Source organism: Phoenix dactylifera, chromosome 3 (genome assembly GCF_009389715.1).
Source record: "Phoenix dactylifera cultivar Barhee BC4 chromosome 3, palm_55x_up_171113_PBpolish2nd_filt_p, whole genome shotgun sequence".
NCBI classification, from domain to species: Eukaryota; Viridiplantae; Streptophyta; class Magnoliopsida; order Arecales; family Arecaceae; genus Phoenix; species Phoenix dactylifera.
In genome coordinates this window covers 10,112,123-10,184,211 of record NC_052394.1, presented here as the reverse complement: position 1 = coordinate 10,184,211, position 72,089 = coordinate 10,112,123, and the positions used below count along the sequence as shown (strand labels likewise).

The following is a 72,089-nucleotide window of genomic DNA, read 5'->3' as shown; positions in this document are numbered from 1 at the left end:
TTACAAGATTGTTTGAAGTGCTAGAAACCGGGGCATGTTGGATTCTAGGGTCTAGAGTTTTTCTTTTCTTTTTTCTTTCTTTGGTAGCAGGGGTCTAGGTTTCATTTACATTTCTGTATAAAACCAGGAGGAAGTTTGATACACGTTATGTGTTCCCAAAAGTTTGATATAGCATGCGTATGTGTGCATGCACGCATCCATGTAGAGGCACGCGCATCTGCGTGCAGTATATGCTTCATAAGTAATTTGCTGCATATTTTTAAATAATGGTATTATAACTGTTATATTGACTGTTTTATGATAGTTTCCGCAACTTCTTGCATTATTAAGATAAGTAATATGAAAAAGAATATATAACGGCCATTTTCTCCATTATATCCCGTTATTTTTCATTGTAGCAGACTGTAAAACACAAATAAAAATATGTACAGTCTAAAAAGTATTTTTTATTTAATAAAAAATGAAGGGGAATATAAATTTTTTTTACTTTAATAGTAAAAGTTTAGAAGTAGCTTTTTTCTAGATAAATAATGACCATTATAACAGTCGTAACAACGGTTGATTTTAAATTAAAATTAAAAATCAAGATACGATCGATCACCAGAATACTCCATTTACACTGCTGGTTCCTGCAGGTAATGGCTGCCTAACTCTTTGAACCAAGGGAAGTCTCTCTCTCTCTCTCTCTCTCTCTCTCTCTCTCTCATACACACACAAAGTAGAACCTAACGACAGCAAACACCAGGTGGCGAAATGGTCGTTGTTGTTCCTGTTGGTGCCATGGTTATAGTTATGATGAGAATTTAGAACACGAATTCACAGGTCATTGTTCTGAAATTATTTTTACTCTGTTTCGTCTCATAAAAACGAACCATAAAACCCTCCGAAAACCTCCAAACAGCATGAGACCAGATTAGGGTCCACATCACCATAGGTAAACCACAAATAAGCTTCGCTCTTTGGACTCGTTTGGTCCCAGAAAAAGGATGAAAGAAAATATAGTCAATAAAAAATAAAGAAAAACTTTTTATTTAATTAGAATTTTAAAAAAAAAGAGACTCGTCTCATGAGATATAAGAAAGAAAAACTCATAATGAACATGAAAAAGCTATTTTCCACCAATTGAAAATTAGAATGTTTTTTTTTCCCAAAACCATCATTAAACCATAAAAATTTATAGCTAGGGTCTTTCCTTTATTAAGGATATAATAGATATTTTATATAAATTTTTTAAGATAGTAGATGCTCGACCAAATATAAGTCACTTTAGAATGACCACTTTCTAATGATCAACCAAATATGCTAAAATTATTTTTTCAGACATCGTAATTTTAAGATTTAGATTTACAAAAAAAAATATTTTGATTGAAAAAAAAATTTTTTGCTAACCAAACGAATCCTTTTTTATGTATATGAACTGCTTAAGACAAAGCAGAAGCTTGATTTTGATCCAAGTTCAAAACTCTCTCTTGGAACATGACAAAACCTGGCCAAGAACTATTGATGAGAAACTGAAAAATGCTTGGCCATCGGTTAGCTCGCATGTCTTAAAATTAAAATAATATAATAATGCTATATTACTCTATCAATATATAAAAAGTATATCATCAATATAAAAATGGTACATCATTATACGCCCTGCAAATATAATAGCATAGTAATAGTGTATGTTAATTGTATACAAAAGCAGGTACAATATTAGAAACATGATATGCAATATAACATTGATATATAATAGTCTTGTGACTACAAATAAATATAATTATATCCTACAATATAATAATATTATCAATAACTTTCAAATACCATCAAAATGATATCATATTAGTATTACCACAATACTGTTATTTTTAATATGAGATTTAACATCTCATATTATTAAGTATGTTTACTTATTTACATATGATATCATTTTATCATATTATTGATGTTATCGCAGTTATCAAAATTGCTTATATTTAATATTAAAATTATCATGTTATGTAGTTTTGCATATTACTATGTTATTTCTACGAAATGGACAGCATAACAGTGAATGCATAATTTATGCTATAGCATACTACCATAAGATTAAACAAATAGATTATAATGGTACGACATTATATTATTCTGATAATACAATAGATAATATTAATCAAAGTGTATTATGTTCACTATTTCCAAAGCATGTAATCTTACCAAGTTAGTTGCAAAATTATAGCACCTGTTTTAGTATTAGACAACCAAAATGTGACAACCATTGCATCTGATTGTTAATTAGAGGCAACCAAATAAAAATTAGGGTCTTGTAGCAGATATTTGCAGATAGAATTATAGTATTTTTACTTGGAGGCACAAATTCTAATGAATGCTGGTAAGATTGAAAAAGAACTGGACAAACTTAAAAAAAAAAAATTTAGACTATGGATGGGTTAAAGGGATGCACCTGATGGATAACTTGGCAGCTTTGTATGACACAAATTGCAGCTTTAGCACGTTGGGAGCATAGCCCAGGTGGTTTGTACCTCCATCAGAGGAGCTCACGGTTTCAAAGTGCTTCAGAAGCAGTCAGATTTACAGAGTACAATTTCATTTGTGGAATAGGAGAGGGGGAGCGATCTGCCGAGCGCTCATTTCGAAAATCATGCAACCGTGGCTTTTTGTCGGCAACAATGGGTGAATCAGAGTAAAAAAGTGGCGAAAGGTTACCAACAGGAGTGATGATTGGACATCCCTAAGGCGAACTGAGAAGGTCCCACATGGTTACGAGTGGTCTAGGGCCACCACCGGCAAGCAATGTGGACCAATCACAAGATCTTCGAAGATGAGTTGGAGAATCTCCAACGCTACTTCACCGAAGTTTTGGAGCTGCCAGCAGAGAGGGTCGAAGCTTTGAGATAGGCCTGGAAGTCCACGGCATTGATTGCTCGGAGTCTCGGTCGAAGCATGCTGGCCGATCAGGTTGCTCGAGATTTCAAGATAAGGGGGAAACTCGACTATAATGTGGAGCCCTACCCCAAGGTTGAGGAGCTCATCGTGTTCCACTTCAAGATGAAGACGGACCGGGATGCTGCTCTGGCCCAAGACCCATGGCAGGGTGATAGGCCAACTGTTGGCCATGGAACCCTAGGTGCCTGATTTTGTCCCGGGTAAAGATGTTGTCAAAACGACCGTTGTGTGGATGCGACTATCATACTTGCCCTTGAATTTGGGGGGAAGGAAACGATCTCGAACATCGCCGCGGCGGCCGACCACCCGTTGGTGCTCAATATCTTCACTAACCAGCTGAAGAAGTTGGGGTATGCCAGGATAAAGGTCGAGATCGATGCCCTAAAACTGCTCAAGCTGGGTATCCTCATTCGGGGGCGGTCTAGGGTCTTTTGGAAATGCTTCGTATTTGAGAACTCTTAGATTCTGCTACTACCATGGAAGGATTGGCTACAAGGATGAGGAGTGTTCCTCATCAATAGCAGAAAATGGTGATCTAAGTGGAGCTTATCCAACCACAATGGTGGTGGAAACCGGTAAGGAGACCCCCAAGCAGTGGAGGAGGAGCATCCTACTGTGCGGAGTGCCCGATCTTTGGACCTTGGTTGGCCATGGAGAAAATTTGGACACTTAGGATTTCCAAAGGAGGGGTGAGGCTCAGGAAAGAGGCTGAGTTGACCCCAAAGTCGACATTGGGGATGGGTTCATCTCAGTTCGGGCCAAGTTTCCCTCGAAATTGACTGATTTTGCCAGGGTCTCCACCAAATTCAGATGGGTGGCAGAAGCCATCCAAGGTGGCATAGCGAAGATCTCCGACGAAAGGTCACCCTGACGACGAGTCTTGTTTGCCGGGTTGCGAGCAGAGTCAGCCTAGTTTGGGATTGGAGTTAGGCTTCGAGTCACCAGAGGAAGCAGGCCGGCCTAGTGGAGGCGGGCTTCTGGGCTCGGCTGATGTGCCAAGCCCTCGGATACTATTATGGCTCAAGTGGGCTCAAGCTTGGGCCAGCTCATGACGGCTAGAAGCCTGGTCTCTCCTCAAGTGACCACCCATGCGAAGGGGGTCATCTTCGGCCTGGCCCATGTGCCAACCCGGAAGACAGCACCGAGTACGATGGAAAGGAGCACTGGCCTTCCCCGACCTCAATCGTCTTCTCCATCTTTGCCTCGAACGCATAAGCCAGGAACCTTCGGCAGTCTGGCGCCCTTGGTGGCAAGCCAAGAACCACCGGGAGGGAGGAGGGGGCGACTATCCTTGCCGGGATGTGGAGGAGGTCTTGGTCACCGTACCCGGACCAACGAGTGTAGGGGACAGCAACCTAATGATAGCCGTCGATGAGGAAGGCTTGCCTGGACCGATGAGTTAGACGAAGCAAGGAGGTGGACGTGAGGAGGAAATGGGTCGGGTGGCTGGATGCCTAGCAGCAGGTGATGGGCATGAGTAGGTGGTCCGATGGGCTAAAATAGCCTTAATCGGGGATCCTGCTGAATCAAGTTCAAGGGAGGGGCAGATTAGATCTATTAATGCCGAGAAGCCATGTACTGATGGGGGTGGCACCTATCCATCTGAATCTTCTGCTGGTTTGTGATGAAGTTCTCATTATGGAATTGTAGAGGAGCTGGAAAGCCATCCTTTGTCAACTTCTTCAGATGGCTTGTGCAATTGCATGACCTGAATGTGCATGTATTAGTTGAAATGCACCTATCTGGTGGGAGTCTATAGCGAACTAGACAGCGTTTCTCCCCCTCATGGGTTTTTTATGTAGAGGAGTCCAGGGGTTTATCTGGGTGCATTATAGTGGTGTGGAAGTTGGGATGTGTCATTATTGATGTGTTTCATAATTGTAGCCAACAAGTTATGGTGATCTTTAAATGCAACAAGGAACCTTGGATTTTGTCTGCGGTGTATGCCAGCACAGATTACCAGAAACAACGTACCTTGTGGGAGGAGGTGGTGAGCCTGATTCGACGGAAGGTTCCTGCTATTGTGGCAGGAGATTTCAACTGTATTAATAGGCCTCAGAAGAAGAGGGGCATCAAGATCTTCTCTAGTAAGCTAGAGGTAAGGGAGTTTTAGGATTTCATATCTTCCAATGGCCTTGTCGACCTTTGCTTCACGAGACCCAGATTTACTTAGTGCAATGATCGCATTTGCAGAGCGAGAGTTTGGAAAAGGATTGATCGGGCCTTTGCCATAGCCGGTTGGATCCAATGCTACTCAGATCATTGCCCAATCCTGGTCAGCAAATCAAGCCATTCCCTATTGAAGCTCCTTCCATTTTGAGAAAATCTAGCTTTCTTATCCACAATTGCATGATGTGTGGAGGACGGCGGTGCAGGGAAATGCTATGTACCCAGTCACCCGCAAGCTAGAGCTAACCAAGTGTGGGATCCAAAGATGGAATAGAGAGGAGGTGGAAAATATTTTCAGGAGATTAGAGGAAGTGAAGGACTCAATAGCCCATTTCCAAGCTGTGAAGGATCAGTGTGGGGGATTGCCCCTAAGGAGATAGCAGGCTCATAGGAAAGCTGGCAATGCACCACTCCTTGTTGTGCCAACAGGAGGTGCTCTGGAGGCAGAAATCTAGGGTGCAGTGGATTAGGGAAGAAGACAAGAATACTAGATTCTTCCACCAGTCGACCACTATCAGAGAATAGAGGAACATGTTCCAAAGCTAAGGGACAGTAGCAGCCAGATGATTGATGATGCCGATGTCATCAATCGGAAGCTTTTGCAGTTTTTCATATTTAGGTAAACGGCTCATATTTGGCGCAGTGGGGTTGTCTTTGGACCCATGCCCACCGAGAGGATCTCGGACTTTGAAAATGCTTTGCTCATCAATCCAATGGACGTGGAGGAGGTGTGTGAGGCTATTTGGTCCCTAGCAGAGGACAAATCTCCAACTCTGGATGGTTTCCCCCCTTCTTCCTTAGGTATTGGAGTATTATTCGTCCGAAGGTAATTATAGCGGTCCAACAGTTCTTTAGCACGACCTCTATGCCCCGAGATTGGAAGAAGACCTGCGTCATCTTGGTCCCGAAGAGATAGAATGCCATCAAACCTAGTTATTATAGACCTATCGGCTTGTGCACCATGCTTTATAAGATAGTAGCGAAGGTCATGGTGTCTAGACTGAAGAGACTTCTGCCTCTTCTTATTAGCCCTAAATAGCGGGTGGATAGAGTATCTCGAACAATGTACTCATTGAATAGAAGTTCCTGCATGATCTTTATAGGGCTCCATGCCAACGTAGCTTGATGGCAATCAAGAATGATATGGAGCGGGCCTATGATCGGATGAGCTAGCAGTTTCTTTTTTAGGTATTAGTAAGCTATAGCTTTCATAATGTTTGGATCAGGTGGATCTTAGGTTGTGTGTAGACTCCCTCCTTTGCTATGCTAGTCTGTAGAATGCCAACACCATTCTTTGACTCTATGGTCGGGTTGAGACAAGGTTGTCCTCTATCACTTTACCTTTCCATTATTTGTGTTGATGCCCTATCTAGAGCCCTTCGAATAGCTTCCTTATCTAGGGTCTTGGAGGCCTATAGACCATCTCCCTCATTGGAGTTGATCTCACACCTTTTTTCTGATGACTGCATGATCCTGATCCGAGCCACAATTCAAAATGCAATGGCTATCAGAAATATTTTGGAAACATACTGTGCAGAGTCTGGGCAACAAGTGAATTTAACCAAATTTGCTATCCAATTCAGCCTGAAGATCAAACCACAGATCAGGAGCAGAGTTACTAACGTCCTGGGTATTGGAAAACAAGAGGGCATATGGAGGTATCTTAGCGTACCCATTGCTAGGAGGAGGTTATGAAAGGCGAGCAAAAGGTAGACCAGCGACGGCTTGAGGGGTGGAACCCAAGAGCACTCTCTATGATGGGCAGGGTCACTTTAATTAGTACAATCCTCAACTCGGTCCTAGTCTATCTTCTGTACAGTTCTGTTTTACCAAAGGCCACATTGGTGAGACTAGAATAGATGTTTAGGAGGTTTCTATGGGGTCCTCAGGAGGTTAGGGGCGGAGTGCACTTGCTTGCATGGGAGGTGGTTTGTCAGCCTCTTTGTTACAATAGGTTAGGTATTCACTCACTGATGATGGAAAGAGAGGTCTTGGTTGCCAGGCATGTAGCCAGATATATGCTAGAGCGGGAAGGCTTATGGAGCTCTATGATAAGGGCCAAGTATGGCCTGCGACTACTGTGACAGAATTTCAAGCTGGTCGCCACTACTGTTATATCTGAAGGGAGATGTGCACCCGAGCTCCTTTGGTACTACCTTTGATCATTGGAGATGGGCAGATGGTTGATGGGATGGATGACATCTGGGTCCAGTAAGGTTTGGCCTACTACAGTTAACCCAGAGTATGTGGAAGGACTCAGGGTCTGCAGTCTAATTTTTTCTGATGAGAGGAAGTGGAATGTTGATGATATTTGGCGCTTCTTCATAGATCAGTTGGTAGAAAAAATTCTGACAGTGCCGACCCCTAGGAGAGGGTCCTGAATAGGAGGATATGGAGGATGACCACTAGATCGAAGGTTAGAGGCGATGACTTTTGTGATCTTTATAGAGCTGAGCCAAGTAGGCTGAGGCTTCCCCTTTCCTGCATGGACTATTCGTCGAAAGAGTCTGTAGCTCATGTGTTGTTCCATTGCCCGAGGGCGACTCAGGTATGAAGGTGTTCTGGAACCAACCTAACATTTTTGCAGCAGACAGCACCGACTGAAGCTTTCTTGACCTTACCGATGGAAACTATGAGAAGCCCAACCATCGTCCCTTTAGGTATCAGGGCAGCCTATGTTGCCTACTTATCTGGCTTGCTCGAAACACCCGTGTGTTTGAAAATAGAAGGCAGCATCCTGGGCAACTGGTGGACAAGGCTACTTCATGCAGTCGAGATTCTCCAGCTCCTCTCTACTGGTGAACTTAAGATAGCAAGGAACATATGAGACTCCTGTTGGACTCCCACAGCAACTCGGACGATCCTCATCTCTTGGGAATCCCCACCTTGGAGCTTTCTTAAGGTCAACTTCAATGGAAGCCTATCTGACAGCGGACACAGGGCTGGAGTGGATTCGTAATCAGCGATTCTGACTCTAGAATTGTGGCAGCTGAGCGCAAGCGCATCTATGATGCTTCGGTTCCTGGAGCGAAGTTGAGGGTTGCATAGGAGGGTATCACCTATGCAAGAAGTATATTGGAAACTGACAGCATTCAACATGAGGAGGAATCGGCGATGGTGGTTGGATGGATTCAGAACCTGGTGGGAGCTAATGGTGAGCATCTGTTGTTGCAAGACATCTGCATGATGGTGATGGGTTGTGCCACCTTCTGGGTCAATCATGTGTATAAGGAGATAAACAGGGCTGCTGACTGGGTTATCTTTTATCTCGCTCAATATTCAGGTGGTTGTTTGTGGGATAAACTTGAAGCTACCTCTTTTTCTTTTCGTATTATTGTATCCTCTGACTTATGTGGATGTACTCATACTAGAGTAGTATGATCTATCCACATTACCCAAAAAAAAAGTGCTTTAGAATTTTCAAATGGTTGCATGTATCCATGGAGATATTTTGGGGGCATGGGTTGGGGCTTACAAAGATTCTTGAACTTCTCAACACCACTCTACTTATCCACCAAGAGCAGCACTCCCTTTTTGGTAGGTCTGCAAATGGTTAGATGACCCATGACCCAATTAGATCCCAACTCGATTCGTATTTGAAGACCCATGAGTCGGATTCAAAAATTAGACCTAATCTAAATTCTAGGTTAAGCATGGATCTTGGATTTTTCAGCTTGATCTGGTCGACCCAACCCGTATGTCATCGGAGTCAAATTTGGGACAACATAGAGGAGGCCCATTTTGACCTGAATCCAATCCAGTAGTCCAATATCAATAGCTGACTCGTATAAATCTCCTTCTCCTTCACTCTAAATATCTTTCTCAATTTATTGCATGAACTCTTATTTAAACTAATTTCTCTTTTCTTCACTTCAACAACCCATCTTCTCTTATCTATTTCCACTTAATTATATTTAGACATTCATACTTGATTGTTTGTTTTGACGGATACTTATTTATAATGCATTAGATATATCAATATATATATTACAAATTTTAGTTTGTTAACTTAAGAATGATCAATTACTTGGATGAAATTAATTTTTTGAGTGAAACTCAACTTTAATTATTTAGTTATTTTATATTTAATTATCATTTGTTTCATTTTAGCCACAACAGAATAGCTAAATGCTCGATCCAAACTTAAAACCCAATACAACCCGATCACAAACCTAAATATTTTGGGTTGAGGTAGATCATTCTTGACCCAGATCCAACTTGAATGACCTATTAGGTCTAAAATTCTTCCCATGAAACCAACTCGAACCGACCCGGTCAACAAATGAGTTGGATCCAAGTCCAAAATAATGACTCGAATATGAAATCGGGTTACGTCGGGATCAAGCATGCGTCAGTCCAACCCGATCAGTTTGTAGCCCTACTTGTGGCAATCGAGGATTGGCGTGATACAAGGCATGATGTGAGTAACAAATGAGTCCGGTATACCATCCCACCAATCACTAAGGCGGGGACTGGAATGGGGAATGTCGTGGTGCAATGAAGCATTTTTCTTCTTGAATTGGGTCTAAACCCTTAGACTTTGCAAAACCTGCACAGAGGGACTCCGTCTCAAAAGTGCAGCCTATTGAAACACTACGAATTAGACTAGCTAATTTTCAGCAAGGAAGGCAGCCTTATGATTGAAAATGAATGAAAAACCAATTTCTGGGCGGCCAAGGGCTGGCAAGTGCTTGGATTGATATGCTTCCAATCAAAGTCTGATCAGAAATAACCATTATCAGATTGGAACCAAAACTATTAGAATCAAGCTGCGAACATAGAGCTGCAAGTGATTGGAATGACCTGCTTCAAACTCAGAGTAAGCAGAAAATAAACCCAAAAAATCTGAATCAGAGCTAGTGGGATCTAATTGAGCTTGAAAAGTATGGCCCATTCCTGGTGTGGATTAGATTGGATCATTAAATAGATCTGACTGTCAACTAATAGCAATATATACTTCAGGATCCTCTCAAATTTAGTAAGTTATTTATTCAATAAAAAATTTAATACAGTTAATCATTAATTTGTGTTTTTTAGTTATAATTTCCAAAGGTTATAGATCAAGCACCGAGTTAGGCCTTCCATGAAAAGACATTGCGGTCCTTCATGCATGCACAACCACACGACACATAATACAAGCTTGACTGCATCCGATCATGCATCTTAAAGTGACTTCAAGGAACGTAGAAGGGCTGGACAATTTGTGTATCAGGTTATAATTATTAAAGTTCGACCTGGGATGAGCAAGAGGATTGGCCATGGAATACTACTTTGTGCCCTATTTATTTGTTCATTAGTTATTTAAATGATTTTGAAAGCCGAAACTTGATATGGGTGCAAACTGTGTTTATGCTTCTCTTTTTTGCTCTTAATTATTTTGGGTGCAAAATTAGGGTTCATTAAAAAGAAGTTATTTAAGGCATGGGCTAAGAAAGAGTTTCATAGAATCAGAGTGGAGTTTTCTTTAGCGGTTAAAGTTGTATGTGGATCATATATGAAATTAGCATGTAAAAGTGTAAATATATATATATGGGATACTACAAACAGGAGTTTTTACCTATTCATAGAGTTGATTTTATTGTGACGCTATAAGGCATGTATCTTGATAGAATCTCTGATAATTTTAAATTACCATCTTTGGACAAAATTACTAGGTCTTACTTATATTTGTCAGAGATTATTGGATGTGTTAGATTTAAGGTGGAAATTTATGTTTATGAGTCAACCAATGGTCATTTGCCATTGTTAATGCTGGTGAAATATAACATTCAGTAGAAAATTAGTTTTCAAAGGCCTACATGAGTTATCATAGGAGAGAGAGAACTGAATTGGTTTTACTCATAAAGGAGTTAACTTAGAATCTTTTAATTTGTCGGAGCATAAAGTTAATCTTTTTAAAAGAAAAGTTGATATAGAACTACCTACCTGAAACGCATGTTCAGGCCGGCTCTAGAATATGATAGCAAGTTCATGTCATGGTTTTGAATATACCTATTGGCTCAAGGATAAATTGTGATAAGGTGTACTCAAGGTGAAGTTAAAGCAACTCCAAAGTTTTGCCTTGATTACATTGCAAATTTTGAAATTTCCAGGTCTTCTCAATTTTAGTGCAAATTAGTTTTTTGGTTGGATATTATTTAGTAAACCTCAAGAATTTTTGTAGATTTGATCCAAAATTGTGCAACAAAAGTGCAGTGGCTTGAGGCTTTTGAAGTTGATCAAAAATATTAATTTTAATACAAAAGATCTCATGATTAAAGTTAATCATGGGCTAGGTTTGGGCACACAAAATATCAAAATTTAAACAAGCCTACTCTTAAGTCCGACTAAAAATGAATATAATTTAGATCGAATGCTCAGTTCATGATTATCTCTACTTTTGATAAAAGAGAATTTTATTGATAATGAGAAGAAGGTTATTGTTTCTTAAGCTAAAATGAATATAAACGTGTAATTTTCACCAGCAGATTCTCCTACTGTGGATTATTCTGAGGAGAATTTTGAGGCATCTCATGCCAGGGTTAGCAGGCCCTTAATTCGTTCACAGAGCTTGGACATCGAACATATTGGTGTACATCTCTTCTGAGGCTAACACGGCCTGCTAGCAGCCACAATTCTGCCCCTCCCACCATCCAATCAAATAAAACGCAATACATAGAGCTATAGATTTGCATTTTTGGATGGTTTTCAGTGATGACATCAACCCTTCAATTCAGAAGGATGTATCGGCAATGCAAGGTGAAAACATTCATGAAACGTATGCTTCGTGTCATAGGATTTTAAATGTTGAGTTTTGGTGGTTGATTTGTTGCGACCCAAGTTTCGAAAAAGCAAAATAAGAATTCCCTTGAGTTTTGAGTGGATGTCATCCAGGGCCTCTTGAGGCATAAAAACAGGAACCAGCTAATATAGAAAGAAATCACATAAAACATCAACTTTGGCAAATGCTACAAGTCATCCACGCATAAAAGCTGAGGAATTTCTCCTAGTGTTTGGACGGGTCATCAACCAGCAAAGACCTGTTGATAAATCTGAAGGTACAGATATTGGTTGGTTTATCAACCTTCAATATTTCAGCTGTTTCATTAATCCACAGGTCATCAATAAATCTCTGATTCAGACCTTAATTTATCTCCAAGATGCTACAAAGATGTCATACAGGAACTATTACCTGCACAAGCATATAGATGCATATTTCCCAATGCCGACTTTCTTTTACTTTTTTATTTTTGATAAAACAAAAAGGGGCACTGCAAAACACAACTTTGATAACTGGGGCAAGAGACTTCATATTGAATACAAATGTTAAAAACTATGAACATGCCACAATGGTTCAGCAAATGAGTTGAAAAATAAATGTCACAGTTCAGTGGTTGACCGGCATAAACCTGCATAAGCAGCTTTGCGAAAAAGTGGATGGACGTCTCTAGTAAAGACTGCAGAGTCCAGTGTTTCAATATGAGGCCAGATCTGCCAATCATGGAAAGTAGCAAACTAGCATCAGTAAGAAAGATACAGATGAGACGGGAGAAGAAAAACTACAGTAAGATTTCAGATCTTGCATATATGCTTAATAACGGATCCTCATTGATTATGGTGGAGGGGAGGCCAAAAGGTATAGGTTATGATATCAAGCAGTCTATTGACCACCTTGTAAGCACTCAGAATGCACAGAGAGACAATTCTGTAGCCTCGGTTTTTTTTTCCGATAAACAGTAATAGCCATTACAGAACACCACCCAAGGCGTACAGTAACACACTAGAAATCAAAATTTAACTGTGCGAGAACCTCTGGATGGTCCCCGCCATCCCCCCAACCCAACAAACCCCAACAATTATCCCTGCCAATCACAAATCACATTACGATCCTTCGATGGCAAAAGTAAAACTTTTTCTGTTTTTGGAGAACTAGACTAACCTCAGTTGCATATTGCCTCGAAAATGCCTTGACGTAACCCAACATGCAAAGGCACCACTGCTCCTGCTCCCCAGTGGAATAGCGAGGAAATACTTTTTCACCGTTTGATTGACTGTCCATATAGTTTGACAAATATTTTTGAAAATTATAAAACAACAATAAAATATAGAGCTAAGATGCTTGCGATCATTAACTTGCCTGGTATCAGTTCTTCCATTGTCATGGTCCACCTCCATAGTTGCTGGCTCCTCAGAGTCGACAGCCATCGAATCAACATTGGTAGTCCTCAGTTTGGGAAATTTTCCATCAGCCGACACAGGAGGCAGCCGTTCCATAAGCACATCTCTGAAGCTCTTATATAATGATAAAAATAAGGCCTGTAAGGAATTGTATGAGTCAATACGTTAGACTGAAAAGTTATATACCAGGTTATGAAATACAATGACATACTTCCTATTGACAATATATTTCATTCAAACTTGCAAGTTGGTAGGCTTATTGCCCATTTGCTGCTATTACCCAATATGATCTGCTCGAACAATTTCTCAATATCGTTTCAATAGAGAAGAGAAGAAGGTTTAGGGCACAGCATATAAGAGCATATATGACCAAAGCTACTGGGAGTTCAGAAGATGCACACAAATTAAAACATAAAAATAACAATGTTAATAATACAAAAATATAATAGTAATGTCAGGAACTTATCAATGAACAAAAACAGTATGGGTTTTGATTTTTAGAGATTGCTACAAAGTTTAACCACGGATTACATATAACAATATTATTATCAGAGTAAGTATAATCATTTATTAGGTGTATGTGATTGTCAAAATGTCCTATATTGATGAAGTTTTTTCCAAGCCAATATGCTTTCCCAATTTAGCTTATTTGCTAACTGAAGAGTTTTAAGCACCATTGATGAACTATCATCTAGAGTTAATGCCAATAATTAGAAGCCAATTGCAAAACAATAACATACTTTATTTTCTTCAATGGCTCGAGCAAGGAGAGCCTCCTTAGCTTCTAAAGATTCTCGTACAGATGTCTCATTATCTCTTGCTTTCTCAGCATATCCTTTAAGTCGTTTTAACCTTCCTGGTTTTTCAGACTGTACAGGTTGACCATCCACAACCTCGAGCTTTGATTCAGCAGCTTCGTACTCTTTTATAGCCTTTCTTGTGGCTTCCTCAGCTAATAGAACACTCCCCTCGAGTGATTGGATTTCCTTCCTAAGATCCGTAATGCGATTGTACGTCTTGTCAACGGCATTCCTAAGAATCTAGAAGGAAAAAAGAGAGTAATTGATGAGAGATTCAAAATGATGTAAATTAGCCTAAAATCTCGACTAGAAAAAGTAAAGAAAATTAAAAGGTATTCTAAACAAAAATATGCACGCCTCATGATTCAAATAAGTTTGCATGATTTTTGAGAAGATCAAGAAAAAACCACAGTAAACAGTAAATACAATTAAAATAAACAAGCAATTGTGAGAAATATGGTAAAGAAACAATCACCAGTATAAGGTGTCATTGGGTCAATTTTTACTACAAGTACGCCTAATAACCCTTGACCCATCTATATTAACATGGTTTGTGTTAAGACAATAAATATAAACCAGAAAGTATGATTCAAGGTACTATGTCATAAAGCTACTCAGGCAGGAAATAGATATATCATAAAGTACAGGTACTGAAAAGGGAGACTAGATGGTAACCAACAACAGAATTTGAAATAGTATGAAAGACGATGAGGATATATAGTTATTCAAAAAGATAAACTGAGTAGAATGTTAATAAAACTACTCTGCAGAGCAGTAAGTGTTTGTACATGAAACTGTTTAGAAATATAGTGGCTGTTGTTGATTCAGGGATGACAAAGCAGCACCAAACTACGGTGTTTACTTTTGCTTTCTCCTTCCAGACAAAATTTTGGCCAGTTTCAGCCAAGACAGTATGAAAGACCAATCTTATGTTAATCAGTAAATAGTATTGAACTATATTTGAATTACAAAGATGATAAGTATGACAATATTACAAATAATAAATATATAAGAAAAACAGGGACAATCTTGTCCAGTTTCAGGCAATATGTCATGAAACGAACCAAGTCTATACTCTTGAGTAAACACATATTAAACAAATATAGTTTGAATTGAAAAAAGATGGTAAGTATGAAGATGATATACCGGAACTATAGAAAAGAATCATGCTAAATTTAATTTGTGAACCCACACATTGAATTAAATATACTGAATATGGAGATAATTTACTAGAACTACACAAAAGAATTGTGTTAATTTTCATTAAGCAAAGTCATGCACATGTTACGTGTAGACTTGGGCATCGGGCCGTGCCGGGCCGGCCCGGCCCAGGCCCGTTTGTTGGCGTGCCGGGCCCGGCACGGCACGAGACGGGCCGTGCCTGGCACAGCCCGTCTCGGGCGCAAACGGGCCGTGCCAGGCACGGCCCGTCTGGAGAGGGGGGGAGAAAAATAGCCGTTTCCAACGGCTATTTTAGAAAATTTCCAAAAATGCCCTCCCAACAGTCCAAAAACGGCTAAATTGAGGGGTATTTTGGGAAAAAAAAATTTGGGCTTCTATAAATAGCCCTTTCCTCCCTCATTCTCACCACACCAAACCAACTATTCTCTCCTTCTCTACTACTATTATTTCTCTCTTCTAAAGTGCTCTTCTAGCAATTTAATTTTTAGTTTGCATTTAGCAAGTGTTCAAGTGCTACACAAGAGGAGGTTCCTGTTGAGAAGAGAAGATCACTCCTGTTGAGAGCACAAGAGGAAGCTCAGAATCTCGGCTCTGCCTCTGCCCTCCGACCCTCTACTCAATTCCTCCTTATGGTTAGTTTTTATTTTTTGAATTCATCAATTTAGATATGTCATCTTTTGAGGAAAGTCATTTTGGCATTCCTCCTGTTTCTGAGGGAGAAGAAACTAATCCCTAACCCCATGTTCCTAGTTCCTCTAGAACTAGTGAACCGAGTAAAGATCAAACCTCTTCTCGTAAGAGGACTAGTGCTGTATGGAATGAATTTGATAGAGTTATGGTTGATGGAGTCTGAAAAGCTAAATGTAAAAAATGTGCCAAACTTTATAGTTATAATAGTAGTGGGGGAACAGGGCATTTAAAAAGACATCAAGAGAGTCATAGGATGCATGATTCTCATGCTCAAACTCAAAGTACCCTTAATATACAAGGGAGATTACTTGTAGGTAATTTTGCATATAATCAAGAAAATCAAAAAAAAGCACTTGTAAAATGGATAGTTAAGGATGAATTACCTTTTAGTTTATGTGAATCTTTTAATTTTGAAGAATATGTTCAATTAAACCTACAACCTGCTTACAAAAGAACTAGTAGGCGTACATTTAGAAGAGTAGCTATGACTAACTTTTTAGCAATGAGACAAAGTTTAATTGAAACACTTTCTACTTTAAATGTAAAAATTTCATTAACTTCTGATATTTGGTCAGCATCTGTAGGTAGTAATTGTTTTATTGCCATTACTGCTCATTATATTGATAATGATTGACAATTAAATAAACGTATTCTTGCTTTTCGTGCTTTTGATTTTCCACATTCTGGGCAACAAATTTCAAATGTCATTTATCAAACTGCATGTTCATATAATATTAATGATAAAATTATGTCTATTACTTTTGATAATGCATCTAATAATAATTCTGCTGTTACATTATTAAAAGACTCATTGCATCCCATGTTAGATGAAAATTTATTGCATATTAGATGTGCATATCATATCTTAAATCTTTCTGTTCAAGCTGGCATGGGCATGATTCAAGATGTGATTTCAAAAATTAGTAATGCAGTTTCTTTTATTCATGCTTCAAGATCAAGACTTCAAGAATTTAAGGAACTATGTATAAATCATGGTAAACGTTTTAAAAAATTTAAACTGATGTAATTACTCGTTGGAACTCAACATATAGCATGATACATGATGCATACCCATATAAAAACTTATTAAGTGCATATATTAATGATCGTGGATTAGGCTTTACATTGACTGAAACTGATTGGAATAAAGAAAAAATTTTGGAAGATTTTTTGCTTAGTTTTTATAATGCTACCAATGTTCTTTCCGGTATTTATTATCCAACTTCATGTTCATTTTTACAACAAGCATATATAATTAGTCAAAAATTTGCAGAACATAGATATGATGATGTTTTAATGTCTATTATTGACCAAATGGAATCTAAATGGAATGAGTATTGGGACAAGATATGTCCTATGCATAACTTAGCTGCAGTATTTGATCCAAGAGTTAAATTGAATGGCGTGCTAATTTTACTTGATGCATACTGTGAAAATATGAATCAAGATCCTGAACCTGCTAAAAATGAGGTAAAACAACTTCTTTATGATATTTATGCTATATATGATGAAAAAATTCGTGGATCTAGATTCTCCGTACAAAGCTCTATTTCTTCTAGTAGTTCTCGTTCGTCATCTATTTTTTCATTCATTGCACAGAGAAAACACATACATGCTTCAAGTTTATCTTCATCTTCTTCATCTTTAAGTAGTGAACTAGAATTTTATTTACGAAATGATCTTCAGTCCGCATATGATGAAAATCAAACAGAGAATCTAGATGTATTATCTTGGTGGAAGAGTGTTAAAAATCAATATCCTGTTATGTCTGCAATTGCACGCGATATTTTAGCTGTGCCGATGTCCACGGTAGCATCGAAATCCGCTTTTAGTGCAGGTCGGCGTGTTCTTGACGAAAAGAGAAGTAGGATGACGGGCGAAACGGTTGAGATGCTTCTCTGCTTCAAAGATTGGTTGGATGCTGAGGCAAGACTTCAAGATAAAGGTGGACATAATACATCCTCTGATGATGATGATACAAACACTACTGAAGAGTGAATACTGATTCACTGAATCACTGATGATTAGTAAGATTTCTTAATTTTTTATAATTGTACATTTTTATTTTTTTAATTATTAAAGTGAGTCATCTCTATTTTTTCTCCTTTCTTATTGTATTCTGGAGGTCAAACCAAGGTCCAAACCTTCCTTCATGTACCATTTTGATTTAAATTAATAAACTGGTAGGGGTCTATGCCAAACCCCTCACCATTAAGGTGTCTTTATATTAATAAATCCTTAGTTTTCAATATTTATTAATTTATTAAAAAAATTTATGAAGCATTAATTTTTATGGAGACGGGCCGTGCCTGGCCCGGCCCAGGCCCTTATGGGCCGTGCCGGGCTGGCCCGCGGGCCGTGCCGTGCTTGGCCCGCGGGCCAAGAGCAGGCCGTGCCGGCCCAGGCCCGAAGCGGGCCGTGCCGGGCTCGGCCCGCAGGCCAGAAACCCGTGACCCAGCACGGCCCCCTTGAATGGGCCGTGCCAGGCACGGCCCGGTACTGTAGCTAGCGGGCCGTGCCAGGCACGGCCCGCTTCGTGCCGGGCCGTGCCAGGCACGGCCCGCTTCGTGCCGGGCCGTGCCAGGCCGTGGGCGGCCCAGCCCAGTGCCCAAGTATAGTTACGTGCCTATAAATTCCATAGTAGTAATGGCTTCCAGTTTGACTTATTACAACTTGAAAACAATTCAAACTTCATTTTTTATTTAACACTAAAAATTAAATTCCAAAATATACTATAGTTCTCTTACATGTAGTCAAGTATATGTCCAAAACCTGGTAATGTTTATCTGTATTTATAAAAACAAGCTTCAATTAGATAGAATTTATTTTATCAAACAAATATTTTTCCCTCAACTTCACAAAAAAGAAAAAAAAATAGTCCATAAAAAAAGTGAACATTGGACAATCACAACTTTCATGCAAGTGTTAAGCTACAAACTATTGGGCAGGCAATATACCTGACAACATCAGGTGAGTCCACATCACTAAACAACTCAGCTTAGCATTTTCAGCAGGTTTTTCGAATAAAATACATAATGGTTCTTCATGTAACCAAACTACAATGGCTTCTGGAAAATGGATCCAAAACATAACAGCAGAAAGACTGGGGAGAAACAACTATTATTAAGAGGAAATTATTACAAAGTTAATCTTGAAGGAAATCTTGGTGGTCCATAGTTGTAAAACTCACCGCACAGTGTTGGCCAAGTTCTATGATAAAATGCGACAAAGTCATGAACCTTACCAATAAGCTGTAAAAGTTTATAAAAGTACAAAGATGCAAAGTATACCTCCCATGGACGATCTGAAATATGGAATTGGTTGATATTAGAAAGAGAAAAAACCCATCTAACAATTGACAAATTGGATATGAGTCGGTAACTCATCATTCTGTCGATAGCGATAGCAGTCATCTGAGTATTGTTCTTCCAGTAGGAACTAATTTCGTCCATTAGCAAAAATTGCTTATCCTGATCAGGACATAACTTAGCTATGACCTGACCATATCTCTCCAAAACTGTGATTAAATGAGTGAAACTTTTTGAACCAATATCAAGAAGAGTCTGAATAACGACTTCAAGTGCAACATTAAAGCCATGCACTGGAATTATATTCTCCTCTACCCATGAAGTAATCTCACGGGCAGTCTTCCTTGCCCTAACCATACTGTTAAACTCCTTAGAAAGTGTGTAGCCATCCATGCCTTCGCGACTATCTTCAGTACTGTACTTGAAGTTAGGCTCACCCCTTGGGGGAAGTAATTCCTCTAAAGCAGGGGCATTTTCAATACTCTGAAAAAGATAAGAAAATAGCATAAGAGAAAGTGCACTTACACCATGGCAGTGCATAATAATTTTGAACAGAAGGATAATGTGCAATGTGCACTACATGAGTATACATCTCATCATCTACAAGTTATAAAAATACCGTGGCAAAGTTGTCCCAAGCAGTACTTTCAGAAGTTGAAAACTGGAAAAGCAAGGACCCGGAACATTTACAAATCCAGAGTCATATGAATTAAAATTGCAATCATGGTTTCATCCTTGCACAGACCGACCTACCAGTCTTCCACATGTTGCTAACAGATGGACATAATTTGAATTCTACTTGGTAATACAAGAAAATGTGGCAAAAACATAGAATCCCCATATATTTGGAAGGTCATTACCTTGGGCTGTAACAACTACATTGACCAGCATCCAAGAATAGAATGATAGCAATTAGATGACCAGGAAACAGCATGAATGTAAAATGATTTCAGCAGTCATTTAAATCATACAGAAGGTGCATCAAATTTACATACAGGTAGTGGTATCGTTAGGACAAAGAAACTGCTGAATTTGAAAAACATGACAGAGATGACTGTGAATAACATCGAAACTGCAACTATTATCAGAACAGAGATACCAAAAACATAAAACAGGGGTTAAAGTTGGTGTAATTATCTACATACTGTTGACAATACATTACTGCCATTACTTTAGATGACAAATGGCTTCTGAATTCCAGCAGAACTCTATGTTACTCAAGCGACCAGCTCCCACATTGTTACATGAATTAACTGGTCATTTTTGGTACAAGTGATTAGTACTGATATTTACCTGCTTGACTTTGTCCCAGTATGATAAACGAACTTCCCTTTCTAATACTTCTTGAACAAAAACCCGTTCTGGGGCCCATTTTGGAAGATCTTTAACATGCACCCATTCTTCCCATGGCCAAATGTACTGAAAATTTGATCTGCAGCACCGTGCAATTATTAAATTAAGAGAGTGACCCACAAATTTCCAGTCATTGATACTAAAAACAACAGAAGATGCAGTAACTTTTCAGAACAAGTGAACTAACTGCACCTCATTGTCTAAATGCAACCCTACAAATACTATCCTTTATTGACAACTTGTAGAATAGTTAAACAAGCCATAATCAAATTTCATAAAGCATAAGATGCCAATGAATACGAGTAATACCCTTCAGACAAGGAGCTAAGCCAAAAAGGAGAAAATGTAGAATGCAAGCAATATGTGCAATAATAGCTCTTAGCTTTCACAAAATTTATCTAAACGCTTGTGCAGCTTGAGAGCTTTTTCCAAATTCAACATACAAGAAATTAGGAAACTATCTCCACATAGAAGTTGCTCACATAGAAGTTCTCCAAAAAGGAGACTTAACCATATGAGACTTCCACACAAAGCTTCCACTTCTAAGGAGCCCTAAGTTTTAAACCTCTATTCTAATTAATCAAATAAAATCAAGATTTCCTATATTACAAAATTTAGGGCACATCAAATTATTATAATGTTTGATCTTGGGATCCCATCAATTAATAATTTAAGTTTGCAGGTTGAGTTAGAAGGCTTCCTGTAGTTTGAAAGTGTATATCAATGGTTGTTTACATGCCTTCTTGTATGTGCTGCATAGGAATTCAAACTTTTGTTTGTTTTCGTTGAAGTATCACAGTTTGTTAGTTAAGTGCTATGAAGGGGTTGGGAGTCTGTAGAACAGGAGTCTATCTCATTTTCTTTTGGAAGAAAGCACATACGAGAAGTCTTTGATCAATTGGTGGAGAGGTTTATATTTTTGAGTTAGAAACTTAATACTAGGCAGCTTTCTATTTATTTGAACGAGATTCCTGAAGTTCACCTCCATCACAACCTGTCCCTGTTTTTTAAAAAACAATTTTCCTCAACTTAAATTCTAATTTTCACTAAGGGAATAAGAGAGAGATATAGTTCTGTTTCGCAAATTCAGCAGTCCCTTGGAGTCAGAATCCTGTTCAAGTTATTGTGCAACATAAACCGGATAGTATATGCTCAAACCAATATTTTCAATGATCTGCTACTAATTTTTTGCAAGTCACCCTGGAAAATCTGTAAACAATCACTATAGATTGGGAATCAAAATTGAGAATATCCTTCATTGTCACAACATTCGACGAATTTTTTGAAAAAATCGTGAATTGCTCATGGCTAGCAATCTAGCTGAGCCATTCTCCAAATAATATAGTCAGTCATGAATGCAACATGAAATGTCATCAAATTCGCAACGTTTATGAATAATTCATGTTGTGAATTACTTGGTGCGATCAAGAGAAACTCATGCACCATGACTTCGTGCACCCTCTATCCTTAAGGCAGCAGGCTACATATAGAGTTTTTTTTATGGCATAGGATTTTTGAACTTACGGATTAGAATTAGAAATATATTAAAAAAATTAATTTTTCTCAGAATGGGAAACCAAGAGACCGTTCCAATTGTATCTCTCTCATTGTCTTTTTCTGCCTTCTTCCCCATATTTCTTTTCTTCCCAAAGTGTAGATGTCTCCATCCTATTTCTTTTCTTCCCAACAACCAAACATTTTATAAATCTAACTCATGTTTACAGCTGATCCATCCATACATACACACATACATCCATATATCCATACATTCATGCATCATACATCCATCCATACATCCATACACGCATCCATACATACATCTATTCATACACATACATCCATACATGCATCTACAATCATCCATACATACATACATGCATGCATCCATCCATCCATCCATCCATACATACATACATACATGAATAGAACTAATAAATGGACACCGACACGGCCACACAACACCCCAAATAAGTTTGATCCTAATTGGATGAATAGGGACCCAACACCAATAATCTGAGCCGTTGGATGTGATTTACTATCTCTAAACCGCTTACAGTTAAAAAATCATCTAATTTGACGATCCCTAATATATGCATCGCTTATGCATCTGGTGGTTTAAAATGAACAATTTAAATAGCACAAACAATGCATATTTTTGACCACCAAATGCATATTTTTGACTGCCAGATGCAAAAGCTAGAGATCTCCAAATCACATGATGTTTTGACAATAAACAGTTAAAAAATCACCAAAATCATTCCCCAAATACTGAACGTTTGGCTATGGATGAGACCCATTGATAGTGAGACAGATTAACAAGAAATAACCAGTGATATCACAAATGATGAAGTAATTTAGATGGCTACTTTAGTGAACTTTAATTTAGGTTCCAACTTTATTTGAGAAAGAAATATGCAACCATGCTGCCAAAGAATTGTAACAGTTATACTTACCAAAAACTTTGCAATAAACATTATGGGGACAAAGAATCCTGTGGTAACTTCCACTCACAAGTGTGCATTGGGAATAAGAAAAGCTCTATTACCTATAATTTTTAATTTCCAATAGATAAAACAAAGTTACAAAGAGGAAAATGACAAAATCCCGATCCGTGCATTTCATATAATCTTATTATAACTCGTAACCATCCTACCAAATCTACAACCATTGTCATCATTAAATTGGAAACTTTGGATCAAAAACAAGCAGCAAGGATTAAGAGAACTAAATCCTCAACCAACATTTTCAAATTTGCAGCAGAGAATGGCTAATAATCTATAACATATACTACCAAAATCATAGTTTCTTTTATCTAAGTGTATATCTTCTGAATTATAATGCCAAAGATGCCAAAAAAAATGTAAAAAGAAATACATATTCACAAAACAGCATATCTACTACATAGGTGCAAAAACTGCTTAATGAAAAAAAATACAAGGTATAAGAATCAAAAAGAAAAGGGTCCATGGACTATTTTCCCACAATGAAATATAATTCGGCCTTACTTTCAGATGTCATCCACCAAATTAGATACTTCAAGAAGAAACCAGACTTACAAGTGATGAGAAAACCATAAAATGAGCCTAATGCGGCACTCCATGTCCAAATCAGCAATTCTCTCAAAGAGCGCACGTACAGCTCCTGCTACAACAGCTGGGAATGCCCCTGGAAGTGCCTATAAGAATACGACAAGACATAGAACAGTTCCCGATGAGACAGAATATAATTCGCTCAAAAAAATTTAAAAAGGCAAAAAAAAGCATGGTCATTGATTAAGAGGTATATGGTATAAAATAGTTTTCAGCCCACAGTTTGTTCACTGACCCACACAGGTAGCATGATAAAAGAAACATTAGGTAATAATATAATAATGAAAATTCAACCTAAAGGCATTGGATACACACCACAAAGGTGCAACATCTATAAGAAAAAATAGTTAGGTGAAGCATTTAAAATAGATAGAGCAATCATAAGGATTTTCTTTTTTGAAATAAAGTGGCGATAACAGAAAAAAGAAGGCAGATAGAAAACACATGGAAGAGAGCATAATCATTAACATGTAAATTACATGAGAAAGCTGCCTAAAGTTATGCTCCAATGTCAGTAATCAAGTAAAGAATTCAGAGAAGAGGTAATATAAAAATTTTCAAGAAAGTATTTCACAGAAGGAATTAAGCACCCCTATGTTAAACCAATCAAAGCAGAAGTGAGAAAGATGGGCATCAAAGCAAATTTGAGGGAAGTTCCAAAAACTTTGATTAGTAGCATATCAGTCTCATAAATTTGATAAGCATAAAATTACCTTGCAAAGGTCGATGATAACCAGTGTATAGTATAGTGGCTTAAATGGTGGCTGCGGCAGCAATAGTAGCTGCAAGATGACAAGAATTAACAATAAGTGTCAAAATCGCATAGCATACATAAAATACAATTACCCAGATCGGTGAGGTTTTCAGTTCTTGTGCCTACATGTTTTGGACAGGATGAGAGAAATAAAAATCAGCCCAAAGTTTTTAATTAATCTGAAAAGCATGACCATCCATCTCCCACATGAATGGCACAGCGGTAACACCTACGAGTTCAATTTCAAACAAGGAGTATGCATCAACGCAAGATAAATTCCACAGTTGAAAAACATTATTGTATTTGGCCAGCAAGACTCTCATAATGTAACATATCTAATCCTGATGTGTGTCAAAGACAAATCAAAAAACAATTTGAAGTTTCAGCCTTCCCAAAATTGACAACAGAATGCTTGAACTGGCTTATGGGGCCAAATATATTTACTAGAGAGCATCTTGGGCAAATATTTTTTTCCATTAAAAAAATCCTTTGAATTGCAATAAGCATTTTGTCTTTTTTTCTGAGAATAATTTTGTCAGGTTAAATATGAAGAGAGGAATCAGAAAAATTCAACATAGGGCTCAAAAAAAATTAGGAAACTGACTGTTAAAATAAGGCATTGCTCCAAAAAAGATGGCTTCTTTGCTTTGTCCATTCCTTTAGATGACCCAAAAAAAACAATTTCATCAAAATATCTCTTCATCAATTCTCTCTAAAACACTATTTCCAACATTCATGTTCTTGTAGTTGGTTTCCATTATTTGGTATTTGGTCTATAGCTCTCAAAAAAAATCATGATGTTGAGGGAGCCACAAGTTCTCTGCAAATCAGGCATCAGGGGAATGGCCCTGTGAAAGGATATTGCTAAATTTCCTTTGAGAGAAGGTTAATATCACTTAATCAAGCATCTCCTCTAATAAGACAGTTCTCATCATCTCAACCTATAATTTTTAAAAAAAAAAAAAAAGAGCCAATTATGCCATCATATTATAATGAGAAGGGCCTCTCAGAGCATGGTCCAGGTTGTATGTAGCCAAAATTTGAGTTGAGTCATCATTTGAGCTAACAGTAAAAGAAAACTGGATAATGTGACACTCAACTACAGTTCGCGCCGTTTACAGTTATTTTATATATAGAAATCAGTAAAATATAATAAGACACTAGGGATTAAAAGGTGGTCAAATACTATAAAAAATTGGTTTAATCATATGTCATGCAAAATTAAAAACATAAATTTGTATGAAACAATTTCAATAAGCCTAATTATTCAAAAACTGGCGACAATATTGTGCTTAATCTTACTCTTACAATTCTGCATATGCAATTTAAATTTCAGAATACTGAAGAAAATAAGCTAGCTACCATTCTAGAGACATGATGTAGTATCTATATGTCAGTTTTAGCTTGTAAGAAGCAATCTCAAAGCTAACATAGAATTGCAGGTTTCGTTTCACAATAATGGACCCCAAAATCTAGCTTGATATCTGACAGGAAGCTAAGATTTTGCACCAATTTCGACACTAGTTGGGATCCTCAATGCTAGAGGAAGGTTAAGGAAAAGAGCTGCCAGACTGTTATTAATGTTTTCAACCTAATAAAAGTCTCTTAATGATACAAGACTTCTTATGGGCCAGTACAGGTTGAAGAAGTCCTAGCACACTGTTAAGTTCATGTTGAACATTGATCTAAATCAAGGTTCGCCGTACCGGTACCCGACCCTGTACCGGTGCCACACTAGTATAGTATCGATACGGTACGGTACGAAATTTTTTTTTTTTTTTGCATACCGAAGGTCAGTACACCACCCGTACCAATACCGAACCGGTACGGTACGGGTACGGCATACCATGACCTAATCCTAAATGCTATCAACAGATATAGCGCTAACAACAGACAAGAATCTTATGTTATATCATTGATTGAAATAGTATACTTTTCCTTGAGGTAATGCCATTATCTATTCATATTTTGTAGTTGAATCTGTAAATAACACTTTTCTTATTATTTCTGTTTCTTAACTTCATTCTTCCCTCTTCCATTTGATTTTCTTCTTTTTTACACTAGGCACATGAAGTGCTATTGCAGTCCTAACCCTTCTGCATTTGCGACAAAGGCACATATGGTGAACTTGAAATGAATTTCTAAAAACACAAACAGAGAATTTTCTAGAAAAATAAACAGAAATCAGAAATGTTTTGGGCAATCAATGACATTGAAGAACCACAGCTAGAAGTGAGTAAACTTATATGAGAAAACACAAAGATGTACCTGAGAAAATATCGTCTCTGCCATCAGATATTCATAGCGGAAAGGTACAGGCAGACCAACCATGCACGAAGCACATTCCTTTCGGCTATCTTTCCAAGAAACAGATAATTGCAACAGTTTAAATTATATGTATACATAAAATGTATTGCAGCAACCCATCTAAAATAAAAGTGAATAATATAAGTTGCACAATGGAAATGTGAGATTGCAGGTATTCAGCCTCAAAGGATTAAAGCTATCCAATGATAGTCAAAAAGATGCATTACATGAGAAAATAGAATTGTCGTGCCAATTCAAGCATGGATGTTTAAAGCCAGCATGGTTTTAGCATGTCATGATAGGCTACTAGTGATACTATTAATAATATTCTCACATTAGCGCAGGAAACATATGGCATCCATATGGTAGCAGAAATAAAACAAAAATTTATGGAATTAGAAGAGGAATTGTAGGTAACTAAACATGACATAAATATAATAAACAGTGGCAGAAAAATTACAATGACACACCAAATATATTTTCTAAAGAAATATGCATCATCAACTAATGCTGAATACCTCACAGTACAAAAACATTATTTCTAAATGATGTTAACCATCCGTTAAGATGTAAGTCGTTAGGCATACCTAGAAAAAGTTTCCACTAAAATATGGATGGTAGCAGGTGAAATGAAGTTAAAAGAGAATGTTCTACATGATATCAAATTCTAGAACAGTATTTCTGTTCAGGTCTGGTAAAAAGATGGGTAATGATCGCCAAAGAAATAAAGATTTAAACACAAGTGCATATACAAAATCAGAGTTGTGTTGCAGTATGGTAGATTTACTCCAATTAGCTTTTTACCTGAAATCAACTAATAAAAAAACCAATCAATTTATCCCAACATATCAAGGGAAAACTCCCAAGTCCAGCATGTGTGCTGGACTCCAAAGTCTTCCTGTCTTTATTTCTTTGTTCTTCAATTTCCAAATTAGCAAATCAAGATGATCCAGGCGTTGGATCCTCAGTGAAAACCTGTTCACAACTAAGTACAAGGCAGAAGAGAAATTCTTTGAATGTGCATTACATGTGCTGGAAGTATGTTGGATACAAAATAAACCTTATTCTACAGGGCATGTTCCTTGAAATTCTGTTCATGTCAATCGGCCAATGAGCACAAAATCAACCTCATATCATTTGTCACAACTGTAGCGCTAAGAAAATTAAGAAAATAAAAGTTCTTTACCTAATAAAATATATACAAGGAGTTCCAACTAGAAACTCTAGCATTCTTATGTACACCAATTAGTACTCATAAAGATTACAGCTACCAATCAAGTTTTTAGCTAATAATGATCTGACTAGAAAATTTAGAATTTTTTGTACACCAATAATAAAGATTAGAGATAACATGTCAAAATTGAGATGGAAATTAAAATTTCAGCAAAAGCATAGGCCATGGTGTTAAATATGAAAAAGAAGTGGCATTTACAAACCATCCATTAAAGAAAAGAAGCACATCCAGCAGATATTCTTCAACAACAAAACGATCAATTGGTTGCATGTTCTGCCATCCACAAAAAAAGCATTAGAACAAGAGAAGATATGATTATTATACTTCCAAATTGAAAAAAAAAAAACCGATAAAATATTGTAATTGATGAGGCAAAGCATGTGTTTGTCATTCCAGAAAATGTGTCAACTAAGAAGATAGTAAAGATCATTGAATGTTCAAATAAGCAACAGGAAGATTATAAAAAGATTATGTGAAACAAAAGGCACAAAGAAAATAATGACAAAGCAAATAACTCGAACAAACTTGATCCTCCCTCTAGTCACTAGTCTATAGAGAAGAAATGCAAACAGCCCCAGGTATACTAAACCAATGGTCCAACATAAGACCCAAACACCATAATTGCAGGAAACTGCAATGATATCCTTTACAATTTAGATAAAAAAAGTTATCATGTTCATAGCACACTGTGGTTATTCTTGCATGTCTCATAAGACCCCTAATTTTTTCATACTAGTTAGCAATGTTGCGTGAGTTTTTACTCATAACGCATTTAATAGCTTTACTGCTTATATTTGCTTACAAAACTTTATATAAGAAGAACGAAATTATATAATTTATATTTTCCGGTTTTTTATCCGAACCGGCCGGTACGGGTGCGTACCGGCCGGTTCGGGCCCGTACCGGCCGGTTCGGAGCCCGTACCGGCCGGTTCGGAGCCCGTACCGGCCGGTACCGGCCTCGTACCGGTGCGAACCGGCCGGTATGATTTTTTTTTTTTTAGAACCACAGCGCCGCGCGCTATGGTTTTTGAAACCACCGCGTACCGGCCGGTACGGGACCGGTACCAGCCGGTACGTACCGGACCGGACCGGTACCGTACTGGTCCGGCCGGCCACCGGTACCGGTACGGCGGACCTTGATAGCAAGTATTGCGAAACTAATAAATTATCATGAAAGCACAGCTTTGAGAGCTCCCCTCTAAGATCACATGGTAAAGTGATATCTTCCCCCTCAAGGGACAACTGCTATGCTATGAAAATATGGTAGTGAAAGACTGCCCATTATTTAACCAATTTATACTTCGACTAAACTTGATATAGACAAGAATGTCAGGGAAGTGAAAACTCAAAACTAGTATGGTTTTTCATTTAAAGCAATTTTCTGATCCAATAGAAGCAACAACCCACAAAACATTCATAAATCCAAGGAAGTTACCTCAGTTTTATCTGAAGAAAATATGTTAAGCCTGCGAAGCCTCTGAGGATACTTCAACTGGGCTTTATGTTTTTCTTTCCCTCTAGAGACTGTACAATGTAAATCTGATGGTTCAGGTTGCTCAGGGCAACTGATAGAAGAAAGTCTGTGAGATTTTCCAGCTACTAACTGTGCTTCGAAAGACAAGTGAGGTCTTGGAACTGGAAGAGATTATAAGGGAGACTAGATTAGTAGCCACCAATTATAAGCAAATAGATAGAGTCAGAGGAATTGCAAGAAATATTCACTTGATGTACTTAAAATATAAAACAGACAGATAGAACACATTTGGAAACTCAATGTCACGACCCCCTTCCCCCTAAAAAACAAGTTAACAAAAAAAAAAACACATGCATCCAGAGAAACTGGAAGGAAAAGATATTAAAAAGACATACCTTTATTTATAATTAGGTTATATCACAATTCAGTAAATAACAAGTCCTCAAGGAACATATATATAACAAAAAAAAAAAGTAGAGGAAGTGACATAAACAATAAAATAATTATGATGGATATAAATTAACTAAAAATTCAATAACCTTACCTGTATAAACAAGGCCCATGCAAACTAACATCAACCTTCACAATAAATGCTAAACAAATCAGAATTAGGGCTCACAGAACTTCCCGTTGTACATAGGCACCTGATCCTTCACCTCTAAACAGGCATAACCCTTATTTTTTCAGGTTTTCTTATCAGGTGTGATGTTAGTTTAGCATTTTTGACAATATACACCCACATTTAAAGCAGACTAGATTTCTATCATATGCATTGTACACATAGATAATTATATATTCATTATATTTAACTAGTATTTTGCAAGTGCTATGCATGGTATTTTTTTCAAAAAAAAAAGATGGGAGAGGGGAGAGCTAGAGAGAGCATATTGGGGGGTGTGTGTGTGAGAGAGAGAGAGAGAGATAGAGAGAGAGAGAGAGAAGTTCACTAGAGATATTTCTAGAAAGGAAAAGATGCCATATTTAGAGAGAGAGAGAGAGAGATACAAGACATTTTCTGAAAGAAGGAAAAAGAATATCATATTTATGGGGCCAAGCATGATTCATACATGGGTCATATAGGACCTCACTACTGCAATCCAACTTTGCATGGCCCACTCCAAAACTATCCATTAGATGAGTATGATAACCACAACCATGAACAATCCACTCTCTCCTTACATGCATGTATAGGCTAAGAGGCTCCAAATCAGATGATTTTTGGTTTATAAGCAGTTGAGAGGTAGTAGATCACATCCAACAGCTCAAATCGTTAGTGTTGGATTCCCATCTTTCGATTTCATCTAACAAGAACCTGACTTCAAATTTGGCCAATCGGATCCTCATCCACCCTATATATACAAATAAATACATGCATGCATGCATCCATACACACATACATATGTATGTATATATGTATTACATATATTTATGTATATGTACACATACATATGAATGTGTTATATATACACACATACATATGTATACATATATATATATATATGTGTGTGTGTGTGTGTGTGTAAATATACATATACATGCACATATATATATAGATATAGATATATATAATACACACACACAGAAGGATCACCGAACCGGTACCGGTAGACGTACCGGTCGGCCACCGAACCGATTCAGTACCGGTTTGGACCGGTTCGAACCAGTACCACTGATTCGGTCTCCAAAAGCCCAAAAAAAATTAGCCTAGCCGGTACTGATCGGTACATGCCGATACGGGGGCCGATATGGGCCGGTTCGGACCGGTTTTGACCGGTACGGACTGGTACGGGATGGTGCCATTTTTGAACCGGCCGGTACGGACCGGTTCGGTACGAGCTGAACCGGCCGGTACGGACCGGTTCAGCATTCCTTGCTTATACACATGTATATACTATATATATATTACATATATACTATATATAAAAGTGCCAATAAATATCTAACAAGAACCAAAATTGGAGCGTTATGATCTTATCAAGTCAATCCTAGTCATCTATATAACAACACATAATATAATAATAATAATAAAAAACCTTCCAATTCGATAGGACACATTTTTGCTAATTTACTAATAATCCCTTACAACTCCTTGCATTACTCCAACTCCAACCTGATAGTAATCCTAGATGGATTTCACTTCCTCCACTCCTATAAATGATGAGGGACCAAAAGAAGAAATCTCCTTCCACTCTCAACTCTCAAATGAGAGTTATCTCAAGCCAACCAAAACCCTCACATAATTCTTTTAAGTCCCATTATTCCATGTCCGAAACCGCTTCCGCTTCACTCTTGCCTACTCCAACCATGCTTCTTACCAATACCTCTCACCCTCATCTGCCAACTGCCAAACCCCACCCAATCACCTAGTAAGAGTTGTCTTAATGGAATAGAGAATATTAGTTTTTTTTTGAGATTACAAATACTTAGAATAAATGTCTTAGATCCATTGACAGAGGATCCGATGGCCAATGTAGAAGATTGCTAGGTCAGGTCTCTATTTATTTAGTTATTTTTATTTATTTTACATAAAGAAATGTTGTAAACTTGTAAGAATGGAGGTTTCCTGTAGTTATTCTTTTATCCTGCAACGTTATATATCTTGTTTTCTCTACTCCACTTCACTATTAATTCATCTAATCCCAGTTTCACATTATAGCCAATCTGTGGTTGTTCCTCTTGTTAGAACATAAAAAGTATCCATAAATTCCAAAAGCTTCTTGAAAGTTTGAATGGGTTTTCAAAAATCAAAAGTTAGTGTTATAATTGGATAAGTTATATGGTTATAGTTTTTTAGGGGAGAGTAAATAGCTATATCTGCGAGATGGTGTTTAGAGCTCAAAAGAGTAGTCTGCTTAGAAGATTGCAGTGGTATTTGATCTTTGTAAGGGGAATAGTCATGCAGAGGTAATCAACAAGATAGCATAATACCCATGGATTTGTAGTAGTTTGAGAGGAAAAGTTAGATTAAGAAATTGCTTGGAATAAACTAGGAAAGTTTAAGTTGTATGGGCTGTTATTGCTTTGAACATGTAAAAGTTGTCTTGATGAATCCAACTATGTTTTATAGAGTGCCAATAAAATTTTTGTACTGTTTATCTCCTATCTTCACCATTCATAACTACAAGTTCAAAAGCTCGTTTTCGGGCATTTTCCTATCCTAATTTTTTTATTAGACAAACAATTTAGCCATTCTTGACCTTTGACTATACATGAATGGTTGGATTGAACCATTGCTCATAAAAGTACCAAAGTAATCCTGGTCCTTGAATGGCTACTTGGCTTCCGCAAACCCAGAACCGCTCCTCTCTCTGAACTCCTTTGTTTCTCAATATCCCTCTTATTAGAAGCAATCGCATAGTCCATCGTGCAAAATAGTGGTCAGACCAGATGTTCATTGTAGTCTCCAGGGTTGCTGACTAACTTCTAAGGTTGATTGGATAAGAAATTCGAAAAGATTCTCAAAACCTTAGTTGATGTATTTAATAATGAATTAGAAATCAATATTAGCATTTTACGAAGCATCTGTTTTTCTCTATAATATATGAGTATTTGGTGATTCTGCATGCATTTGCACATGTATTTTTACAAATATATATCCACATATATAATACATATATCTATCTATACATATATATATATATATATATATATATATATATGTATATTTAATTAGGATTAGGAATTTGCCCCTATTATTACTTCACTGTGTTAACACAACATTCCAATAACTCCACTGCAGTTATGTAGCTTATATCCAAGAATTGTACTTCTAGCTTGGCACAGTAGCTTTTGGTACTGTTTAGGTGAAGTCGGCTTTTTATGTTGCCAAATGACTATAAGTATTCCTTTTGTTTTGATATCTTCAATTTCAATCTGTCTTTCAAGTTTGCATCTCCTAAAGAATTGATTTTTAACCGGCCGAACCAACTCATTTCCAATTCCTTAACCATTTATTTTCTTTTTTTCTTTCACATCAATAGAGGCGGCAATTTATGACTCAAGCCACCAACCGGCCTGCAACCAACCCGCTTTAAGCAAGTTCAGATTTGGCATACAGGGTCTAGATCATAAACAGGTCCACTCACCTATACCTGTCTATTAAATATGTCGGGTTCAAATATAGACCTCTGACCTATTTAACCCATTTAATAGTTGGATCATGCCATGACCAATCTATTTAACCTATTTAATCAAATTCGAGTAGTTTATTAAATGGGTTATGCAGGCCAGGTCGGGTTACTTATTTAATAAAAAGCTCAGGATACCATTTAATAAAAAGATCGGGTTCGAGTCTAGATTTTTAATCCGTTTAATAAATGGATTAGGTTCGGGTTGATAGAATTTTGACCTAACCTATAGCCAACTGCCAACCTGACCCAATCTGATTGCTACCCCTACAAACCATTAACTTTAGCAATATTTTTTACATTTCATGATATTTTATATATTTCATGTCCTATTCTGAAAATTTGGCTTTTTAAGGAGTTCAATACGATCCTCAATATTATATTTTCCCTTTAATATGTTTATCCTTCACTCTGAGATCACTATAAGCATTTTCCATCAGCCATTTCTCTAATCTATTCTCAAGTCAACTATGCATCATATGGGATATCTTTGCTCTAAACATGGCTTAACAATCATGATGAAGCTCTCTAGGCTTTATGACATTCATACAGCATCACAATACTCATGATGATGATACACTAATTGGTGGTACTGTTTAGACATAGGTAGCTGGAACTATTAGGAGTGGCAATAAAGGGAAGCTTGCCTCACATGCCCCTGGGAAGCATATACTTACTAAGTAATATCAAATATTACATAAGTCACTAATTATTTACTTGTCTGATAGTTGTTACTTTTCCTCTAACTGATTTTGAAGTTGCATAATGTATGCAGAACCCCATGGGACATTGGCGCCCCAAATAAAAGAGTTTGCCATTACTGATCATCGAAAAAAGTTTGTTTGTTGAAGGATGATTATAATTTAGAAGCATTAAAAATCCTGTGTAATTGCAAGAGTGAGAGTCTAAAGCAGGTAGAAGTTTCTAACACATAATATCCAGACATAACCATCTCAAAGAACTCATTCAATGCCAATTTAAAATTAAGCATATTGATCCCCTTCACTATATTTATCTTACGCTTGCCTCCTTAAGGGTACCCATTGCCATAGCATCAACATGCTATCCATTTGTCATGCAGAAGGCAAGCCACTCTAAATCTAAATGTTGTCATTTACTTAGCCATCTCCCAATCAAATAATGTGCATGTCATTCATATGGTCACACTTAATTCATTGTGTGGCATTGTGGCTCATTATTGTATTCTTCATTATGATGAGAGGGCATAATTCACACACCTATCTTCTCTTCCATGTCCTAGCTCATAGCTTTGGACCTATATTGGCCCCAGCTGGACATCAATACCACTAATTGATGATTGATCATCTGGCTTCTACGACTTACCATTTTGTACAAGATAAACAAGAGTGAGGGAATCTATCTAGTATAAGGTCACACCTCGCATCATGACAAGGCTGTCGGCTTCATGGCTTCATCTTCCACTTAATCATTCCCTAGGCGCTTTTACTACATTTTATAGACTGATTCTCATAAGGGAGTAAAACCTTGTCGATGCAATTACAAAGAGTGGATTAATTAGCATTGAGCACCCAAGGTTGTTCAAATTTCCGATACTGGGTTGAATTTGCAAAGTTCAATCCTTTTCACCTTCCAATGTCCTTATCACTGACTAAAATATTAGTATGTATAATGCATATATTAGCTTCAATATAGTGGAACATTTATTGTTCTCAATCACAAGCAAGCCCTACAAAAAATGTCCATTTCAACAATATTAACTAGTAGACTAGCATAATTATTAGGCAGACAATCACAAAGCCTTTTACTCAACTAGCATAATAAAAAAAACTGAAACACCTTGACATAAAAAATGTTGTTAAATTTAAGATGATATTAAGAGAAGAAAGAACAAAAGCACATACCACTATCAATTTTCCATCCATTGTTCGAAAGAACTTGTATACAATCCCATAAATCTTCTAGAAAATCCTGAATAGATAAATTGGTAGAATGATGATAAAACAATGGCAAAGTTATTTCTACTTGTATACTGAGATCGATGTCAGTATTTCCATGTATTTTAAAAAAAAAATGTGCAGATAAATTTACAGACTTTCATATGTAAACAAAAGGATATGCATAATACCCTCCAACATGCACTGCTTTCAGCTTAACACAACATGAATTTTTTACTATAGTAATAATAATGAAACACCTACAGCAATTAGCATAAAAAAAAATTCATTAAACTTTCACAGCCCAAAGCAATTTGAGATATTGGAAGGCTCTAACATATCTGGTAAGCAAAAAAGATCTTGATGAAGTTAAAGTTAAGCCCCAATGCTCCTATCCAACATGAATACAAAACAATGACTTGCTAAAGATGGAGCATTATAAAAACATAGAAAAAAATACAGGAGCAAAAACTCCTAATGAAGCAAACTTAGGATTTATCTATGTGCTACATAAATATAATTATCAAGCAACAAGAAGATTATCAAAGTAGACAATGCACAGGATCAAAATGAGAAAGTGAGGTTGGTAAAGCCCAAGCTATCACAAAGACTAAAAGAGAGTGTAGAAACATTATCATGATAACACAGTAAATAACTCAATATGCTACAACACAGAAGGTACATCACATGTTGCTAAGAACTCAATTCCCTTAACATCAAGCATGGTACACATCCTAAATTTGAGTCACCCCCCACTAAAAGAAATCAAAATGATGGCAAAGGCATAACAAACTTGAATGGAAAAGCTTCGATTAAGGTAGAATATAAAGATTGATTTGGACAAAAACATATTTAAGTGGACAACATTTTAAATGAGAATGTAATGCAGAAGTATTTGATTTCCCCTCATTCCATATTGATGTCAAACATTAACCTCTTCCTCCCTTAGCAAATCCTTTTACATGTCTCGCTGTCTCCTCATTCCCTGCATTATCATCAATCTTCTAGGTTAAATTGGCTCCAATCTTCTATGTTACATTGGCTCCAATACTAAGCCACCAAAGAAATTAGGAAGGGTATCAAGTTGGCGGAAGTTCCATTTCCACTGATCTAATGATTTCATAGAAATTCAGATATACAATTGCACTATCACATTTTCAAGAACTGGCATCCACAGTGTTAGCTATTCATCAACATTTGATTCATTGAGTCAACAGCATACAATTGGGAGACATTGTTCTGTATGACAATACGCCAGTGGTAGGTACTCGATACCTTATTTTTAATTTTTCTCTTGCTTTGACTAGTACATTGCATGCATCAAATTCCCAACAAAAACCATGAAATTCCACATTTCACACAAAGCACAAAGTTTTATTAGAATAAACAAATGGTAGAAGTCTAACTGAAAGACTGGCTTGAATTTCCAAAGAAATAACAATATGAAACTCCAATCAAATTATTCACCATAATGGTCCATCTGTATAAATTATATGAATATTGCACAAAAAGAAAGATAGGAATATCAATTAGGTATAGTGAACATTGAAGTTTGTCAAACATCCAAGATCCAACCATATACAATTTAGAGATAAACATTTGGAAGACATGTTTTCTCATCTTTAGAAAAAGAAAAAAAAAATTACTGATGCATTTTAGATTCTTCAACAGACCATAAAACTCCAAAAAATATTTCATGCAAGAAAAGGGCAATAAAACACAAGGCATCAAAACTGACGCCTGAATCTTATCATTAGTAACATGTTGCTACATTCTTGTCATAAGACAACAACTAAATCATGTTCACTGTGAAATAAAGAAAAAGATCCTTGATAAGATCTAGGTAAAAATAGTCAAGAAAGGATTGGTTTTCTGACATGTCCAAGTACCTGATGACAGTAAGATCAATAGCATTGCATGGACCTGGTCATTAGAATCAGATACAGAGACATTCCAAGTGTCTGACTTGGCAAAAGGGGAAAAAGGATGCAAGGGGATACATAAAAAAAATTAATTTTAACTACTATATTTTTTAAATTTAAATATTTATAGAAACACTAAAAGATATTACTTGTAAAGTCTCCTGACATATATATCTCATTCAAACTTCCTAGTTAGCTGAAAGGTTTTAGACAAAATTTGTATTCTATAAAGTGATTTTGACACCCACATCCTTGACCAATTTCTGAAACGAACAAAAGTTTACTTTTAACACTATTATAGTGGTTAAAGTAATAATTGAAGAGTCTGACTCCCAATCAATGACTAAGCTGCAACTAAAGAAAAATTGTATCCAAGTGTCTGATGTGTATCCTATTCGGATATGTACCTGGAACAGATTCTACAAGTTCATCACAAATGCCTAGGTAACACAAAAGATAAGCAACATATCAAGAATAATATTATAATCTACTATATTCTATTTACCCATATAGAAATCATTGATTTTGGTGTCCAATGGGAACACTTCGCGACATGAAAAGCAAGTTCATGAGGACCAAATTTTACCAAGTTCAGCCCATCCATGGCCTTATAAGACTTCTATACTATACATATTCTATTTCTTTAAGAAAAGATTGTTGATGAATACTGAAAAATATTAGCCCTGATCTCTGAACCATATCAGCCCTGATTTCATCAATATTCATCAACGAAGATGTCCAATGCAAAGTTGATGCACCTTACACAACACCAGCTGTCTTAAAGCACGTCTCAATTAATTTTGCCGATAGAACCAAGGTTCACCGGACCAGTCAGTATCATACCGTACTAGGCATACCATATCAATACCGAACCGATACACAATCTCGTACCATACTAACACTCGATACACCTCACTATCTTGTACCGTACCGTGTAACATCATTGTAATAGGATGGTACCGTACAGTGCCCAATACTAAGACAACGAACCTTGGATAGAACCATAATATCTGGGGATTTAAATCTCAAGGGTCAAAGTGATGGCCAGTATGGTACAACACTTGGTACAAGGGTGATATGGGGGTAGTACGCCTAGGCATAACCATGCAAAAAAATGAAAAGAGAGAAAATCATTTAGTACCGGACTGGTGAAGGGTTGGTACACCTCGATATGGAATGATATGGGCTCAATTCACTAAAAAGTGGTGCTTACCAGCCTCAATCATACCGGCTCTATGTACAGGGCCAATACGCACAAGAATTCAGCTTTTGATAACATCATTCAGAGATAATATTCATTTTTGTGTGTTTTATCAGTTTACATAATGTCAAAGATTTTCACCTATGTTCAAATACCGAAAAGACAGAATCATCACAGATCTGAAGCCATGTTGCTTGACAATAATTTGTAGTAACTATACAATGTGATAGATGTGCTAGAATGAATGCATGCACGTACATGATATTTTTCAACAGTCCTATGCTTGTGACTGGGCCATTGTATACCATATATTCGTGCAAGCTTTATTACATCATCTTCATCATTCATCCCTATTATTACAGATTATTTTTCCACATGTTCCCACTAGGATCTACATTTGCTGTCACTACTGATGTTTCCAATCCATTCTACAATTTCCATCCATTTTGTCTTAGGACTTACATTCTCTATCCTACCCCTTCAAACAAAATATTACCCTATATCATACCAAGCACTCCCTAAACCTCAACAGTAAATGCACACCATAACATCTCTTTGGTTCTCTGCCACTTTGTGTTGAGCTGGTGCTACTTACAAGTTCCTCCTCATGCAATGATCCCTCGATCCACGGTTCTGAATTGTACAAACATCTCTTCAACATTCTCGTTTCTATATACTTAAGTGCTCAAAACTCTTTACTGCCCAACTGTCTGAACAGATTGAAGGCATTTTGAATGTCCCGTGACTTTTTTCAGGTTGAAGGTCAAAACCATTTGCCAATTACATAACATCCCAAATGCATCTCTCCCTTTCGTCCAACAATTTAATTATATGAAATGTGTTATTATAGATCTTGGGAATGCATTAAGATAATATAGTCTAATCAACTTTTAAGACACATAAAATTTTCTTACTTATTCTATAAATAGGAAGAGTTACATACTGTAAATCTAAAAAAAGCAAAACAGCAGAATTAGAAATCACAATAATTTAACTGAAGCAAGCAATCAATAACTTGCAATCATTTATTGATTCATAAAGTTGTACCTTTTCCTCAAGAAATTTGTCCTCATCAGAATCAAAAACTGTGAAACCAATGTCTTGAGTGCGCCTTCTGATGCTTATATAAGATTGTACACCAACCATGACTCTCTCAAACTCGTCTGGAACTTGCTACAATACACAATCCCACAGTCATTTTCTAATACACGATAATATTTTTTGGATAACTTTAGGATAGTATCGTCAATAAAAAAATACAGAACAAAGATAGACTGTTGATATATTTTTTTACATAATTGCAAACAAAAAATAATTTAGTAAGAAGCAAATAGATAACTATATTTTTTGTAACAAAGCATTTCTTATAGATAATAAGATGTCAAGAAGGCATATGCAAAATAATGTTACATCTCTCCCATCGATTACAAATGCCAAATGAAAACTTAAAATGAAGAGGGAGGACCGCTAACAGAAGAATGGCTCACCACAAGGGCCTTTGAAATTGTGTGTTGCAAATGACCATTTTAGTGTGCAAAATATGGAAGGTGCTCCCAATTTTAACCCGACAATACAATTTTGACAATTCTTGAATCCCATTTACCCAAGCAAGAGACCAGACAAAAAACAGGGAGTAAAGTAACACCTTTAGCGGAGTCCTAAAATCTTCAGATTTTTCTCAAATTCAGTAGTCATCATAGGTAATCACAAAAGAGAGACTATTGACAGATAAATTAAACTGAGGTACATACAGTAGTCAACTAACAATTGTGGAGTTCGAGAACATCAGAAAACATTTTTCAAAAAATCTAACTCAAAGAGTAAAAGATATAAAATTTAAAATATAATGTTATTATGCTAAAAAAAAAGGCTCTACAACCCAGAAGTATTTATGCAGATCCAAAACATTCTAGACACCAAATCAATATTACCTCAATGAGTTCTGCACCTCCCCACGGAAGACAGGACAAAATACAAGTGATGTAAAAGTCAGCACGTGGTTGCCAAGAAGGATTTCCAGCCTCCTCATCCACCGTTGTTGCAGCAGATGACAACAGTGTCTCAAAGGCCTCAATAATTGAACCAGGCAAGATAACTTTGCTGCACATCTACGCTCCAAAAATAAATGGTCATAATAGAATCAAAAAACAAACCAAAAAAAGAAGTATCGAAGCAATTTCCAGCTTAAGTATATTAATACCTTTAGTGTACGCAATAAGAAAAAAAAAATCAAAAAAACAAACCAAAAAAAAGAAGTATCGAAGCAATTTCCAGCTTCAGTATATTAAAACCTTTAGTGTACGCAATAAGAAAAAAAGACACCAAATAGCTCATATGCACAGACAAAAAGGAAAAAAAGAGGAAAAAAAACAAAGAAAGAGAACATCCCTAGAGCCCCATAGTTCAATCAAGTCAGCCAAATGTCCAATATAGATTGTTTACAACTGGCAGCTTGGTTTGAAATTATCACGCAGAAGAGGTTAGAATAAAATAGAGAAAATGAAGGTGAAATATAGGAAGTCAAAAAGTTTATACAAGATTGATTCAGAACAAAACAGGCCAGTAAACTACTAAAGTTGCTGGCATGGCGTTTTTCTCTTAATCAGCAGCAGGTTCATCCTATTAAACTGACTTAAAGTACAAGAGTTTGGATTAGCATAATTTTTTGTGAAGCAATCAAAAATCAGTCAAAAGTCAGATAAGCATAACAGTAAAAAAGATAACAATAATCAAATTAAGGAACAAAATAATAGCATGGTTGTATCAATGCACAATGGTTATCAGGTTACCTTTACAACAAGAATTGCCGAACTGGGCCAAACTACCCGGTTCGGGCCATTTGGTGCAACCTATAATCAATTACTACAAGTGTAGATTGATTTTATAATAATCAAATATGGTGCGATTGATTAGACACTTCAGTAAATACTCATCCCAAAAGAACATCATAAAGGTATGTGAACGCAAAACAGAATATGATAGATATCTTATTAATGAGGCCTAATCAATGAAATATAGCAGAAAACTGAAAATAACCACAACAAAACAATAAAAACTATACTGCCAATAAACTCGGGTTCCAAAGATATGATAGATGACAACGATGGTAACTATGATAGGTGGAGATAATGATTGATAGACGAAGAAACGAGGATTGGGCAAAGATGGTGATAGAACTAGTCAGATAATTATCTCTGCGAGTTTGGTCCCTCCAATCCAATGAGAATTTTCAGACCGCGCTCCACCAAGGTATTGAGATGAAGGATGATGGGGTCAAGAAGGTGGCTCCAAGAAGAAATAGGTCAAAAAGCAGGATGAAAGTGGAAAAAAAGGGTCTCTCAGGGCTTTGCCCACGGTAACACTCACCTTTCTAGGGTTTCTTCTTTTCTTTCTTTTCTTTTTGGCTGTTGTCCTGTCTTTTTATAGGCCGAGTTACTATTCCGTGAACATTAACGAGTCAGGTTACTGTTCACGTGAAAAGTATTTTTTTCTATGTTGTTTTCTACGGATTTCTGCGTATTTTTTTCTCTTTTCTAACTTCCTTCCCCCCTCTTCCATACATGCACAATTCTATTTTCAAGACTATCATCCATCCTCCGTCGTTCCTAGAGATGAGTGATGACCGTAGGCATTGAATAAAGGCTAAGGCTCAAGCAATTAAATGTGGTGGTTTGGAGTTAGATTAGGCTTCCAATCACACCTAGGTGGACCCTTTTTGCTTAGCAGTACTAGTACATGACTCGATTGAAAATCCAAGCCTAAACATGGCTTTGGATGGAAAGCACAGAAACAATAAAAAACATAAACTATATATAAGATGGAGTCCTAAGACTACATCACCATACCGAACCGACCCGGCGCGGACCCAGTCAGTTCGAATGTGGGGTTTGGTTAGGGGTGGCAAAATATGACCCGACCCGCCAACCCAACCCGTGTTCGACCCGCCATAAATAGGTTTAGGTTTGGCTTAAACAGGTTCGGATCGTAAACAGATTGATCCGTTTAACCTGTTTATTAATTAGGTCGGATACAGATTTTAAATTTCTGACCCGTTTAACCCGTATAACCTGTTTAATTGTTGGGCTGATAGATAAGGGCCAGCCCAACTCCCTACCTCGGCCCAACTCCCCGCTTCGGCCCGCATTCACCGCGAGGTCCACCGTCTGCTTTCAGCCTTTCACCGCGAGGTTGATTGGATCGCAAAGGCGTCGCGTTACTTCTCCTTAGGTTTAGCCATTTAGGGTTTGTCTTTGTGAGCGCCGCCCGAGCTCCATTCCCTCAATCCCTCTCCCCTCTCCTAGTCTCCTCTCCTCCGGACCTCCGCCTCCGCCCTCTCCTCCCCCTTGCCAACTCCTTCCGCCTCCCCGTCGACGGCGACCACGGCGGCTCGACGGGTTCCTGGGACGTCGCTTCCGCCTTCTTGGGGCTTTTCGTCGTCTCGCGACTCGCCAGCGGACGGTGACTGCTTTATCTTCTCCACGACGATGGCCTCCGCCTCCTGCACTATCCGTGCGTTCTCTTCCCTTCTCCGCTAGTAGTATAGTCATGCTATCTCTTATTTCCTTCCGCCATCTCTTTCTATCTCTGTTTCTTGATCTTGGGGATCCTGGATCTCAAAGCGGCGGAGGACGTGAGCGTGCTCTATCTTTTCCTCAAAGCGGCGACTACTGCGGAGTCCAGCAGCAGGTATGCCAGTGGAGGGAAATGGTTTGGTTTTTATGTTCTATGGTTTGATTCATGGCGAAAGCTAGGGCTTCCAGATTTTTCCCCCCGCCCGAATCGAAGCCGTCGATGATTTCCAGAGAGAAAAAAATTTGGGGATGGCGCCTAGAATCCTAGATCAGAGATTTTGAGGGCTCCCGTTTCCATTTTTTTTATTTTTTCCAAAAAGAAAATTGTAATCTGTTAATTTCTCTCCTCCCCTTGTTCCTCTCCGTGTTTTCTTTTTTTTAATTTCTGGTTAAATTTTAAAAAAAAAAATTGCTCAACCATGTTAATATTGGTGGATTTATCGTAAATTATTTGGCATTGTTCATGGCTTATATGCTAACTATCTAATTTAAGTCTAATAGTTAAACGGGTCGGGTTGGGTTAAACGAATTGGGTTGGGTTAAACGGGTTACCTGTTTATTAAACGGGTTAAATGGGTCGGGTCGGGTTACCCATTTAATAAACAGGTTAGGTTCAGATTGTAATTTTATGACCAGTTTAATAAACAGGTTGAGTTCAGGTTTATGATTTTTTGACCCGACTTGCATCTGACCCGACCCATTTATGTCTAAACCCGACCCGATTGCCACCCCTAGGTTTGGTTCCGAACCCGAACTGGTTGGAACCGGTTCGATTCAATTCGGATTCGAGCCAACTTGGTCTCTTTTTCTTACATATGTTGAGTCTGGATTCGGCCCAACTCAGTCTCTTTTTTTTATATATGTTGAGTTGGGAAGGCCTGAGAACCTTCCCAACTCTTCCATTGAAGTGTTCTTCGAACCCCCCCCCCCGCACGCGCGCATATATATACGTGTATATATATACGTATATATACATGTATATATGCATGTATATATATAAATGTATATATATATATAAATGTATATATATACATATATACACACACATATTTGTATATAAATTGGCTCCCTTCTTCTGCAGACTTGGGTTGGTTTGGAGTCCAGGACTTGAAACGGTATATATATATATATGTGTATGTATGTGTGTATGTATCTGTGTATGTATGTGTATGTATGTATATGTATGTATGTGTGTGTATGTATATGCATAGGTATGTATGTATATACTTATATACATAAATACAATATATATATGTAAGCATACATATATAGTATATACATATATGTATATATATGTATGTATACATATATATGTATGTATGTACACACATATATGTATGTACACACACACACACACATATATATATGTACATATGTATATGTATGTATGTATATATACATATACATACACACATATATATACACATATATACATGTACGTACATACATACATACATATATACACACACAGATACATATATGTATATAGACGTTATATATGTACGTATATGAATATATCTACTTTATATATATACATACATACATACATACATACATATATATATATATATATATACATGTATATATCCACTTTATATATATACATATATATGTACATATATATGTATGTATATATATATATATAGATGTATATATCCACTTTATATATATATATACATATATATGTACATATATGTGTATATATATATATATATATATATACATATATATATATGTATGTATGTATGTATGTGCGTATGTATGTATGTATGTATGTGTGTATATGTATATGTGTATACATACATATATCACACATACATACATATATGTACGATGCATGTCTGCATACATGCATGTATATGTGTATGCATGTATTTATGCATGCTTGGACATGTATACATGGTTCCAGTCAAACTAACTAGTTTAGTGGGGTATTTTCATAACATCAGCGTACGCATGCGCCACAAATAGTCTATTAGTATGCAACTGATATTCCCAACTGATAACTGGAAGAAAAAAACTTGGGTCACTGCAAACATGACAACCTATCTCTTTAGGCAGCAAAACTTTCTAGTTAAACAGATATGCACCAGAGTAATTTCTGGAAAAAAAAAAGAAAACAAAAAAAATGAAACTAAAAGCAAGAGACGAATGTCCAATTTCCTTGCAATAAAGAGACAAGCAGTAGCCAGAAGACATCATAACAATAACCAACCGAGCAAAGGCAAATATAGTTATAGTGTAAATCTAACAAAAATAATAACAGTTTTATTTAAGTATATATATACTTCTTTAATGGACCCAAACAGTCATCTAGACAAAATGTAGTATGACACTTCTTAAAGAAAAAACAAGTTACAGCCACCAGTTTTTAAAAAAAAACCACTAGTTGATGCAAATTGATGTAACATGATGCTAATTCAAAGAAGAGAAAAAACACAAGAAAAGGGAATACTGCAGGCAATCAGCAACAACATAATAACTGTTATAGACCAAAACAAAAATAGCTTGATTCGGAGAACCTACCAGTCCTGTGAGAAACCGCAACAAAAGACGAATCCTGTTACAATTTTCCGAATATAATGCATCCTGGAAATATTAGCAGACAAAATTGCCAAATTTCAAAGTTAACTTATTTGTTAATTTTTCTGAGGAAAAAAATACATTAAAGAAAACATGGAACTGAGCTGTAACTATACTGTTTCATGTAATGATAATGCATATCTTAATGCAGCACTTGTGGATTGCCCAATCTGAGATACTAAAACAAAAAAAGTAAAACAGGTCTTCTTAAAAATCACTCAATTAAGATGTACAGCCTATGCTTAGACTGAAATCATACTGGTTTCAAATCTTCTTTACAGGTGATATTTTTAGTTAAAATTCTTCATGAAGCAATCATTGAAAAAAAATGGAAGCACACATTTAAGACAAAAAGTAAGAGATACCAAGAAGAAGCAAATTTACCTGTAAGCTAGAATGTGTGGTATCTACCACCATCTTAGCAAAGTCCTCATTTTCTAAGTTTATCAGACCAACCTGAAGGTAAAGACATTAAAATTTGCAAATAACACAAAACTTAGTATGCTACGTCACAAACTTAATGCTTGCCATAAATATAGCGCCATAAGCAAGAAGGTTATTTTTACAAATGAAATTTTAACATGTAATAAACCCCTTTGTAATAAGACAGCTAAACCAGGCATTTCACACAAATGAGCAATCAATAGTTCTTACACTGTTCACTATTGGAAACAATGTACAGTGACATCTGAATCACACAATGCCAACATAATAGTGGCACATTATCTAGTCTACCAACACCAGAGCAAACCATTGCAAAACACTACAGCATCGCCCTCGACATTTGCCGTTTTGTATGAAAATTATGTATATAAGTTGAACTTGAAACTACCTGAACTTATGTATTTCATGCAGGTAGAGTGGATTCTGCACCTCCACAAACTCCTAAGCACATTTATAACATAATCCACAGTTTGAACTTACTAAACAAAGGAAAAAGGATATCAATTAAGACCATTAAGATATAGGAAGAGGTAAAAACAGGTTTAGATGTTTCTGGCTCTTATCATTGTAAAAAATCCAAATTTGTAAACAAGAATCCGATCATCTGTGCCTGAAAGAAGGTGACTATAGTTGCTTTAAAAGGAACTTGGATGTCCTCCATAAAGTAATTATTTTAAATTTCTTGTTTATACTCGATATTAACTAAAAGCGACTTCCGATAAGAATTTATAAAATTAAAATAAACATCATGGAAAAATTAATTTTCAATTCATTATCTATTAATGAGCTACTAATGTGTGTAATGACCTGCAGAAATATGCATGGGCATCAAGGCAGTAAATAGGTAACAATCTAGATAAATTAGTAGAAATATAATCGATTATGAACTTAGTTATCAAGTTAATAATCACGTCAATAAATGTAAAAGGCTATAGGCTCAAATAGGTTCTGCTGAAGTGCAAATTACAAGTTTTTCATTCTCATATCAAGCATTTTCTACCTGTTTCTGTCCTTAAATTTTAGTATTCACATATTCTATCACCTAAAAACTTGTTGCCAACATTTGCAAGTTCAACCATCAGTCAGAGAAATAAGGATGGTGGGATCATAGCCACATAGGTGGGGGCCAAGTTCCATTGGAAATCTGGATGATGGTTATTTGCTTTGGTTGTAATGTAATTTCCAAACTAAAGAAACACACTGCAAGTGCAAGAAGAGAGGTATACAATGTTGCACCATTTGAGGAGGCTAATCAACTAGACAGCAATTAAAAAGCATCCTTAGGGTTCGAAACAAAACATACTTAGCAGGCAAAGCAGGAAGAGTATGAAGACATGCATTGAAGTACCCACAGATATGAAATGGATGGTGAAGAGCACCATAATCAAGAGTAGGATTGCTTGAGAATTGCCTTTAAGAAGGTTACTTGCTGGTAAGTGCAAGAGGAACCTAAAGAAAGATTGACGACTAGACATTCCTTAAGTACTGAAACCAACAGCTGGCTAAAATCAACAATAGAAACTAAATACATTGCATATTTAAACAAATCTAAATGGGGAAAATGAATCAACCTAAATGCACAATCAAGCCTAAGGATCCCAATGTAGTATAATAATTAAAGTTACGGTACTGATTGTTTTGCATGTTAATTAAAGGACCATCAAAGGTGAATATTTTGATGGAGGAAATCACTAATCTTATGTGCATGAAGGAACTGCTGAAATAACATACTCTTCAAAGAAGTAAGATGCAACAAAAATATCCTATAAATATATATATATATATAATTAAAAGCATCTTTAAAAAATATTATAGATTAATTTCTAACACTTGATAAAGAAAACCAAAACAATACCATACCAGTACTCCATACAAAGGAATTTTGTGTGGTAGCTGTTCAGCACATTGAAGAAGGAGCTGTTTGAATCCACAGGACCCACATTAGTACTTCAAATGTTAGCAAATCTCAGAATAGTTGTATTGATACTAATCCTATGAAGCAGATTAACACATCTATGAACTTTAGTTTCTCTAAGATTGAACTTAATGACAACAAGCACAGATTACAAGCAATCATTACTAACATCAAACCTTCTGGTGGATTTAAGCTAAGTCCATGTTTGTTGAGAGATAATTACTTTATAGTGAAAAATATGGATGATCATATCGAAAAAGATACCGGACCCGAATACATGATATCAAGCATTACAGTGGCATCATAATTGTTCTAATTAATACTTTCTTCTCAAGCTCCTTCACATACAAGTTGGTAACATTTAAAAGATATAGGCCATGTTTGGGATTACTATTGGTAGGTAGAGCTTTTAGATCTTTTAGAAGTAAAGCTTTCGAAAAGTAGAGTTTTTGGAAGTAGAGTTTTCATAGAAAGCTATTTGTTGTTTAGTAACTATGCTTCTAAATTGCTATGAAGCTTTACCGTATGTTTGGTAACCAAAATGAGAAAGTGCTTTTAGTATGATAAAATGACAATAAAGGATATTGCATAGTATTCCATAGTGAAGTATAATACAATAAAGTATTACATATTATTACATATTAAAATATTATTATTTTGTATAATATTATTATAATTTAATATAATATAATATTGAATACTATAGCATAATAATATAACATAACATGATACGATATGATATGATATAATAATGTATTGTTAATAGTATAATATTACTATAATATGACATAATATATAATATAATATTATATAATAATATTGTAATATAATATAATATAGCAAATTAGAATCTAATCTAATAATAGATTATATTATATTGTAGTATAATATAACATTATATTACTATTAAATATTATTATATTAGATCGTATTATTGTATTATTACATTATATTATATTATATATTTATATTATCATAATATAATATTATTATAATATAATCATATAATAGAATATAATATAATGTAATCTAATCTAATATATTATCTTGTTATATTATTAATAGTATATTATAATAACATTATTATAATATTATTATAATAATATATTATATTATCATAATATAACTATTATTATTATAATATAATATTATGATTGCAATAATATGTTATGTTATGCTTATAATATAATATAAAAATACATTATCTTATAATTATGTATTAATATAACATATTATACTATCATAATGTAATAATAAAATATAATATAATATTTTATTATTTTTTATTATATTATATTATAGTATAGTATAATAATATTTATGATATGATATAATATAAGATGTAATCATGAGATTTGTTGGTGAGTATTTTGGTTATTAGAAAAAATTTATTAAAACCAAAACTGCTTTCCGAAATTAGCTAGAAAGCACTATTAGGCAGAAGCTTCAAAATAGAACTTTTTCCGAATAGATGTCTTTAGCTTTGTGGCAAAGCCAAAACAACTTTTCGATTTTTTTACCAAACACCACTATACCATCCAAAAGTGTTTTTGGAGAGTCAATAAGTGCTTTATAACCTACCAAAAGCTTTGCCAAATGGAGCCATATTCATATAATAGAAAAGGCAATACCTAACATAGTTCCAGTATTCAAGTGGCCAAGGGACCATATAGTTAAGCAGAAGACAGGCGCTTAGGTGCGGCACAGGAAAATTGTATTATACGAACAAAAAGCTAATGAATCATAAATATAAAAAAATAACAATAAAAATAAAAAGTGGTGAGAATTTCATAAATAAACTAAGATATAAACCAAAGAGATGCATTTACATTTGTTTGACAACCTATTAGAGTAACATAACATGTTAACCAAGAAAACTTGCATGAATTTGAAAAGAAACCACTGACCATTACAGATGTGATAAAGAAGCATAATATGCATCACCTAATAAATTTACCTTGGTTTAGAATATTTTAATCTATATCGTTGCAGAATTCTAATTAAAGCTTGTGAGGAATCTAGAAAACATTTGCAATTTTAGTAAGTTTTAGCAGTTTGCTTGCCAAAAGATCATTCAAATAAATATATTTTGCTTTTGACAGGTGCTTCCTGAAATTTAGGAATGTAAGTTAGTTGTCTGTCTAATGGCCAATTAATTCATTTAGGCACTGCTGACAGTTGGGCATTTTTGTTCTATGGCATGCAATGAGAAAAAATGAATTATTTTAAGTCAACAAATTTTCAAAAGATGACAAACGTGACAAATAATGTTACTCTATGGAAGTTGTGGGCCTTGAGAACTAGTTATATAGTTCAAAAGCAAAATTCCTTTAATATAGTTGTACCATCCAGATTTCTGGAACATGCTAATGTCTTAGGAGGCTCCCCAAACCAAACCCTAGAAGTTGAGAATTTCCACCTAATTGGTATTATGTTACATTTTAACTCAATTTCTTTTCTCAACAACACCTTGTGAAAGCAAGTACATGTGCTCCTATTAAAGAATTGTGCAGAAATGTATGTAGAATGATAAGGAAATTTCCAAGTTATGGAGAAAATCTGCAGAATGATGTAATTCAGCTCTTTATGCATTTTTTACTTAGTCAATATTACCTCAAAGATGCCATCTTTAGAATGTTCAAATTCTCGCCATATTACACTATAGCATGTTTCCTGTGAAGCAACAGAGAGTGATAGTCATAAACTTATTCAACTGATATAAGAACACAAGAGAAAAAGAGTTTACAATACAGCCAATCCTTGGATTAGATCAACAGAAAGTTCGCATGATTGAGATATGTCATTGAAAGTATGAAATATTCGTGGTTTTATGTTAGAATAAAGTTAAATACTAACAAAGGAGTCATTTGCAAAGGTTTTCAATCAACATAACAATTAAACCCATACCCTCTCTCCAGTAAACAAGGTCACCAAGAGCATTAAAGGAAGAAACAGAAAAAAAAATTACTAGAACACAGGTAAACATACAATAAATTGTATAGAACAATTACAGCATAACAAGTGAGCAATCATATTTGCAATGATGATGTCTTAAGCAACGGCCCTTGAAAGCAACTTCCTCAGCTATGATGTCGTGCAAAACTAAAAACAATGCTAAAGATTACTATGTTTTAAACATAACCCACCCGCAGTGAAGAGCTGTCAGTTATTAAAAAAAAAAAAGCTATTGCTCAATTTTATTTTGTGGTATTTCAAAAATGGCGCCAAAATTGAGCCCTTTGCACGGAGTCAAGATGAAATCTGGCAGCGAAACCTTCTTTGCCACCAATTTTTCAGCTCAAATAGTGCCCGAGATTGTAGGAAAAATAAACAAGCTACTATAGTCGAGGGCTTACAAGATTTGGGACAGCAACCTCCTGCAACCTAGGGCATTCAAGAACTATGACAACAACGGAATTATTATAAGGGAAAGAAGCAAGCAACCGTAATCTACAGCTTCGAAGAACTAGGGCAAGAATAGAATCAAACAAAGGCTAAAACATAAAATTCCTAAAGAAAAGTGGAAGAGGAGAAGGAGCAGGAGGCACTTACGATGTGTTCTTTGAGGTCGGTGGTGCCGCCGTACTCCGGGCACCTGTCGCCGATCCGCAGCAGAAGCGTCCGCCAGCTGCTCATCGCTCCAGCGAGAGGGGAGAAAGAGAAAAAGAGGAAGGGGTTGGGGTTCGGAGGGGTTTAGAGAGGGGAACCGGGGAGAAGCCAGAGATCGCTGGAAGACATTCTATAAAGAGGGCTAACCGGACCCGCAAGGCCGGGTTCAGCTCGGATGTCATGTGAAACCAGACCCAAAATCAGAAGGGTCCTACCGTCCCCGCGCACTGAAAAAATAAATAAATTTAGAGATAAATATAATATATTATATAGCTTTAACAGCGATGAAGATTGTTCTAGGCTTAAAATTCATGATTGGCAATTTTTTAAAAAAAATTTAGTATTAACTAAAATTTATAGTTAATGATTTTCTGAATGTTGAAGATAATGAGTTTAGTATTGATGTTGAATTTAAACACTCTGAAACAATATTAGTTTTATTTAATAAAAATTAAAATTAAATATTTAATTGTTATATTTTGTTCTGATGGATTTACAAGTTAAAAATAATGTTGGCTATGTGTTCTCGTATCATGCTTCAGATCTGAAGGGCGACAAATCATGTTTTGGATGTGGGATGTGATAGTTATTTATATTAATTTAAAAATCTACTTCTAAGCTCTAACTTTTATAACAACTTTATATTAAATCTTCTGTCCCGTTTTCAAACTTGTGCAAAATAAAATCACTATGCGTGGATACAGATCAATCGTGAATGGAGACAAAAATGTTAACTATTGAAGAACTTCACGTGAAATGGCAATCACACCATTTAGTTTTCTTAGCTTTTATCTTTTTGGCTGCTTTAGTTTAGGTTGAATCCGCCGTATCCGCTTTAGTTTAGATTTTGTAATAATAGACCATTTTTGCGTATATTCTTAAGGACACACTGTCTCACTTTACTTCTTTCCGTCCCTATCCTCCTAAAAAAAATATTTTAGGTGATCTCAACTTGAACAATATGTGCATCCATTATCAAAATGATATTTTATCATTTAATGACGTGTGAATATTTTATTGACCACCCCATTATCATATGCTATTATTTTTGTGAATAAATGGAATAAAATGATCCCTAGCTCACTGCATTTAGTAGTTCTATTGTTTTTTTTTTTTCTAGTACAACAGTAGCTTACATCAATCTAGTATGAGTACAAATAGTTCTATTATTCATTTCATCTAGATTACAATATAGAATGTGACCTTGTGATATCCTCTTTTAAAATCCAAATATACCAAAATTCTTCTATATAGTATCATCATTTCATAGTTGGATTGACATTGTCTTCCCAAAATTCATTGACCTCTCACTGATACAAAGAGAGCAATTTAATTTTAATAATGGAAATAGCATTTATGAGTAAATTCTTTCTAATATGTTAGCTTACCTTTTGTCTTTTCCGACTACCATAATGTCACTAACTTATGTTCATTTTTATTGATCAAAGAAATGCCCAACAGAATTACGAAAGAACTATCACTTTTCTCTATATATATAATTGTTAACAAGCACATGCTAGGCATTTTTAGCTTAAAAAAGAAAGAAAGAAAGAGAAGAAAAATAAAAAGTGAAACAATGAATCATATAAAGTTGAGGACGGACTTCAACATTCATGTGTATATTTGCAAGTTTTTTGGTTGTACGAAATATCCATTGACTAATATATTGCAACATCAAAATCATATATTTTTTAATTGAATAAGATATCTTCTTAAACCAATCAAAAATTATTTCATGGATAGACTCTTTTTAGAAGTTGGAACATCACCACCATATTTCTAAGAAAATAATTTGAAAATATTTCAATCATGTGCATGGTGCTTGCCTTTTATAATTCTGTAAAATAAGAACCTTCTTTGTTAGAAAGTTGTAGCCATCCATTCCTTCTAAATTATCCATTATGCCTCTTTGGCCAAGTAGATATTAGCCCTTCAAATTATATGGCAAGTTGTATTCATGCCTCCACTTTTTATGTGAATGTCGTCACCTATCCTACAATATCTTAATAAAATTATATTTAAGTGCCAAACTAATTTTATATTGCAAACGATCAAGGGAGTAGAATGGAAGGGAAAGCTAATCTAGACTAAATAATGTATTCGGTGTTAAACTAACATACATTTTGTCACATATAGCAGATATTGGTTGATAAGTAAGGACCTCATCATGATATTCTCTAATTTTATATGGCTTTGTAGAATGCAACATTCATTAAGTAACACACCAAATGAGGCAATGCAAGGTGATTATAGGAATATTTCTATCCCTTTTGCAAAGCAAGATCAAACGACATTAACATGTCTTTTGTATGATCTTACCCAAACTTAATACGTGAGATTGTCATAATTGAACTCAATAAAAAGATCATGACTCCGCAATTTATGCTAGTTATTTTCTGCATATACATTCTCTACTTTGGAGGTCTAGGTTCAATGCGGCAATTTCACAATACAACGAACTAATGGCAGGAATAATGTTCAATATGGGACTTTAGGGCTCGTTTGGTTTGTGAGAAAAAAAGAGAGAAAGTGTGGTCAACGGAAAAGTGCTAGGTCCCAATCGAGAGCTAAACACAATTGCAGAATAATTAGAATTCTCTTTGAGTGAGAATGAACCACAATTTGTTGGATAAAAATATGCTCTGCTTATTAATGCGTCTGACCGAATTTAAATAAACAATAATCAACAACTTCTCTAAACTTACGACAACATCCTCCTAAATTAAAGACTCAAACAACTGACTGCAAAATAATAGCTAACAATTGCGAAACAGACGCTTGACCTATCCCCCTGCATGTGACCGTTAGCCAACAGACTGGGCCAAGTCTTTCAACAAACCCACCAAATCCTCACAGCTCTATGCTTGCATGCTTTTCCTTTCACCCCACGTCCTTCTAGTTCTACATGCTTTTCCTTTCATCCCATGTACTTCCGGTTTTGCACACGAACACGTTGGGATCGCCATGGCCTATCAATACCCTGCTCTTTCACTGGATCCTTGTCCTCAAGGTCCACGGCCTGAAACTTGTCTCGCAATTCTTTAGTGTTCTCTCATGTAGCATCCTCTGCAGGAAATCTGCGCCATTTAACCAAACTCTCCTCAATAAACTTTGATCCTTTCTTTACCCAGCGACTCTCCAATATAGTTTCCGGCTCCATAACAAATTCTCCCTCATTAGTAATAGGTGGCAAATCATTACTGGTCACACATTCTTCTCCCAACTTTTTCTTAAGCAAGAAGACATGCAAAACGGGATGGATTCGAGAACCCTCCGAAAGCTGGAGTCTATACGCCACCTTGCCCACCGGCTTCTCAATCAAATAGGGCCCATAAAATCGGCTAGCCAATTTCTAGAATGCCTGCTTAAAAACCGTTTGTTGCCTGCGCGGATGGAGCTTCAAAAAAACCAAATCTCCTTCTTGGAACTCGATGTCTCGCCGATTAAAATCAGCAACCTGCTTCATTCGGTTGCTAGTTGCATGCAAATTTTCCTTCAACTGACGTAGTAAAGCATCTCTAGAAGTAAGGTTCTGGTCCACCTCATTGACTGGAGAGTTTTCCACCTGGCAATGTGGAATCGTTGGAGGCAGCCGCCCATACAAAGCTTGGAAGGGCGTCATTCCCGTGGATGCGTGATAAGCTGTATTGTACCAGAATTCAGCCCACGGAAGAAGAGAACTCTATTTACGCGGTTGTTGGTGGACTAAACAATGGAGATACAGTTCCACACATCTATTAACTACTTCCGATTGGCCATCCGTTTGCAGGTGGTAAGCGGAGCTCATTTTCAGCTGTGTGCTCGACAATTTAAAAAACTCATGCTGGAAATTGCCGATAAAAATAGGGTCTTGATCACTGATAATAGACCTGGGCATGTCGTGAAGCTTAACCACGCCTTCCACAAATTTTTCCACCACCATCTTAGCTGTAAATGGATGAGCCAAAGCAAGAAAATGCGCTGATTGACTAAGGCGATCTACCACAACCAAGATGGTATCCTTGTCGTTGGAGCGGGAAAGTCCTTCGATAAAATCCATTGTTATATCATCCCATACCTGACACGGAATGGGTAGTGGTTGGAGGAGGCTCACCGGTGATAGAGTTTCCACCTTAGTCCGTTGGCAAACATCGCAGGAAGAGACATATTCTTGCACCACTTGCTACATGGATGGCCAATAAAATTGCTAGGCAATTTGTTTAAACGTTCGCAGCACTTCTGAATGGCCACCACCATGAGAGTCATGGAATTCTCGCAGAAACTGCTTGACCACGGGAGAGTTTGCGGGCACCACCACTCTATTTTTATAAAAGACCAATTCATTCCTCCACGTGTAAGGTGCTCCTGGGTTTTTAGTAGCTATCTTGCCGATTTTGTCCATATAAGGGTTGCCAATAGCTGCGGCTTTTATTTCCTCCCATAAATGGGCCTGCAAAATAAACAAAGCATCAAGAGTTGGGCTTCCCACTATCCTTGAGAGGGCATTAGCTGCATGATTGTCAGGACTCGGCTTGTAAAGTATTTCATAGTCATGACCCAGTAGTTTTGCCACCCTTTTCTATTGTTCTGGCGTGACCATGCGTTGCTCCAGTAGATATTTGAGACTGCGTTGGTCTGTTTGAATGTAGAATTTCCGACCCAGCAAGTATGGACGCCAAGTTCGTATTGCTTCAATAATAGCTAGCATCTTCTTGGCGTATGTAGACCAAGATAGCTTAGAAACTCCCAAGGCCCGACTCATGAAGGCAATCGGTCTACTTTGTTGAGTTAAAACCGCGCCAATGCCATCACATGAAGCATCAGATTCGATAACAAAGGGTTCATCAAAGTTAGGCATAGCAAGAGTAGGAGTGGAAGTCATAGCCTGTTTGAGGGACTGAAATGCAGCCTCAACTTCATCCGTCCACCCAAATTTTTCCTTCTTCAATAGATTGTGAGAGGTCGAGCCAATATCCCATAATTGCAAACATATTTCTTGTAGTAACCTGTGAGACCTAAGAAACCACGCAATTCTGAAATATTAGTAGGTCTAGGCCAATTGATCATGGCCTTAATCTTGGCTTGATCCACCTTTACTCCTTGAGGAGTAACAATGTGACCCAAATATTCCAATTCTTGTTGACCAAAGGCACATTTGCTGACTTTAATAAAAAATCGGTGATGCCTTAAAATTTCGAAAGCTTTATGAATATGTTCAAGATGCATGGTCCAATTGGGGCTATAAATTAAAATGTCATCAAAAAAGACTAGCACAAATTTACGAAAATAAGGGCGAAATATTCAAAGTGGAGGGAGCATTGCAAAGGCCAAAGGGCATAACTAAATACTCATAATGACCATTGTGAGTACGAAAAGCAGTTTTAGGACTATCTGGTGGGTGTACTTGTACCTGATGGTAGCCGGCTCTTAAGTCTAATTTTGTAAAGTAAGATGCCCCATGAAGTTCATCTAGTATGTCATCTACTATGAGAATGGGGAACCGATCTTTGATGGTAACGGCATTAAGGGCCCGATAATCAGTGGAGAAGCGTCATGTACTATCTTTTTTTTAACAAAAAGAACAGGTGAAGAAAAAAAGTCTGATACTTGGACGAATAAGCTCCAATTTTAACATGTCATGAACTTGCTTTTCAATTTCAGCTTTCTAAAAATAGGCATACCTATAGGGTCGTACATTGACCGGTTCGGTTCCTTCTTTAAGAGGAATGCAGTGGTCAACCTCTCTAGTCGGTGGTAATTTTGTAGGCTCTTGAAAAATGTCTGCATAGTCTTCCAATAGCTGCTGCATGTCCATGTGGGTGTTATACTATGGCACTCCCTCAAGTGATTGTAGACATATGGCAAATATTGAGCTCCCTTATCTTAATTCTTTAGATACAGACTTTAAGGATGTGGATTGAATGGGATGTGCATCCGCCCGTTGCAGCCGTCGAGCTTGATTTTCCTATGTGAATTCCATCGTCATTTTCTTCCAGTTGCAAACAACTGAACCGAGTTGCTCCAGCCATTGTATTCCTAAGACCAAGTCCAAGCTAGTTAGAGGTAAAGAATAAAGGGTACGGGAAAAAGGAATACCTTGAAGAAGGACATGCACGTGCTCGAACCTCCCTTGGTATTGCAATCTATTTTCATTGGCAACTCGCACAGTAAAAGGCTCGGTGGGAACCACTAGTAAATGAAGCAAATTGGCCACCTTCTCACTAATAAAATTATGAGTAGACCTGTTGTCATTAACACAACAACTTCATGATGCCCGACTTTGGCCGTGATTCGCATGGTTCTGGAAGTCGACCACCCAGTCAAGGCATGCAATGAGATCTCTGGCTCGGATTGTAGCTCAGATATGGTCTCCTCAGCTGCTTCAATAGTAGCCTCTTCATACTTAATGTTGTCGGCGCTAGTACTTCCTTCAAGCAGCAAGAGTTGCGGCCCTTGGCACCTATGACCCACAGTGAATTTGTCATTGCAGTTAAAACAAAGACCTTGGGCTTGCCTTTTCTGCATTTCCTCTCTCATCAATCGCTTCACTGGAGATGCTGGAGTCGATCTTACTGAAGTAGGAAGAGCAAGCTGCGGTCGGTTGAGTTGCGGTGGTCGCATGAATTTCTGTTGGCGTTGGAGCTGGTCGTCTCGCATGCGCGCCAAACTGATGGCTTCCTTCAGTGATCTCGGCTTAAACATTCGAATACCCTCTGATATTTCAGGCTTAAGTCCTCCCATAAAGGTTCCTACCAATGCTTTCTGTGTCCACCCGTGCACTCGGTTGCCAAGCCTTTCAAAGTCCTTTTGGTAGTCTCGCAAGGAGCCTACTTGTTGAACCCGAGAAAGTGCCTCATCAAAGTCCTCGCATTCTGAGGGTCCAAATCGAGCCCACAGCTCCTCTTCAAAAATTTTCCATGTCACTGCTCGCCCCTCCTCTTTGTAAGCACGATGTAATCATTGCCACCATTGATTAGCTTCACCCTCAAGATGGAATGACGCCAATGAAATTTTCTATGCGTTGGTAGTACCTTGATACTCAAAAAATTGATCAACTCGGTTGAAGCACTTGGTTGGGTCGTCACCGGAGAACCTCGAAAACTCGAGCGTAGCCATTTTGGATGAAAAAACCTGTCAGCCCCCATCCATATCTTCCCTGTTGGTGCGAGAATGACCATCACGGTCATTATTGTTGTGGCTAGAACCTTCGTTGTTCGAAAACAAGGCCTCAGACAGTCGGTTGATCGTCTCCTCCAATTGGTGGAGCTTGTCAGCAACACCAAGTTCTATCCGGTTCACGTCATCTTGAAGTCTGCCAAGCCCCGCCTCCGAACGCTTGATTCTCTCCTTGTTCATTGCCATTGTCGCTAGCTCTAATACCAATGTTAATTAGGTCCCAATCGAGAGTTAAACACAATTGCAGAATAATTAGATTTCTCTTTGGGTGAGAATGAACCATAATTTGTTGGATAAAAATATGCTCTGCTTATTAATGCATGTGACCGAATTTAAATAAACAATAATCAACAACTTCCCTAAACTTACGACAACAACCTCCTAAATTAAAGACTCAAACAACTGACTGCAAAATAATAGCTAACAATTGCTAAACAGATACTTGACCTATCCCTCTGCATGTGACCGTTAGCCAACAGACTGGGCCAAGTCTTCTAACAAACCCACCAAATCCTCACGGCTCCATGCTTGCATGCTTTTCCTTTCACCCCACGTACTTCCAGTTCTGCATGCTTTTCCTTTCATCCTATGTACTTCCGGTTTTGCACACGAATATGTTGGGATCGCCATGGCCTATCATAAATTAAAAAGATGCCTATTGTTTGGTTGGAATTTTCAAAGGAGAGAAACGAAAAAGTTGTATTTTCGTGAAAATATGATTCCCACGTTTCATAGAAAAGTCTCTCCCAAGAAAAAAATGGAAAAGTTACTTTTTCATAAGTCGGGAATCGAAACATTTTTATTTTTTTCCAAAAAGGCCCTTCAGCTATCCTTATTTGATCCAAAGCATTAAAGACCTAATTTTTATTAAGGGTATAATAGAAATTACACATAACTTTTTTAGGAAAGTGCATGGTCAACCAAACATAAGCACTTTGAAAATCTGTTACTTTCTTATGGTTAACCAAACATGCCAAAAGTACTTTTTCAGGCATTCTCTTTTCAGAAATCTGTTTTCTGATAATCATATTTCTATGAGAAAAAATGCTTTTCGTGAACCAAACGAGCCCTTATTATGTTGCTACGGGGGATAGACAATAATTGCTTGACTATGGAACCTAATGGTATTTTAATTATAGTGCAAAAGATGATAGGACACCCTAGTGGATTTTGTAGAATTTATAAGGAAAAACAAGTGCTTTTTCATCTTATTGCTATCCTCGCTCCTACTATAATGTTAATGCTTAGCTGTGAAGGCGTGGTTTTTGTAGCTGTCACTATAGTGCATGCATGGGACTGACAACTAACAAATAGTTTTGTTACATAGGCAAGTTCTTATTTTCATTTGTATTCTATTCTTTCAAAAAACTATTTAAAGCCAATAATGGTTGATCCGTTGGTCAATGAGATCAACATAGTTTAGAATGCTTAACAAATGAGACAATATGGATGGTTCCTACTCACTGTTGTTGACAAATTGCAAGTAAAACAAAACATACTTCCTATAGACAAGGTAGAGAGAAAGAGAGAGAGTTGTCATTGTTATGAGTTAGGTAACAATTATATGGTGGCTACTTTTGTATTTTGAAGGGTAGAAGTGTGCACAAATGCTGGCTGAATCACGAACCAAAACAAACCAATCTTTTTGGCTCATTTATATTATTTTTGTAAATTTGGTTTGGTATCCATTTGAGAAAGGCTTGAATTGAAAAACTTTAATTTAGTTTTGATTTCAGTATTTAAAGAACTGATTCAAACCAAACTAACCATACCTTATATATATATATATATATATATATATATATATCAATTTTTAAAATTTTCTTATATTTTCTCTTATGCATAAAATAAAATATTTATATTTAGGCGTAATCTATCCATTGAATACCAACCTGATTAACCAAACCGAACTGAATTTCTCATGTCAGTTTTAAGCAGTTTTTGTAAATAGCCAGTTCAATTTCAGTTTCGAATTCAAGAAATTAACTTAAATCGGTTCCATTGTGGTTGTATCTCTAAACCGGCCCAACTTGACCCGTGCACATCTTTACAGGTGGATTTTCTTAGTATTTTGGGGGGATATATTTCTTTTTTAAGAAAATAGAAAAATAGAAAATTGTTAAACTATTTATATTTAAATAATTGAGCCTGAATTAGTAATTTAAATATAACAAACTTATTTCTTTGTCACCTTGAAACTTAAAACATGACAAACTTCTTATTGAGATTTTTTTTTTTTAAAACTCGGGAATTCTATTTTTTATAATAAAAATCCCACGTTCTCTAAAATCCAAATTTGTAGTGAACCGCACATATTAACAATTTTTTCTATATCCATAGAAAAATAATTTTAGAATTTTTCTATATCGAAAGGCTCCAGCAAGGATGTGTTGGATGTCAATTATAACTATAATATATGCTAGTATATACGAACATATGTATATGTGTGTGTATGTGTACATGTATGTGCACACGCGCGCGCGCACATATATATATATATATATATATATATATATATATATATACACATACATACATACATACATACATACACCCACCTGGATGCAAAAGAAATTTCATCTAGAAGGCGAATGGTTTGGCATGCAATCCAATCATTCACGGGAAAATTTGTAAGCAAGGGGCATTCCATCTTATCTTCCGAATCCCGAACCCTTGTGAACCCTTGTGATGCCTCTTTGACCCAAAGTTGAAGACAAGTGCATGTGAAGATATCCCGGAGCAGTATCTCATTCATTTTCAGTTTTCCAAGCAGGACAACCCCACAAAACCCACGAAGCCAAACAGTTCAAGATTCAAATCCGCTGCAAAAGCTGAGTCAACTATCTAACTTGAAGGACCTAAAAAAGAAAGAAAGAAAAAAAGAAAAGGAAAGAAAGAACCAAAAATTATGTAATATGAACAAAGTCCAATGTCAAATTTTTATCATTTTCATTTGTGAATTATATAATATATACATAGATCCATTACATGCATTCTCATGTATAGACAACAGAAATATTTTTTCTAAAAAAACTGTCCCTAGAGGTAGATATAAACAGAGATTAATATATTTTAATTACTGATTTCCATGTTATAAAGCAAGCGTGTAGGCCTACAGTACGTACGTAGGAAAACAAAGAGAGGGAGGAGATAGGAGGCGATTGCAGGAGACACGGTTGCAATCAGAAGATTTCATGCACCAACCTAATCGAAGACTTTGTCTTCCTCTGAGGCCAAAACCAAGTTAAATAAACAGAAGAAATAAATAACGAATCCCATTTTGAAAAAAAAACGTTGTGTGCCCTCCCCTCCAACGATAAAAGAAAGAATATCACCCACAGATTCTCCCCTCCTTCCCCCCCCTCCTTGCCATCACCACCACCCAATATCACCACCAACAAGAAGCAAGAGAGAGGGGAAGAGTAGTGAAGAAAACAAGGAAATAAGAAGAGAGCAAGAATAAAGAAGAGAGAGAAAAGAGTTGTCATTCATGACACGCACAACTGAAGATGGTAGGAGCTTCTCCTCTGGGACCAACACAGGAGAGGATGAAGTGCATCAGCACCATGAACAACAGCAGCTCCATCACCATATACTCGATACTGTGTCGGCTGCCAGAGCTAACAGTGGTGCCTCAACTTCGCAGCTTCCTCCGCTGCCCATCAAGAAGAAACGGAGCCTCCCTGGAACTCCAGGTGGTTAACCAAAATTCTTTCGTCCCCTCATACTTGCTTTCTTTTCCTTTTAAATCAGCATCACGGAACTAAGCAAAGGTTTCAAGCTCAGTATGGTTTTATTTTTTTATAAGATTAAAACTGGAGAAAGAAATTAATTATTTGTCATTTTTTTTGGGTTGGTAAAAAGGTTGAATTATTGGTCAGGAATTATAATAATTGCAGTGACCGTTAGCTCGTGTGCATCTCATTTGTTCTGAGGAACATAAAATAAAAATGACAAGTAGTAAACTATTTTCGGTTTCAATGAACTGTTTTTGGATAGCATATTTGATAACTAGGATGAGGATAGAAGTAACACTTCTGACTTTCGGTATATCCTCAGCTATTCCCAAACTTCAACCGAAAATATTCTTAGTTGTCGCGGTATTTTAGTACAAAGATACTAGTGATCTCCTCTATCTCTATGGTCATGACCCTCCTCTTGCTCTCTTGTTTCGAAGTTATGGGATGATTCCAATTAAATTTTATGGGAAAAACCAATAATTAGTCTATATGACTACCCCCATCATCGTGGAGTGCTAATCTTAAATAAAAATAATCATAAAAAATCACATCTTGCATCTAGTAACCAACTTGTAGGAACGTACTGATCAAAACCAATAGATCTATCCATCTTTTCTATTCCTGTATGCCAGCTCTTCAACATTTTGCACTGCTGCTTCACATCTATAATAACATATAAAATATTTTTAGGCTGACCACAAGGAAAAAATTGACTTCATTTTCATGAACTCAGAATTGGATATAGGTTGCCATTTGTATACCAAGGTAAATAGAACTAGTCTTATGTACTATTATCATAAGAAGAAGAAGAAGAAGAAGAAGAAGAAGAAGAAATCTTACGTATGTTATTTTTGTGGCCGCAGTACCAATACACTATTCAGAAAAATCATAAATCTGACAAGTGCTCACAATAATGTTACTATGGGTCATAATCACTAAATTTATTCTTTACATTATGACGACTAAGCAGTAAGCACTGGCAATTTATATTTGAAGTATCTTTGAGATAAATTTAATATAAGTTCATCTTTCTTTAAAAGAAGAAAGGCACTTAGTATGCTCATGTTTGCTCTCATCATAAGGTGGTTAAGAAGAATCCAAAACTCCTTTTTGTTTTTTGATAGAACAAGAAAATAATCTCCATCAAACTTCTATTTCTAATAAAAAAAAATTATACCGATTCGTATCCTCACATGATGATGTGCTACTTGACTTTTGCACCATGTCTGTGATGAATTTATTTTCAAACCATAAGTTTGTGCAGCTATCTGTAACATTCCACTTCTGCATGCTTCATTCAGTCGTTACAGTGGTTTTGCTGTGTGCGTGTGTGTGTGTATATATATATATATATATATATATATATATATATATATATGTATATATGTACATATGTGTATATGAATGCATGCATGTATGTATATATATGTAGATGTATACATGCATACACACAGACACCTATATGTCCCACATATATATTATATACGTGTGTACTTATATGTGCAAAACATACATACATATATATATATATATATATATATATATATATATATATATATATATATATATATATATTGTGTTTATTTATGTGATAGTCATAAAAAGTTCTTATCTAATAACTATATAAAGGAAAGAAAGTTCTATCTTTACCTCGTCATTATTTTCAAGATTATGAATATGTACCAGCTAAAATTTCACTATCACAATAAGTTTCACCAACAAATTTAATAAATTTGATATATATATTTATTAATATATTTATAGGATTATGAACTTCAAGTGCCAAAGGAGATCATAAAATTAATAAATATAACATTATTAAATAGTTTTGCATAAAGAAGAAAATGAAGGTAGTGATACATATGCTGACATCTCTTCCTAATAAAATGTAGATCCGACTGCAGAGGTGATTGCTTTATCACCAAAAACCCTAATGGCAACAAACCGATTTATTTGTGAAATTTGCCACAAGGGCTTCCAAAGGGACCAAAACCTCCAATTGCACCGCCGATGCCACAACCTTCCATGGAAGCTAAGGCCAAGAACCAGCACCGAGAGTCGAAAGCGAGTGTATATATGCCCTGAACCCACATGTGTGCATCACAACCCGAGTCGTGCCCTCGGTGATCTCACTGGGATCAAGAAGCATTACTGCCGAAAGCATGGGGAGAAGAAATGGAATTGTGACAAATGCTCGAAGAAGTATGCAGTGCAGTCAGATTGGAAGGCTCACTCCAAGATCTGTGGAACTCGGGAGTACAAGTGCGACTGTGGCACCATCTTCTCCAGGTTAACTCACATTCCTTGTTCATTCTATCTCTTAAGTACGTAGTAGTTGAAAGATAGTTACTTGTAGAGCTATTTATAACAACACATTCTTAGAAAAACACAGTATTTGATGGTGAGTTTGTCAAAGATTGACATCCTAAGATTCTTCAAGAACCTGGACATGGGGAATGTGCCTGGAGTTGGCACATACTCTAACCATACACATGGTGGACTCAATAGCCATCGGCTATGAAGACAGTCAGGATATGTGATTTTACCGCACACTAAAATACTGTAGCGTCAATAAGGATTCTCTTGGAGAAATAGGGACCATATGCAATTGAACAAAGAGGAAAGTGTACTCTAGCCAAGGTGTTTGGATGTTTTCAAAGGTTGTGTATAAAAAAACAAACAAATAATAGTATTAAGGGAATGAAATCCTGCGCTCTTCCTTGGACTTGCGTTCTGCTGGAAATTAGATGTTTTGACATTAAATTATTCCATATAGCATGGATACAATGAAGGATTAGGATGAGACATAGAAATTAAAGAATTAAGAATCCGGCGTGTCATTTGTACTTCAGATTCTCTTTTCTAGTAGCTAGTGACTAGAGTTGGAGACACCATAATTTAATTTCGCTCCTTAATTAGTTATCAAATGTAGATGATGGTATTATTTAACCAGCTTGATGCGGCTGGCGATCATAGAGAGATAGCATGGCGTAATCAAAAGCTTGCTGCAGACTTATTATTGCACTTGGCAGTGGTTGTAGTATGATGGCTTTCCAAAGGTTAGGCACGTGAGAGCCAAAGTTTGACCCCCTTTTTTTGGATGAATCAAATATTTTAAATTATTTGAGCATAAGTACATCTATGAGAATTAAAAAATAAACTATTACAAAATTGAATAGAAATATTTATCAAAGAAACTCATAAGGCAGATTCAATATGATTTGCCACATAAGAGACCATCAAGTCCATAAAGTTTGAAATATTTAGGTCAAGGTATATAAATAGATAAATTTGATTGCAGTGGCAAAAAGTCCACGTATTTGATTTTTGGGCAACATATGAGCTCAAAAAATTTGACCTAATCCTAAGGTCCTTTTCAAGTTCAAACTTTGGACATATTTATAAGGGGCAAACACAAAAATGTACTGCTAGCCACTTCATACAGAATATGATGTCCAAATTTTTAGGTTACCGACGTGCACGTCGCTTATGACATGGACAAAGTGAATTTTTAGGTTACATACATCATTTCTATCATTAAACATTATTCTACATTTAGGATTTTTATCTGGCTCAACCCATGCCATCTAAAGAAAGATAGTTGATCCCACATATCTATCAAGATTATTATTATTTTTGTGGCAAAACTTTGTTGAAGAACTAGGTTTGATGGCATATTTATGTAAATCATAGATAAGAATGTTCAGTTCTCTTAAATACCTCCCCCATAGTCATCTTTTAATTCATATTCTCTCTCTCCAAACTATGTCAGACTAGATGCATGCAAATTGTTGATTTTTTGTCGCAATGCACTTGCACATGCCTGAACATTTCAAAAAAAAAAAAGGAGAAAAAAAAATCATAAGTTGCTAAGAAAAAATCTCTTCAATTGTCCAATAGAGGTCTCTTGGTTTGTTATGTTTGCTAAATGAAGCTTGATTCCAATCTATGTGGTTCATGTTGGATGCAGACAGACCTTTGCCCATTTGGCCCCTTCATCTAGAGGCACGATGAGGCCATATTCAGCTTTTTTTTTTTATCTATTATGCATATTTATCATTGTTACTGTATAAGTCCAAAGATGATTGATATGTTCTTTGATAACGATGAGGCCATATTCATTGGTCATGCATATTTACCATTGTTACTGTACTACTCCAAAGATGATTGATATTTCTTTCGATACACTTTCCTTCTTAGCCACATTATGAGGCTATATATTAATATACATACTGTTGTAACAGTGATACAAAAATATAGAGAATAAAAATACTTCTCTCTCTTCCCTTATTTTATCAAGGTATTTGAGCTTTTTGGAGAAAAATGGTTTTGCAATTTCAACATTTCCCAATTCATAGGCCCATATTTGAGTCTGATGGGTTCCAAGTTATAAATGGCTCCTAGATTCAAACCCGTCCCCTTTGCACCCCTGTCCACAACAGGCTTCCAAGATAAGTCAAGTTAAAATTATTGCACTGTTTAGTTCAAGCCAAAAAGTATGGCCTTATAAAGTTCTAATTAAGTTGTTTTGCTTATATTTCACAGGAGAGAGAGCTTCATCACCCATAGAGTCTTCTGCAATGCTTTGGTCCAAGAAAACAAGCTAAACCAACCACTCATGGCCACCATGGCCTCCAATCTCATGATGCCCATCAACACCAATGCCATCCCCATCGAACTCTCCAACCTCAACCATGATGACATGAAGAGTCCACTGCTTAGGACCCACTCTGACAACCTTTCGCCGGAGTCGTTGCGACGTCTCGGCGTGGTCAGAACCCTCTATAGCCCAAGGACCATTCCCTCCTCAAGCCTTCAGCTTAGTGGGGATGGCCCAATAGGCTTCGATGAGATTGGCGATGTTAACCTTAGTCGCTCGATGGCTGGCTCGATCCACATGTCTGCGACTGCTCTATTACAGAAGGCAGCCCAGATTGGTGCAACCGCTGGTAAGAGCAGCATCAGCTCCACCATGATGCCGGGGGACTTTGCCTCTGTAATGGCTGGGCCTGACGGGGCCTTTGGCTCAAGGTCTTATAGCCTGATGAAGGCCCATGGGATGTTTGATCTCATGCGATCGCAAGGCGAGCAGTCTCAGCTGGCTGGGATCAATGGAGGGATTGCTAATCGATTTTATGATCCTGCGGTGAATCATATCAGTTTGTTTACGACTTCTGGGACGTCGATGAGTGGTGGTGATCGGTTCCTAAGGAATATGGAGTATGGTGGTGATGGTGGGCCAAGTGGGGGGGATGTGACGACCGTGGACTTCTTGGGTGTTGGAGAAGAGAGGAGTTTACGTTGGCAGAAGCAACAAGAAGCAATGGAATATGGAGGAATTGGTCATCAGCCAAGTTTGGAGGTTTTCCATCTATTTCACAATTAGATGGTCCATGGGCCTACAATCGAGGAGCCCACGTGGTATTTTTAATCTACTTGATTAGAATTGAGGATCTCTCTTTATCTCTATCTATATTTGTGTGCGTTGTTTCATATATGGATAGTTTTAGTGAGCTGCAACATTAGACCTTGAGAGACGAAGTCTTTCTTAGGTGCAAGAGTATGAAGCACGGTTGTAGGTAGTTTGGAAAATAATTGTACTGCTTCTTGAGTTATTGCTGCAAATTATCTTAGTCGATGGTGAAGGATCAAGTGTCACAAAGATCCAAGTCATATGGGATCAGTATGTTTCGAAGTTAACCTATATATTTTCTTTGTTTTGCAATGCCTTTAAGTCATGACTTGGATCCCATATGGCTTGCAAATTATCTTCTAAATCTCGAAGATAAGCAAGGTGTCTATCCGGGGATTCGAATGGTATTTTGAGTTCTCACTCGAGTTTTGGTCTTAGGATATTTTTGTTATTTTGTTGGAGGTGAAAGGATAAAACCCCCTGTGGAGATTTTTTTTTTTTTTTTTTTTTTAATGACGGGGAATGCATTTGCAATTTGGTCAGCCAAATGGGCAAGGGAAGAGGAAATTCAAACTATAGCAACAAAACTTTTATGCTGATCTTATCTAACTTCTTTATGATCCGATATAAAAAATCTGTTATTGGAGAAAACATAATCTATACCTATCAATTTTTGAGCCTTTTTTAAAAAGACAAAAAAGGATATTTAAAATATAGTTTTTTAGAACATGATTGTTGCAGTATTATGATGAATGATGACAATTTTGAATTTTCAGGGATTGTTGGCAAATGTATATACACAATAGACATTATTTGGTCCTTATATTTCTTGATGAATAATAATTATTTGATGTTTCCATTGCACGTCTAATTGAAATAATATTTTTATTATATATACAGTTTGGATAAATATCTTGATATTGGAAAAGTAGTACATATATAGCTAATCAGATATTATAATCATAATCATCAAGATTTTTTCTAACTATTTAGGTCAGCTTTATAGATCTTTATTCATCAAGCCACCTTTGCTATAATTCCTAGTTTCTCCAAATCTTTCTTCATGACCTTCATTCATTTTACTTTATATTTTTCTCTCATTTTCTTACTACTTTTAACACAAACTAAAGTACCTTTATTTATTGGAACCTTCTCATATCTTTATTGTATATATTTTTACCATTGCAATCAATCTTTCATCACTTTATCTTTAACTTGTACAACTCCTATAGCTCCTCTAATATATTTATTTTTTATTTTAACTTTTTTAGTTTTACTACACATCCATTGTAATAATTTTATTTCTATTACATGCACTTTCTTTATATGTTTTGAGCTATACGAACATGGTTGGCCTTACTGTTGTTCTATAAACATTTTCTTTTAACTTCAAGGTATACGATTATTATATAATATTTCATATGTACCTCTCAGCTTCATCCAACTAATTCTAATTATGTTACATATTTTTGTTATTTTCTATAGTAAATCCTAAATAATGAATTTGGTTACTTGTAGTATTTCTAGGTCATTAACCTTAATTTGTATTATAATTTAATTTTCATTATCACAGGCAAAGTGGGCCCAACTGAAGCTCCATTTGTTTAATAAACAAGATCGAAAATCTAGCTTGAGCTTGCTCATTCACTAAACAAAAGATCCAAACTAGAGCTTATTTCAAGCTAAATACGAGATCAGCGCGTAAAAAACTCACTTGTTCGACACCTTAACTCTTAAGAATTCTTTCATACTTCCACAAAAGGTATAAATCCTAACTCTAGCCATCATCCTAACATATACAAGTTGTTTTTTGTCCAATGACTGGTAATTTATTACATAAAAACATAATATCTCTCACCCAAAAAAAATCAATAATATAATCTTTATATTATATAATATGACATATTATATATAATAAATTTTATATATAGACGAGCAGATTCATAAGTCAAAAATAAGAGACTTGAGGCTAGTTTGAGCTTACAATGTCTAATAAATGAGCTCAAAATTCTAGTTTGAGCTCGACTCATTCATTAAATAAAAGAGCCGAGCATGAGTTGAATTTCAAGCCAAACAAGCACCAGCTTATGAACAACTTGCTCAACCAACACCCCTACTTCTAAGTAGAGTGCATGCCAAGTTGGATCGGAGATAGGCGCAATCCAAATCCAATATGTATTTGAATTTGGTCAAAAAATTAAATCTAAACCCAATCCAATTCTATTCCATTAGGGCCATATTAGTTATAATATAATTTTATCAATCTATCGAACTTTTCAAGTTTAATCAGATTAATAATCTTTACAAGCCATGATCGACATATAAATTGATTACCAATCATGTTATAAGCATATTATGAAATAAAAATAGTATGTAATTTATAAAAATTGTCAAAAATATATCCTATATATTTGCATGATAACCATATATTTATAATTAATAATATCTTCATCTTTACACCTAGTAAACGAAAAGGAGGAAGAAATTAGGTTCCTTTCTAACATTCAGAAAAAAATTAAAAAAATCTTAAACAAAGAAAAAAAACTAGTGGAAAATAATTTCTAGAGGAATACAAACTCTTCAATCCATGCGATGTGGATCCCACATGAAACCACGGTAAAGAAAAATCCAACGGGATGGAGACTTTTTTATCTATACGGCGTGGATCCCACATAAAATTGAGAATAAAATTGGGTGCCCAAAAAACTGGATATCTTCAATATTAGAATGGGACAGTTGAATATCACTGTATACATGAAAAGTCTCCAACAATAAAAAGTTGGACCATTACTCAATATATAAATAAAAAAAAGTAAATAAAAAGTGCCCCACCAAATCAAATGCCTCCAACAACAAGAAAGGATAAAAGAAGTAGGGCAATCATAGATTAAGGTTAATGTCTGTCAGACCATTACTCAAAAGTTAGACGAAGTCTTTGTCATGATGAAGGGCCCCACAAAGTAGATTCTTTTATTAAAAGAGGTTCGAATGCATTTGTTTAACTAATGTGAATACGTATAAGAGTTTCTTGTAAACATATTTGTATAACAAGTTCTCTCCCCTCTTCCGACAATAGAGAATAAAAAAATTGATAAAAATGGGACTACATTTATCATCTAAAAAATTATGATATAAAATTAAAATGAAAACAATTCCTAACATCCTAGTTTTTGATCTTCATCTCTTGTTCTTAGTGCTACAATATTGTAAAGGGCGGAATTGGCTACAAAAGTTTAACCATAATCATGACAGGTTAGACACCAATTCATAACATCTAGTTGTCTATTCTAGTTTCTAGGTGTAAACTTAGTGTTACATCATCAAACCAAAGTTAAAAATGGTTTATGCTAAGTTCACTCAAAAAAGGATGCTATCTGTTAACTATTATGTGTTGGACATCTGGTGGTGCTAACTGTATGCAAAGATCAGGATAGTTCATGATGATCTCTAAGTTATCTACTCTGTTGTCTAGCCAATGAAGATAATTAAGCAATGTCTTAGTTAACTTTAGTCATATAAGCTTCTTTTATGAAGGTTTTACAAAGGATAGCAAAGTACTATCTTAAGCCAACCATGTTGCATAGGGGTGTAAATGATATCCGATAATTCTGTGTTCCAACCAAAATTTTCTAATAATCGAGTAATAACGTAAATTAAGTTTTTGATAACTCTATTGGATCGAACTCAGATTCTATATAGGATTCAATTGTTTATCGAATTGAACTCATATATTACCACGTCCGAATCTGAAAACTAGATAACCAAAATTAAATCTACACAAACTACATATATGTATATGTATAAATATAAAAATAAAGAAAATTGGCCACGTGACTTGTCTTTATTTTTTTTCTTCATATTGGATTTTACATTTTTTTTCTTATGCATGCTCTCCTTGACTCTCATTTACTATTATTTAGTTCCAAAATTCTAGCCAATATTTACATTTTGCTTATGTTTCAATCAAACTAAATATAAATTCTGTTTCAAAAGTAATTATACATTTTTTTTAAACTAATATTCATTCATTTCTGGTATCATGCTCC

The 72,089-nt window shown here is 36.2% G+C and overlaps 2 protein-coding genes across 2 annotated transcripts; one reads left to right on the top strand and one right to left on the bottom strand.

Moving 5' to 3' along the window:
• Window positions 1-12,119: 12,119 nt before the first annotated feature.
• Window positions 12,120-51,850, bottom strand: LOC103722124 (nuclear cap-binding protein subunit 1-like). The gene is made up of 19 exons (XM_008812566.4): window positions 51,679-51,850; window positions 50,740-50,799; window positions 48,072-48,128; window positions 46,152-46,223; window positions 45,711-45,773; window positions 40,545-40,721; window positions 39,661-39,786; window positions 35,458-35,524; window positions 29,409-29,608; window positions 28,174-28,244; window positions 26,699-26,783; window positions 24,390-24,458; window positions 23,644-23,762; window positions 20,528-20,666; window positions 19,217-19,717; window positions 13,995-14,294; window positions 13,214-13,392; window positions 13,016-13,127; window positions 12,120-12,567 (listed from the first exon to the last, which is right to left on the bottom strand). Exons 1-19 carry the CDS (start codon window positions 51,760-51,762, stop codon window positions 12,457-12,459), a joined length of 2,592 nt encoding a protein of 863 aa, XP_008810788.2. The 5' UTR covers window positions 51,763-51,850; the 3' UTR covers window positions 12,120-12,456.
• A 12,678-nt stretch (window positions 51,851-64,528) lies between these two features.
• LOC103722128 (protein indeterminate-domain 4, chloroplastic-like) lies at window positions 64,529-68,336 on the top strand. Its single transcript, XM_039124024.1, has 2 exons — window positions 64,529-64,919; window positions 67,176-68,336. The coding sequence occupies exons 1-2, from the start codon at window positions 64,564-64,566 to the stop codon at window positions 68,014-68,016; spliced, it is 1,197 nt and encodes a 398-aa protein (XP_038979952.1). The 5' UTR covers window positions 64,529-64,563; the 3' UTR covers window positions 68,017-68,336.
• The last annotated feature ends 3,753 nt before the right edge of the window (window positions 68,337-72,089 follow it).

Excerpts from the sequence above, each read along its gene's own strand:
- LOC103722124 (XM_008812566.4), bottom strand. The coding sequence starts at position 51,762 with ATGAGCAGCTGGCGGACGCTTCTGCTGCGGATCGGCGACAGGTGCCCG. Across the intron at positions 14,295-19,216 it reads TTTCAGATCGTCCATGGGAG|ATTCTTAGGAATGCCGTTGA; the intron begins GTATACTTTGCA and ends TTTTCCTTCTAG. Across the intron at positions 13,393-13,994 it reads GAGCCATTGAAGAAAATAAA|GCCTTATTTTTATCATTATA; the intron begins GTATGTTATTGT and ends AATTCCTTACAG.
- LOC103722128 (XM_039124024.1), top strand. The coding sequence starts at position 64,564 with ATGGCAACAAACCGATTTATTTGTGAAATTTGCCACAAGGGCTTCCAA. Across the intron at positions 64,920-67,175 it reads TGTGGCACCATCTTCTCCAG|GAGAGAGAGCTTCATCACCC; the intron begins GTTAACTCACAT and ends TATATTTCACAG.